The 72,089-nt window shown below is 40.8% G+C and overlaps 2 protein-coding genes across 3 annotated transcripts; both read left to right on the top strand.

The window, feature by feature from the left end:
• Positions 1-15,669: 15,669 nt before the first annotated feature.
• kptn (kaptin (actin binding protein)) lies at positions 15,670-35,407 on the top strand. The gene is made up of 12 exons (XM_049591568.1): positions 15,670-16,171; positions 20,624-20,706; positions 20,810-20,894; positions 20,979-21,033; positions 22,193-22,271; positions 24,372-24,445; positions 25,058-25,164; positions 27,380-27,484; positions 27,655-27,718; positions 27,840-27,975; positions 33,342-33,515; positions 34,950-35,407. The coding sequence occupies exons 1-12, from the start codon at positions 15,970-15,972 to the stop codon at positions 35,103-35,105; spliced, it is 1,320 nt and encodes a 439-aa protein (XP_049447525.1). The 5' UTR covers positions 15,670-15,969; the 3' UTR covers positions 35,106-35,407.
• A 2,485-nt stretch (positions 35,408-37,892) lies between these two features.
• nova1 (NOVA alternative splicing regulator 1) lies at positions 37,893-70,844 on the top strand. 2 transcript variants are annotated; one of them, XM_049591549.1, is made up of 4 exons: positions 37,893-38,632; positions 47,160-47,303; positions 64,804-64,970; positions 65,341-70,844. In XM_049591549.1, exons 1-4 carry the CDS (start codon positions 38,458-38,460, stop codon positions 66,358-66,360), a joined length of 1,506 nt encoding a protein of 501 aa, XP_049447506.1. In that variant the 5' UTR covers positions 37,893-38,457; the 3' UTR covers positions 66,361-70,844. The 2 variants fall into 2 exon arrangements, with proteins under 2 accessions (XP_049447506.1, XP_049447507.1); XM_049591550.1 differs by lacking the exon at positions 37,893-38,632 and adding an exon at positions 44,200-44,535.
• The last annotated feature ends 1,245 nt before the right edge of the window (positions 70,845-72,089 follow it).

Below are 72,089 nucleotides of genomic sequence, written 5' to 3'. Positions count from 1 at the left end.
AATGCATTCGTTTCTTTCGGGACATACAACAGTGAGTTTTCCCTCTTTGAGCCAGAAAACACCATCATATTTTGATCAACTTATCACTGAGCCCACTTGAGCATAAACACAAGACACTTTTTTTATAACAACCACACACAGCAACTCATGGTGATAATAAAACCAAGATGTGTGAAAGTTTGATTACACACCATATTATGAAAAACATCACCATCACCAACCATCACCTGTCTGCACAAACATTGACAGTATAAGCAAAGAACAGCAACAGATCAAAGTAGGAGCCTCTTCTCTGGCCTCTGCGGGCCCTGTGAACCAATCACATGCACCTGCACAGACACACAAATGCACACTCCATTCAGCACCATGGATAGCAACATGGCCTAATGCCAGGTACCAAAAGATTAAACTCACCAACATTTATAGAAGATTTGCAGTATAATCTAGACAAAAATCTAAGCAAATATGCATTTCTCGTAAAACAATGCACAACCACAACAATTTAAAACCTGCACAAGCTAGCAATAAATACAACACTTTCTTACCTTTTTAGAAGTGCTTTCGTCTCGTCACAGCCATTCTCTGGGCACACACTCCCCGTTACTGAGTTTACGTTTGAAATGCATTTTTGAGAAAAATCTTCTCTGGTGCTTATATTGGTGTTCTGATGCCGATATGTCAGCATCTTTATTTTGATAGGACTCCGGTCCCATTTTCGCCCAGTAGGCGCACTTTTACGTCAATGTTGTTTCCCCAGCAGCCCGGGTCGTTGTTATATGGACGACCTGACTCGTCTCCCCCTGCCTGGTTTGCAGCCTGGTCCTCTCTCTGGGGTTCGTGTGCACCCCCCCTCCCTCCGGTGTGCTCCCTCCGGTGGGTGAGTTAGCGAGCTTCCTCCGGTGGGTCCGTCTTCAGCAGCAGCTGGTTTAAAAAATCCTGTGAGCTTTGGGATGCTCCTTAGTAATTCTTTTTCCCGAAACTCTTTCTCAATAAGCTTTTTTCTTTTTTGGGCACCGCTCTCAAACTTCTTCCCCGACATTTTGCAACTGTCACTCAATCATAGAGGGACACACCCCAAAACTAGCTATACACATTCTGATAGGTGGCCATAGGCCATGGGGCCCATGCGGGTCACTCGTAATTTGGATCAATCAGCAGCCACGTAACATGCGTATAGAGTAATGGACAGAAAACCTGACAAGTTACAAAACAATATGACTTTTTCAGCTCATCATGACCCCAAAATGATAGGCCCCTGAACTTGGTAGGCCCCTGGGCTTCAGCCCAGGTAAGCCCATGCATTAAAGAGACCTTGCGTGTGTGTACTAACGCGTGTTAATCAGACGCTCGCTGATTGATGTAAGCTCTTAGCATCCAAAACTGACACTAGAGGGGTACCAAGAGCATCATAGTTTGACCCGTAGGGGCACTGACTGTTTGACCAGTTGGGAGTGAGAATGGAGTGTTCTGAAAGCCCTTTGGGCACATCCAGCAGTTAAGGAAAAGAAATGAGAGAAAAAAAGTGAGAGAAGGAGACGGCAGACTTCTTCAGGAATGCTTCCAGTTTTGCATGTGGGCTCCTTGAGGAGAAGACAGACAGAACACTGGGTTTTCTAAAGAACATCTGGAGAGACAAATCTATGTTCAATATAGCAACCCCACAAGAAAAAGGCTTCTGGTCCCACCAGGTTATGTGCCTAGGCATGCAGAATCATTAGCCTGTTTTGACACGTCATCGCCCAAAGTGTCAAAATTGGGCAATTGTGAGGCAGTTAAGATCAGCATTAGCACTGGGGCCAAAAGGAATACCATACAAACTGTATAACCCTAATGAGAACTGCTTGGACCTGATCATTCAGTCAGAGTATTTCATCTCCAGAGCAGAACAAGTTCATCAGCCTATTCTGGAAGATTGTCCTGCTGGATGTCGAGGGGAAGATTTCCCATTCAGTCATGGTGAGAAAGATGACTGCCCACTTAATAAAGAATGGCTATACTGATACCATACGCCAGAGAGCCAGAGTCCCAGGTTTACTAGGCTATGTGAAGCATGCCACCATGATTTGAGAACAGATCCAGAGTACAAAGAGTAAGAAGAAAGATCTGCATGTTGTCTGGCTAGACCAAACCATCACATATGGGTCAGTGCAACACCAGCTTATTGCCTTTACCCTAGACTTCTCCTACATCCCAGACAACATCAAGGCCATGGTGATGAGCTACTTCAAGGACCTGCACATGTGCTTCGCACTGCAAACGTCCACTGTCAGCTGACTGCAGTTGGAAGTAGGAATTGCGATAATAATGATGATAATAATACATTCTATTTATAGAGCGCAGTACTCAAAGATGCTTTACATTAGTTAAAAACAATCACAAAATGTACTACAATAAAATACACGCAACATCATTCACACATTAAAAGCCATTCTGAAAAGATATGTTTTGAGTAGTGATTTGAACTGGGACAGGTCAGTGCAGTCTCAAGTGTGTTTGGGGAGAGTGTTCCAGAGGGAGGGGGCAGCTATGGAGAAGGCTCTGTTGCCCCATGTTCAGTTCTTGGTCCTAAGTGGTAGAGTCAGGAGGTTGGCATCAGAGAAGCGGAGGCTGTGGGAAGGAGTGTGGCGGTGGAAAAGGTCAGTGAAACAGGAGAGGGCGTGGTTATGGAGGGCTTTATAAGTGGGGACAGGGACTTTGAAATGGATGTATTGTGGGACAGGGAGCCAGTGGAGGTTCTGGAGGACTGGGGTGATGTAATCGCAGGATTGGGAATAAGTGAGCAGGCAGGCAGCAGAATTTTGGAGGTATTGGAGATTATTTATGAGTTTGGATGGTGTACCACAAAGAATGCTGTTACAGTAGTCAATTCTAGATGTGATGAAGGCATGGATGAGAGTTGAGATGAGAGGGGGAGAGCGATGGGCAGAGACGAGTTATGTTTTTTAGGTGGAAGAAGACAGTACTGGTGATGTGACTGATGTGTTTTTCAAAAGAGGATGTGGATGTGTGGAGAGGAATGCAGAGTGGAATTGTCAACGGTGAGGCAGAAGATGTGAGAGGTTTTGGTGAGAGATTTGGGACCAATGATGATCATGATTTTTCACAGTTCAGTTTGAGGAAGTTGGCTTGCATCTAGGACTTGATGTCGTTGAGGCAGGTGGTCAGAGAGGACTGAGTTTCAGTGGAGATGGATGTAGTGGAGATGTAGAGCCGGATGTCATCAGCATAGCAGTGGAGGTTGAGACCATGGCTGCAAATGATGTTGACAAGGGGGAGAATGTAAAGGATGAATAGGAGGGGACCAAGTGCTGAACCCTGGGGGACGCCTTGGGACAGAGGAGCAAGGGAGGAGGTACAGTTGTTAATATTGATGAACAGTTGTCGGTTTGTGTGGTATGACTTTTGCCAAGAGAGGGCAGTACTGGTGATGCTGAGGGGAGAGTGAGAATTGTGTGGTTAATTGTGTCCAAGGCTGCTGTAAGGTCAAGAAGGATAAGAATTGAGAGGTGAGGTGAGGAGGAGATCATTGGTGACGTTGAGAAGGGAGGTTTCCGTGCTGTGCTGTGAGTGGAAGCCAGATTGAAATGGTTCAAACAGGTTGTTAGAGAAGAGGTAGGCTTTAAGTTGAGAGGCTACAGCACGTTCTGGTATTTTTGACAGAAAGGGGAAATTTGAGATGGGTCAGAAATTACTCATGTCGTCAGGATCCAGTCCAGGTTTTTTGAGGATAGGGGTGACAGCAGCCAGTTTGGGCAGTTGAGGGACTGAACTGGAGCTGAAGAATGAGTTGATTATTTCTGTCATTGGTGTTACATCTAGCTTACTTTTAATTCAAGTGTAACTAATTGGCAATTTAAGTATTCCATGCACTTTGCTGGTACATTTATGCCAGCAGTTGCATCACGTTAGGGGTTTGCTTTATAGCCTTGGCCTCCACTCCCTGGTGAAACTGCTGTGTCTTTTCTATGTGAAGGTTGCGTCTACAAGCCTCAATACCTCCACTAGTGTTGTCTCTTAGTGTCTCCACTTTCCTCATCTCTCTGTTTTTGTCTCTAAAGCCCAGTTCAGGCCAAAGATAAATGAGGAGACGAAACCATTTTAGAACAGTGCAGAGAAAAATTTGCAGCGGTGTGAGCTGGCCGGTCTGAGCTCAACTCAAGCCAACTGATGGTTTCACCTGCAGCTCAGCTGGTCAAATTGCCAGCAGCTGGTTTTAGAACATAGAGTACGTCACCTGTTTCTGCAGCAAATTTAGTCAAGTCCACTGGTCTTGGACCCTCACAGCACATAAGGAGAAACTCCCTAAAAACTCATTAACAGAGGAAAAAAAAGGTCGAGACCTTAGAAAGAGCAACTGAGGAGGGATTATAATTACAGTAATCCATCCATATGACAAAATGATACATAGAGAGAGAGAGAGAGAGAGAGAGAGAGAGAGAGAGAGAGAGAGAGTGTAATGGCCGCCGCTCTTTCCACCTTCATTGTGTGTTGGTATGTAAGTCTAATTTTTCCTCTGTCTACCAAGCTGCCTGCACAGCACCTGGACTCAAAAGCTCCGCCCCCTCTGTCCTGATTGGTGGGGCCTCCAGTGCTCCTGACCGCCCAGTCCACAGCTCATCTGGGTCCCTGATTGGTGCGGCACCAGTAAAGTGGGCCAATCCCAGCTGCCCAATTAAGCCCAGCATCTACAAAATCCCTGCCAGCCTGTCAGTCCCGCCAGCTGACTGTTAGTGGCAGCTTACTGCTTTGTTGGGAGAACTTTGTGTTGTGTGTTAGAAGGCTAACTTGTAGCTTTTTGTAGTGTGTTGTAGTTTTTGGTAGATCTTGTGAACTCTGTTTAAAACCTTTAAGTGTGGCCAGGTTTTAGAACTTGTTAACAGACTTTTGACCGATTCCACATATTTTCATCCACACACAGGTAATTCTCTGTATTGGAGACACTAGGTGCAGGAGTGCTGTTTTTGTTGTTGTTTGGTTTTACAGTTAGATTAGGTGGCCAGAATTTGTTTTCCTTTTATTTTTGATTAGTCAGATTGTAATCTTCATAGCTCCTAGAGAGTCCTCTTTTTGTTATATTTTGTTTTTGATTTAAACAGCACCCACCGGCCCTCTTCCTTGGTTTGTCCTGAGTTATTGTTAACCAGTATCCTTAAATTTAAGTTACAATAAACTGCTTTACCTTTTACCATCTGGGTTTTTGTGTTGCTTACCTTTCCCCTGCAAGCCGGGTTGTAACAGAGAGCGAGAGACAGAGAGAGATGCAGGGCAAACAGCAATGACAATAGCTACAATAACATTAATTTTAGTAATAATATAATGGTACATGTAAGTGACAATAATAATCATATGTGTATAATAATAACAGTAATAGGCATCAGGCAGGACCACAGCAGCAGTGTAACCACGACTCAGATTATTTGCAAGGACTAGATATTACAATCCCTAATGGTTCAGCACAGTACTTGAGTGGGTTTTGAGATGTCATCCTAGTAGGAGTGAGTTTGGTGAGGACCACTTAGTGATGTTTCTTCCACTGCAACACATCTTCCACTGTGTACCCCGGCTTCATTGGGTGTTTCGGCCATTTATCACAAGACACCCTCCATCAAGGCAGGCCAACCACAGGCTGATCAGACCTGGGTGTATGCTGCAATGGGACTAAGTGGTCATTTAGCTCCCCACACTGTCTCTTTTCTTCTCAGCCACAGCCAGTGACTGCTCTTTTCAGCGACCGTGGCGAGTTCCTTGATGGTCTTCCTCTGTGCCTGCCCTCTGATGCCCACTTCCTTCAGGAGCCTTGCAGTGGAATTGGCGACAAAACCCCTGCAGCCCACCTCCACTGGGCGAACCCTCACACTCCAGCCCTGCTCCTCTGCTTCAGCTGCCATGTTGGAGTAGTGCATCTGTTTCCTCTCGTATGCCTCATCAATGGCATCTTCCCAAGGGACCGTTACCTCAACGATGAAGACACGGCAGCAGGAGTTGGACCAGAGAACCAGGTCTGGGCGCAGGTTGGTCACAGCGATCTCTGATGGGAAAACGAGTTTCTGGCTTAGGTCAACGCGCATTTCCCAGGCTCTGGCTGCATTTAGAGGGCTCGAGTCTGAAGGTGAGGGGTTGGTCTGCTGGTTTTCCCCTTCCCAGATGAAGGCTGTTGGTTCTGTGAAGGTTGTCTGGGCATTTGGTGGAATCAGTTGTGACTCTCTTGTGCTCTATTGCCGGGTTGCTGGGGCTGCACACAGAGGGCATGATGGGTCCTCTCTAAGCCAGAGATTTAGGTTTGCTAGAGAGGGCAGAACATTGTAAGCGGCTCTGATGATAAAACTTAGCCTGTTAGCTTCCATGTTCCACAGCTCACTCCAGGTGATTTTTCTCTTCTTTATGCCATCCCACTTCATCCACCAGCCCTGCTGGGCTTGGGCGACTGCTCTGGCGCACCTGGCTGCTTCCTCCTGATGTTGCACCTCCTCAACCACCATGTGACGACGTTCAGCTGGAGTAGCCTTTTGCCAAGTGGGTGTTGTTGCCCCTAGCCCAAAGCCCCCTCTGCCATGTTGGATGTGCCCCACTATGTCCCGGTGTCTGAGGGCAGCCTTTGCATCTGCTACTGCTGCATCTGGCTTCCACATCTTCCTGGTTGCCAGGGTGGGCACAGCACCTCGCATCAAGGGATCCCAGGACTCAGTGAGTGTCATCTCTAGCCGTGTTTTGGCACGCTTGTACTCCTTCACCAGGCTTGAGATGGGCAGGGAGAGGGCTCCATTCCCATAGAGCCCTATGCTGCTCAGACATCTTGGCAGCCCAAGCCACTTCCTTATTTGGGCATTTACCAGTCTCTCCAGTCGGTTGGCATGGGATAATGTGACCTCATAGATGGTAATTGGCCACATAAGATGAGGCAGCAGACCAAATTGGAAGCACCACAACTTCAGCTTTCCTGGCAGAGCAGTGCTATTGATTTGTTTGAGGCCGTTGATTGTGTCTTTCCTGAGTTGCTCCACCTGTTCGGCATCTTTGAGGGTTGCGTTATACCAACGACCCAGGCTCTTGATGGGTTTCTCCGGGACCATCGGTATTGGTTCCCCACTGATGGAGAACCTCTCATTGGTGAGTTGGCCTTTGATGATTGAGATGCTCCAAGACTTACTGGGCTTGATCTAGATTCGTGCCCACTTGATGTTTGCCTGGAGTTTATTCAGAGGGCGTTTGGTGCATGCTTTTGTAGTTGTTATGGTCGTCATGTCATCCATATACGCCCTGATTGGGGAAAGCCGCAGCCCACTCTCCAGGCGTTCTTCTTCAACCACCCATCGTGATGCTTGGATAATCATGTCCATTGCCATGGTGAATGCCAGGGGAGAAATAATGCAGCCTGCCATTATTCCAACTTCCAGCTGCTGCCAGGCAGTGGTGCTGTCCTGTGTTGTAACGCAGAACTGGAGGTCCTGGAAATAAGCCTTGACCAGGTTTGTTATGGCCTCTGGGACCTGGAAGAAGTTGAATGCCAACAAAAGTATCTTGTGTGGCACTGACCCCAAGGCATTGGCAAGATCTAGAAATACTACGTACAGATCTTTCTTTTCCTTCTTGGCCATTTGTACCTGTGCCAGATGATACTTGCGTGTTCCAGGCATCCTGAAAAACCACTTATTCCAGCTCTCTGCACTGAGGTGTCGACAAGGTTGTTTTTCTGCAAGAAAGCTGACAACCATTGGGCCACCACACTGAAGAAAATTTTTCCTTTGACATTTAGCAGGCTGACCTGGCAGAAGTGGTTAATTGTTGAGGATTTCTTCTCCTTGGGAATGAAGATCCCTCCTGCCCTTCGCCATGCCTTTGGGATGATGACCTTTTTCAATGCCGTTTTCATTTGGTGCCAGAGGTACTGCAGGACACCAGGAGCGTTCTTATAAACCCTTTATGGAATGCCGTTGGGCCCAAGGGCTGATGCCGATCTTGCCCGCTTCACTGTGTTCTCAACTTCACTCCATGTAAAGGGCTTTGTATTCATCTGGCGTGCTGGTGGTTGGATTGGTGGCATGTCATTGGTGGCAGGCATCTGCCTCTGATTATCAGAGTAGGTGTTTTTCAGGAACTCCTCCAGTTCCCTCACAGGTACTTTTAGGGTTCCGGTTTTCTCCTTGGTAAAGAGGCTTTTGGCAAACTTGTATGGATCTTTGTAGAACATGGCCCTTGCTCACTCCTTCTTCTTATGATGCTTCCTCAAGCACTCTGCTCTTCACAGTGTTGCAAGGCGCTGCTTGATGCCATTCTGTAGTACAAATTTTTGAGCGGCTTAAGGTGCTTCAAAACTCATCAAACTTTGCACACACATCGGAATTGGTAAAGGTTTTATATTTCACAGGGCTCTGGTGTGACAAAATGGCTCAGAAGCATCACCTACAAACTTCAACTAAGTAGCCCCCATTGGAAGTTTACTTGTGAGTACGAAAATTGCGAGGCATTGTAACATGCCATGACCAAAAAAAAAAAAAAGTTTCTTGGTGTCATGTTTTAAACCCATCTTGAATGTTTTAATAATGTAATGTTATTTACAGGGGTTGCACTTTAACAAACTCCTCCTAGAGATTTAACGCCATTGACTTCAAATGTGGCATATGCCATTAAAAGATGTTTGATATAAAAAGTTGTTGAAACCATGATTTTTTTATTGAACCGAATGTACATGGTGAGGTGTCACATTTTAATTTTTTGTGTTACCTCTCTCAGTGACAGCTTACCGGCTCCAAACCGTAGAGAACACGTTGGCTGTTTTTAACTACCAACAGCCATTAATTTGATTTTATATACTTTATTAATCCCCAAGGGGAAATTCAAGTTTTTTTTCACTCTGTTGTCATATACATATACACACACAGGCCTGAAATACACAGACATGCACAAACAGGACCCATACATGCATTAAATGGAGAGATGTCAGAGTGAGGGGGCTGCCCATGAACAGGCGCCCAGAGCGATTGGGGGGTTTGGTGCCTTGCTCAGGGGCACCTCGGCAGTGCCCAGGAGGTGAACTGGCACCTCTCCAGCTACCAGTCCACGCGCCATATTTGGTCTGGACGGGGACTTGAGCTGGTGACCCTCTGGTTCCCAACCCAAGTCCCTATGGACTGAGCTACTGCCACCCAAATTTATTGCAGTCTTCACCACAAAACAATAAACATGGCCTTCTCATGAGGTTGAACAGTAGCCCTGAGCTTATCTAGACCCTTAATTCTACTGGCTATCGTCACTCTTTGCTGCATGCTGTCGTCACCATGACACACCTCGAGAGAGAGCTGCTTCCCTCCATATACAACAAAGCACATATCACACACTCACAGATTACCCATAGGGCCACCACCCTCAAAGGGGAAAAAGGGTGAGCCGGTAACACGTGCCACAAAAAAGGACATTTTTTGTAACTTGACTGTAGAGGTTTGAATCTACCTCAAACGTCACCTGCAAACATGACGTTTGGGGAAGAATCCTGGACTGAACATGTCTACCTGCCTATATGTTGTTACAGTTATAGTGCCACCTACTGGCAACAGGAAGTGACATGTTTTATTCTTTGATGTGCTTTTACTAGCAGGTTGAACAGATCCACCTCAGATGTAATAAGAAAAGCCTGAAAACCTTGACGATGCTTTGTTATGAAGATTACTAGGTTTCATTAAGTGTCGCTGCATGCTTTCAATATAATTAACTCAAGTCATCACAACCTAAACTCAAATACCACACGTTTCTCCAGGCGTAAACGCTGAGCCTCAAAACTGGAAACACACCAATCAGAAATAAATAGGGCCTTAAGCCATGTCAATGCACTCTGTAACAATGGAACCTAACAATATCAAGTCAGTTTTATTTAGATAGCCCAATATCATGCAATATATAGCTTTACAATCTCTACAGTGTACAACACCCTCTGTTCTTAGACCCTCACAGCAGATAAGGAAAAACTCCCCAAACAGAAAAAATGGAAGAAACATCAGGAAGAGTAACTGAGGAAGGATCCATCCCTCAGGACAGACTGACATCTAATAGATGTTGTGTGCACAGAAAGACAATCCACAAAACAAACTGATCCATAGAATGTGAACATGTATGCAATGCTGAATTTGCAGGACAACATAAAGGAATGGTAAATGAACTACACTTGTATAGTATCTCTCTAGTCTTATGACCACTTAAAGCACTTTTACACTAAAAGTCACGTTTACCCAGTCACACACACAGATTTACACACCGGTGGCTGAGGATACTATTCAAGGTGCCACCTGCTCCTCAGTAACCATTTCACTCACTCATACAACCATGGAACAACCACCAGGAGCAATTTGGGGTTCAGTATCTTGCCCAAGGATACTTCGACATATGGACTGGAGGAGCCGGGGATTGAAATGCTGGTCTTCCAATGAAGCAAACAACACGCTCTACCTCCTGAGTCACAGCTGCCCCATAGAGGAAGACAACAACAATGAAGACAAGTAATTGAAACATGGTGCTACCCAAGTTCATCATGTGCTCATACATGAAAGGAATATGAGAGAAGCTGGACTGCCAGTGTAACCCAGCCTAAGCTGTTATATTATTTCATCTATTGTCTGTACTTTCAGAAGGAAAAACAGGTCATTTGCTTTGTTGCTACTGTGATACATGTGATGTAGTGCATATAGACTGAATCTCCTTTCTCTGTGTAGTTTTTACCACAGAAAAGGATGACCAAAGGAAGTAGGCTAACTATTGGAGGTACACAGCTGAGCAGGGGATGGCCCCGGTGAGGATGGTGGTGGTCAGTAATACCATCCATTTGAGGGAAATTCAAACCTGAATAGTTGCGGACCAGGTAGTCTTCCAATGCATTGACAGCATCAATATTTCTACCAATAGTGGATGCCTGTGGTAATGCGTCTGTGGAGTCTATCCAGGGTTGGATAAGACACAGAAGGGCAGTTTTTCCACAGTGCCTGGCAAGAGCATGATGTGTGATGATGAGACATGACCTGACCCAGACCTGAGACGAACTGATGAGAACACTGATGCTGTCACTGAGTAATCTGTACATTTGCTGCATTTGAAAATTGAAGCTTCTGGAAATTGTCTTGTTTTCTTTTTCTTTTCTGTTTTTTGTTTTTTGCATGGACTCTTTCTTCAGTGTACCAGTCAGTGCAGTTCGCCACTGTTATAAGTATACAGTATTTTACAGTACTGTTAAGCATTTCTCTCAACGGGCTCTTACTAAAAAGGTTATCTGGATAGTCAGTGTTGTGAGTTTACAAAGTTCCAAATTATGTCTCCTAAAATCTATTCTAAACATTTTGGTTGCAGTGTTTTGATTCAACCCCTCCAGTGTGTCACAAGCAGTCATGTAGCTGATGCATGTGGTTAGGCTTGTTTTGTTGGCCCCAAACCATGTCCTGCCATCCAACATCCACTTTTCTCCTCCGGATGAGAAATTCAGTTCATATATGTAATCAAAACTACGTATGTAGTGTTCTGGTAAAAGTGTGTGTGTGTGTGTGTGTGTGTGTGTGTGTGTGTGTGTGTGTAATGAGTCAGAAGTTGCAGAGTGAGGTAAGGTGTGTCAGTGTGGAGGATAAGTGATTACAGTGGACAGTAATCCTGCAGATGGATTAGCAGGTGGTATTAGGAAGGGGGCGGGGAAGGGGGGGGTAGCACACTGCCACCTCTGAACTGTCACAATATGGAGCAGCAGCTCGCAGGGCCGAACGTCCGTCTGCTTCTCCACAGCAACACACACCAGCAACAACCACTGAGCTGATGAATGGGTTATTAAGCCTACAGTGTTGATAGTGCAACTGCTGTTATTACTGTGTAGGGAGAAAATCTGTGTATTATTTAAAACCTAAAATCAAAAGTATGTCAGAAATTCTCCATGTTGTGGCAATAATATAGTAAATCCTTTTTTTTTGAAGACAAAACTCAAACATTCTGCCTTCTCAGAACAAATGGAACGCACCATAAATGCAGCTAGAGCCAAGTGAGTGACTGCTGCTGCTGGAGCGCTAATGTAAACTGTCATGTTTTTTCCCAATAAATCTAAAAATAAAAAATATAAAAAATCAATGAAATGACAAAAGGAAAGGGAATGAAAGCAAACTGACTTTGTGAAAAATAAAAAAAAAATCAAAAGGTGCATGAGAGGGACATGGAGAAAAGGTGGGGGGCCCAGAGGCACTGCTTATGCAGCAGGCCCAGAATTTGGGGGCTACACCCCTGTGTGCTGGTACAAAAACAGAAGCAGCATCAAATATTAATTGTCTTTATTAGGTTCTTGGTCTACCTTCTTCCTCCACACACCATGGTATAAGTTGTAATCACCTCAGAGCTCAGAGAATGTTAGCAGATGGCGAGAGCTGCAAAATTGTTTGATGATTAAAAGACTGTAGACAGAGTGTTTGACATCAGGTGTTATTGTAAAAAGGCTCATTTGTCCTCTGACTGATGGCCCAGTGAAATATATAACAAGAAATAACGTATTGGTCCTATTGCCAGATTTTTTTGGTAAAATTTAGAAGTTTTTAATGAAATGAAAATTACAACTGAGCTCTTCAATTTCTAATTAATCTAACTAATCAAACTTTTTTTTTTTGATAAAACAGAATCTGATGACTTTTTTCAGAGATCTGAGGTGTGGCTTCTGAGTTGGAAAGGAAGCCCTTTTGGGTTCATGTGTACCCCTTTAGCACCTCAAATTACTGTAATTGAGATGTTTCGTCATTGCTAATTATTACACAATCTTTCTGTTTTAGTGAATTCTTACTGAATCACTATGTCTCTGGTGAACATGAGGATGTTAGAGTCCTGGGATGAAACAACAGTTTTCACTGTAGCAGTGCAGAAAATGGCACTGGCTGGTGAGGTGTGCATTACATCAAGTTTAGGTTGAGACCAGGCAACACTCATTCCATGGTTGGCCTTGGAGCACAAGCTTTATCAAAACCTCCTGTGACAGTATTTTTTTTCTTATTGAATTATTTTAAACTGGGTAAGTAAAAGCCCAGATAAGAAGAAAGTAGTGATATCAGAAAGTAAAATAAAACTGTGCGGCTGTCAATGACTTGATGAGTGAATTTTCACTGACATCTGGTGGACAACATTATTCTTGAATGTAACTGACTGGGTTGCAGATGTAAGGCCTTCTATAACAACTATGGTTTAGTAAGTTTATATTGATTCTTATACATAGAGTTGCATGTTTGCATTCATTTCAATACATATTATTTTAGTATTTTAGTAGTTTTTTAGTTTCAAAGAATTATGGTGTTTGGTGTATGGTGCATGTGAAAGATTTGCTGTGGTATCTGTAGAGTAAGTCATTCCTTTTCATCACAGTAGATACCAGGGTCTCAATGGTTTGAAGTAGCACAATGGTTATTTGGTTCATAAATGTTAATAATAAAATACACGAAAGATGACTGTTTGTGAGCTGAGAGTGGTGCACCCTCCAAATCAGAGGAGATCATCGGCCAGTGGTGGAAGGAGCACTCAGATCTTTAACTCAAATACAAGTAGCAATACCACAGAGTAGAAATACTGTCACTGTCACAAGTAAAAACCCAGCATTCAAAAAATTACTATGGTAAAAGTACAAAAGTTAGCATCAATACAGTATACCTTAAGTGCTAAAAGTAAAAGTAGGCTACTCATTATGCAGAATGGCACATTCATACTAATGCGTATAATATAATTATTTATCATTATTGATACATTAATATGTACATATATTTAAGTTTGCAGCTGGTGAGGGTATTATATGTTGGTAGGTGTTAGACTTGTGAATTTTACAAAGGTATCACTTAAGTCTTGTGTTTACTACTACTACTACTTTCAATAATAATAATGATAATAATTTTAAGAATGGCTACACTTTATTTCTATTCACAGCTGAGGGCAGCTCTCAAGGCGCATGGGTCCCTTGGCATCATCCCTTACCTACTCAGCCACTTCATGAGTTAATTACAACAAAAAGAATATCAGAAAGTTTGGTGTCTACATTATACCAAAAAGTAATCGTAGCGCCACATGAAACACTTCCATTGAATAGACTCTGGAGAAGGGATGGACCAGAACTAGACCAGGCCATGGTATGGACAAGTATTAATTTGTCCTACCGTAACCCCAAAAATTAATTTTAATTTTGGACATAGAACCTATTTGACTGCTTGCAAACTAAATCACATTAAAGTGATCAATGGCACCTCATGCACCCTGTGCTTCTTGGGAACTGTGGGTACATTTATCCACATGATTTGGAATTGTTCACCTGTTGCCTAATTCTGGAATGATGTAGCTACTGCATCAACAGATCTCATGTTAGTAAGGATTCCCATAGCACTTTCTGTTTTGATTTTGAATTACGTTTCCTCACTGTGTATCCCAAAATATAATAAGCATATAGTGCTGTCAGTGAAGATCCTTGTGTATCCAACTGTGATTTGATTATAATGTGTACTGTTGAATCTCTCATGTTTTTTTATGTACCTGTTGAACCTCTGTGAGTAATATGTGTCTTTAGTCCTGTCGGTCCCTGGGTGGGAGTTATGGGCGGGGTTTCAAAAGAACTGATAATATAATACAACTATAACATAAATTAAAAAAAAATTAAAAGCTATACGACATGTGACAGGATTTACACATATGACAGAGTAAAATAATTAAAAATAAAACAAAATGAAATAAATAAAACAATCAGTAAAGTAGATGTCAAGATAATGCCTTTGTATATTAACAGGTTTTAACAATGGATTTACAGATAAAAGAGTTCAGGCCATGAACGCTGTGAAAGCACATTAATATAAATGTGTTTTTAAGAGGGATGTAAAAGAGGATAAGAAACTTGTCAGTCTGATCTCCTTAGGGAGATTGTTACAGAGAGTGGGGGACCTTTAAAACACAAATAATTTGTTGATTATGTTTCGTATATTTAATCTGAATCTGCAAAGTAACTACAGTTTTCACGTAAATGTAGTGGAGTAAAACATACAATATTTCCCTCTCAGTTGTGGTGGAATAATGGTATGAAGTAGCAGAAAATGGAAGTATACTAAAGTACATACAAAGAACTCATCATAACTACTCAAGTACTTGCGTAAATGCACTCAGACATCAGTAACATGTTACTGGTAACAGCATCAGCTAAGGAGGGGGGAAAAAATCAGTGCTTTGATTTGGGATGTAACAGACAGACATGTACCTACCGGTAGATGGCAGGATTATCAACGTGATGAGTCGAATCTGTCATCAATTTACACAATGAAGTAGAGAAGCCATGCTGCCTTTCCGGGTGCCTCGGATGGCTGCGTGATCCACACAGGTCAGAACTCCATGGTTGTGTAATGTCAGGAATTTAAATTGTTCTACCTTTAAACCAGTTACCAACTACTTTTACTCTGTAACAGGGTGGATGACTGTATATTTAAAAACAGTCAGCACGAAGCTACGTTTCAGCCACAGAATAAGGACACAAGCAAAACCAAAAGAAAATTTAGGGAAAAAAACTTGCAGCTAAAGAAAGATAAAACCAACTTGATGAAATGAGAGAGTTATTGCTTTGAATTTGTCGGGAAAAGCCTTGTGTTTTAGCTTGGCTGGAGCCTTTCTGAGCACGAAAAGCTATATATCCGATAAACCTGAACGCACCTCCTCGTAGCCCGGATGTTTTGCTCCATGACACTAAAGATATTCCGGCAGAAATGTACCGTAGACGCTGAGTTTCTCCCTACAAAATGATTTTTAAAAAGGAGCGTTTAATTTTAGTTAGCTGTGTGTCGGTAGAGTTAGCTTTATTTTGAAATGAATAACCGGAAAATTCATTTTTTTTTTATCATCTGAACTAATTTAAATGTAACTTGAATGGAGTTGGAGAAGAGAGCAGCCAACCAACATCAGCAGTGTTAATACTCGACATTTCTGATCCATTTAGTGAGCTCAGCTGGAGAGTGCAAGATGCTTCGGGAGTCTTATCCCTTCGTGGAGGACAGTTTCAGCCGCTTCCCGTCGCAGAGTAACATTTACGGGCTGTGTCAGGCCGGGGAGCAGGAGCTGCTGGCGGCCACTCTCAAAGGGAAGGTGGTGTGTTTCAGATACCAGGAGCTGCAGCATAAAATCAGACCTGTGGCTAAGGAGGTTCAGTTTACCTACATCCCAGGTACTTGCCGGAAAACTCTGAATACAGAAAGAACACGGAAGTCCTCATAAGGTCCAAACAAATACCGAAATAAGATAAGGAGAAGTTGGCTATAAACTTCATTACGTTAACCTTCTAAGCACGTACGATCCTCAGCGCCGTGCACAGACATCTTGGGGGCAAGAGCTCAAGCGAAATAAAGGCGCCCTTCATAATTATTAAAAAAGAAAGAAAGAAAAGAAAAAGAGTCACATACAATAGCATATCTTTGACTTACTTAAATATTTATTTCAAGACCCATGCACTCTTATGGCGGAGGTTTTGCTTCAGCATTATGTGGGTGGGAGTGGAATTTCTACTCTAAATGCATTCACTAATCATTAACAAAAAAGTTTTTATCAGGATACTTTACTTGGTGTTAATTGTTTCTGTCCATTCCAGTGGACGAAGAATCTTAATGCGGAAACCACCTCATAGTAAAAATGATAACAGACCTTTCCTCTAAAAAAAAAACAAAACAAAAATTTCCATGGACGGTTAACTCATATCAAAGAATACAGTGATGCTTTAAAACACATTGCACAAGATATTTTGTATTTGGCATCACTAGAGTTGCAGTGATTTACTGGTTTCAATATATATAGTGATATAAAAGTTGATGGTTATCATACCATGTGCATTTGCCTATTCACAATATTGGAAAGAAATGCAACCGGGCGGAGAATCTCTTTCAAAGTGGACACTTTGCACATACTTCCATTAAAGAAATGGTTTTAGGTTTGTATTACAGGAATAAAATATAACCCCCCTCCATTTTTATTCCTTTAAGGGTCATTCTGTTGACAATAAGAAGAATTCTGTAATACTTTGATATTGCGAAACCAGAATTTTAGGAGTTGGTTACTGTACCGAGAAAGTCTCATACCATTGCAACCCTAGTTATCACTCCTCAAAAATCCTTAATCTGAAGTAAACAGAATTTAGTAGACCTGCTGAGATGAATATTTTGTGTACATAATCAATAAGATGCTGATATGCTGATATATGGTGATTGTATAGTTTGAAAATCTCATCGGGCCAGTTTTTCCCTGTTTTAACAGTATTTCCTCCGTTCATCTTCTGGTAACAACATCCACTCCAATAGAGTGGCGGAGGAATGAGTCCTAAAACGTAGAAATGAGTTAGCATTTTAGCACACCTGGTTTCCTTTCCTTCACTGGGTATTTCTGATGGGTATTTGGTTGGATGTCTGAAATTAGGTCTATGGTTAACAGTCAAGTTTAAGAGACTTTCACTTTTTGTTCTGTGACATAAAATATGCCAGTAAATACACCAGTCATAAAAAAGAAAGATGCTAACAAGTGGCTAAATGAGACTGGAGAACATTATCATGCTGAACATGGCTTCACACCCTTGTTGTGGTGGTGAAATCTATAAATATTTGATATGATATTTTGGCGTGTATAAGTACTAAAACATTTCATGTTTTATTAAAGAACAGCGTAAACACAAATGATATACTTGAGTAATATGAGTAATAGACTGAGATGTGCCTTGTGCTTCCTCCTTGCCTCACGATTGGCCATGCTTGTTGAAAAAGATGGTGTGGCTCTACTGCAGTCCACTTTAAATGATGTGGAACACTGTGATTGGCTTATAGACATCCCATTAAATAAGTCTGTGAACTTGGGTGGAGTTAGATGACAATAACCATAGATCTAGACACCCTAGATAAGTTGTGTTCATTGGAATAGACAGGGATCTGAACAGGTGAAGCAGGGGGTGTGGGGGTCCTCCCTAGGAAATTTTGATCATACCCTTTTTTTCCCCCTACATTCTGATTAATGTTGATGCTCCAATTTGTGCCTTTTCTGTATCTATGGAAATTTATTTCTTTCAAGGAAAACCCAAACTTAAGTCAGTTAATGAAATATAATGCAGCAAGACTGCCAGCCATGCCAAATACAGAATGTAAAGGTATGTCATGCTGTGTGCTACTTCTATTAGCAAAATGCATGCACTCAGTCCAAAAACGAGATAGTCTACAATATCAGGGTATTTAAGTGGAGGTAGTGCATTGGGGTCTGTACTGTGTCTGATGTTCAGTCAAGCACTGTACTTTAGTATGAATTTGAGGCTTTCACTTCAGTATTTCCATTTGATGCTACTTTATACTTTGCCTCCACATTTCACTAGAGTTCCTCTGATACCAGTATCAGAAATGCCTTTGATACAGCCTAAAATGCTGGTTTAGGTATTGGTGAGTACATGAGTCTATGAAATGATGTAATTTATTAGTAAACCTCAAAGTAATTTTACACCTGGATAAAACAGCATTTTCCTGGAAAACAGTTCTTCTTCACCACTGTGAAACAGGAACCTACACAGCAAGTCAAGTTGTGTAGCCACTGGCAACTTCTGTTTTAGAGCAACAAAAAATTGATTTCCAGTGAATAGTGTAACATTAGCTGTTAGCAAAATGTCAGCAATTTCTATGGCATTCATTCTCTGTATGTATTTGTTCCTGTTTTACAAAGGGTTTAATTTGAGCCATGGCATGCAAAAGTGACAGCAATCATTTCACATCCATGTTAGTGGTATACAGCTGTTAATTTATTTATTTTTTAACCTAATGGTGTCAGATTGGTACTCAGTATCGGCCAATATGAGATTGGTGTCTACATTATACCAAATGTGAGATCAGGTTTTGGACTTGGATACAGGAAGAAAAAATGGTATCAGTGGTACATTTCAGCGGGAATTATTGTAGTTTTTGCTCCAGTACACTTTTGACAGGTTGAATGTGTGAGCTAGTAGCTCTGTCTTGTCAATGTTGTCAGGGAGAAGAAGAATCTGGTCAAATCACCATACAACCTATAAACCAACAAATTACTCCAAACCAGCTCATCCATCACAACCTGTATTCATGTGACTCTGTTCATGCCTCAGTGGGGCGCAGTATTGTTATCCATTTACTTATGTTTGCATGTCTTTTTCCAGATGTGCTGAACAGTGACAGCTCCTGTCCTGAGCTCCTCCTTTCTAACCTTAACTGTGGCACGCTAAGATAAAAATATTCCACATTATGAAAAGTGGATGTACACGAGTAGCCAATTTTTTATCATGAATTAGATATAAGGCAAGACCTGTACTGCATGGTAGCTGTAGCTGTAACAGATTAAGCCTCATCACAACTGCAGTAACCACTTGTCAGTTAAAAGGACAAAGACGTTATATGCACTCAACTCAACTGTAGTCAGGTACTGGGATGGTAAGTTTATTTGAATTCAGTTATGATTAATGAAACTGTGAATTACACACAAAGTTACACACAAAATTACATACAAATTCAACGCAACATTTATTTTACTTTTAAACATTTTTTTCAGCAGTTATCTTTCTTTAAGAGTCTTCTAATGGGGTGGTGATAGGAAAGATAATAATAATAATAATAATAATAATAATCTGACTGAACTGACAAGCCATGGCCCAATCACAGTTTGAAGTATAATTTATAGTAATTACTGTAACTCAGAGTAATGCAGCCTTTAAAAGGGCAGTTCAGATTTTTTTTAAGTGGGGTTATATGAGGTACTTATACATAGACAGTATATCACATACAGATGTCATTCGACACACCCCCACTTTGGAGAAGCAGGCTGGAGTCCAACACGGATGCTCAGAAGTGTACTGCCGTGGAGGGGTCAGCAACAAAACATATTTTAGCCGTGTAAAAAAGTCCCACCTAAAAAAATCAATATCACTTTAAGTGTACACTATAGTGAGAGTATTGTCACTATTTTATCTTAATATCAGACAGTCATTTCCAACGGGAAAATGAAGCAGTTGGATCACTTTGTTCAAAGTCAGACTCCATTGAGAAAAACATTGATTTAACATTACTGATCACAGGAGCTGCTGGTCTACCACTGCCTTGAAGTTAGTTTGTTTGTGGTACTGTGTGACTTTGGTGTTTAAAGGGGTTAGTTTTCAGATTCACCAAAGTCACACAATAACACAAACTAACTGATCAAAGCAGCAGCAGTCCAGCAACTCCTGTGTTCAGCGAGCTAAAACTACAATTTTTTTGTCAGTGGAGTGTCTGGTGGCTATGGCAAGAGCATATGGGGAACTGAAGCTGTTAACGGCCTCCCCATCAGAATGGGCTCCCTGACAGAAAGTTAAAGCAGTGACAATACTATTAATGTAGCATACACTTAAACTGATATAGATCGTTTAGGTGGACCTTTATTCAGGAGGCTAAAATATGTTTTGTTGCTGACCCCCACCCACAGCAGTGCATTACTTAGTTTTTGTGTCAGCCTCCAGCCTGCTTCTCCAAACTGTGAGGGTGCCTGGTGCCTACCGCCAAAAAATCTGAACTATCCCTTTAAAGTTGCAACAGTGATGTCTTCCATACATGTCAGTTGTTGGTTGATGCTGCAAAGATTTGATTCTGTCTTCTTTGCCTAGTTGATGCAGAGATCGTATCAATTGATGCCTTCAACAAGTCTCCACCCAAAAGAGGCCTGGTGGTGGGCATCACATTCGTAAAGGTATTTGCATGTATTGAAGCTGACAACTCATAGCATGTATATACTTTACTATAATGCTTCTGTAATTATAGAAGCCTTGTTGATTATGGCTGAACTCCTGCAGGACTCTGGTGACAAAGCCACACCGTTCCTGAATATCTACTGTGACTATGAGCCTGGTTCTGAGTTCAACCTAGAGTCTATTGCACGTGAGTGAAGCGCTTTCTTTAAGTGTACATTGCACACTCTAACAGATGTTTCACATGCTGATCTTAGTGTATGTCTTTGAACAGAGAGTTGCCTGAATCTGGAGTTGCAGTTCACGCCCTTCCAGCTCTACCACACAGAGTAAGTTTGCTGCTGCACAGCTATGATTCACTTTGAACCAATGAGCAGTACAAGCTAAATGCAGAGAGGCATTTAGCAGCTAACTTTGGAATTCACCCTGGCCTTTTGGTTTCACAAAGATAGTTCAAGTTCATGCTACAGTTAGCATGGTGACGACTGCTGCAGGACAAACCAGCAAGGAGCAGGTTGTGTTCAAGATTACAGATCAAAGCATATGAAAAAAAAACACATCTCCTGACCAATCAGTTGTGAGAACACCACTACATCATGCCAGTATGGACAAAATACCACAGTCACTGTCTTGTGCAACAAGGCACAGTAATGTCGCTAACATGAAGGGCAGGCTTTATGACCTGTACTGCAGCCAGCCACCAGGGGCAATCGAGGTGTTCTGACTTCACTTTTAGATGACTGTGTGTGTGTGTGTGTGTGTGTGTGTGTGTGTGTGTGTGTGTGTGTGTGTGTGTGTGTGTGTGGCGGGGGGAAGGGGGGGGGGCATCTGTTTATATTCTATCAAGGGCGGGGTTGCTTTGAGTGACAGGCTGTCTGCTGATAGTGTCCTACACTTGTCAGTCAGATCAACCCCTCGCTCCTCTACAGCGCCAGCGTAGGCCTGAAGTGACGAAGCCAGAAGCTCCTCTACAGCGCCAGCTTCAAACCACCAAGATGGTGACAACCGAAATGCTAAACTTGAGGCTTTAATAGTCCACAAACCAATGGTTGACGTCACCGTAGCTACGTCCATTATTTTACAGTCTGTGGTCCTAAACACACAAAACAAGAGGAAAATAAGAAAATCCAGGCGGAAAAATACATCATCACACAAAGAGTGGGTCATAAGTGAATACTGAGAGGGTATACTTCTGTATGAGTCTGTTTTTTTTTTTTTTTTTTTTTTGGAAGATCCTGCATAGTATGTCTTTAATTTTTACCCTCCTAAAACATAACTTAATTGAATTATGAGAGTAAAAGAATCATTTAACCTATCTCATTCAGCATGCTGCTCCGAATCTGTTATCTCCTGGAGTTCATTAATGTGTTTCAGTGTCCTTATGATCATCATGTTGTCAGTCAGCAGCTTCTGTGCAGACAGTAAACATGACAGTGTGAGTGTATGTGGATGTAATTGTCTAAAAGCAGCCTGTTCTCTCTCTGTCAGAGTGCAGTGTGACGATGGAGGCAGAGAGACAGTGTTCTTGCTCAGTGGTCATGACCAGAAGATCCACCTATACAAGGAGGTCAGACCAGGGATTGGGTGAAACTGTGTGTGTGTGTGTGTGTGTGTGTGTGTGTGTGTGTGTGTGTGTGTGAGAGAGAGAGAGAGAGAGAAAAGACTTTAATCAAAACTTGAAAATATAGATTTAATCCTTTCATCCTCATTATGTATTTATGTATGAATGTATAAATTTGAATACATATGTGTTAATGTGAGTGTTATTATGGAGCCCGCTTGGTAACATTTGCAAAAAGAAACATTGTGCGGCCAATTGATTAATAATTTATGGAAACAAGATCCTATTCCATGGCCATGACTTTCTTCATGCATTAGAATCAGACTGCTTCTCAAATTATCACTGAAATCATTTAAGAAAATTGTACATTTCATGTATTTAACTGTTTTTGTATTGCATTTTAAGTGGATGCTGTACTTGCTCATTTATGGTGTGTGACAGTTGTGCTTCTCTGCTTGTGTTTATTGTTGTAACAATGTTTATGCTGCCATCCCATCTAGGCCAGGTCACTCAGATATGTGTATATATATATATGTATATACTCTATATGTATGAAAAGAAAATCACCCTCTCACCCTCTTAGGGTGTTGTCTGTGTCATCCTCAAGCTCAGGTCCTCTACCAGAGGCCTGGGAGTTTGAGGGTTCTGCACAGTAGCTTAGCTGTTCCTAGGACTGCACACTTCTGGATTGAGGCTTCAGATGTTGTTCCTGGAATCTGCTGGAGCCACTTTGCCAGTTTGGGGGTGACTACCCCGAGTGCTCCTACTGTCACGGGGACCACTTCAACCTTCCACATCTTTTCCAGCTGTTCTTTCAACCCTTGATACTTCTCCACCTTTTTGTGTTCCTTGTTTCTGATGTTGCTGTCGGCTGGTATCGCCAAATCTACTACCACTGTCCTCTTCTGGTTTTGTCAACCATCACTATGCCCGGTTGGTTAGCCAGCAGATGTTTGTCAGTCTGGAATCTGAAGTCAAACAGGATCTTAGCCCTGTTGTTCTCAACCACCTTTGGTGGTGTGTCCCATCGGGATTTGGGTACTTTGAGTCCATACTGGATACAGATGTTCCTGTACACTATCCCAGCCTGCCACTATGTGCTGGACCGCCTCAGGGGCATCTATGCACAGCCTGCACCTTGGGTCTGATCTGCTGTGGTAGACCCTGGCCTCTATGGCCCTTGTGCTTAGGACCTGTTCTTGTGCTGCGATGGTTAGTGCCTCTGTGCTGTCTGTCTGTCCAGCATTCTCCAGGCACTGGTAGGTTTTCTTGATATCAGCCACTTCCTCTATCTGACGGTGGTATGCACCATGTAGAGGTTATATATATGTATGTGTGTACCTTTTTTTCTTTTTCAAACTTTTGATGTCACTCTTATGTCTCTAATGACGTGAGCAGAGCTCTGTTTAAAGTATTTCAGCAAGTATAATTACCTTTCACACTATATAATAAACAGCATCACTCTATACTGACAGCCATCTGGAACTTAAATGATCTCGTTCCCATGCATAAAAAAAGTCATGGCCTATCTATCTATCTATCTATCTATCTATCTATCTATCTATCTATCTATCTATCTATCTATCTATCGTATAGCACTTTTCCTACATTAAAAATGCAGCACAAAGTGCTTCACAGAATAAAAACAAACAAAAATACTACATACATATTGAAAACCCGCCCCTCCCACCCCCACATATAAACACACACACAGACACACACAGACACACACACACACACACACACCCAAGATTCATTTGTCAAAACAATCTTAGCTTAGAATCACATCACGTGATCTTCCTCAGTAGAGTTCCCCAGCTGTTGTAGAAATAGATGTTCACTTTAAGCTCTCCTCATCTACTTAAAAATTTAGTTTGAAGGTTCATCCTTGACCCTGGAATCAACAACAAGATTCATTGTTCTGTCAAAGAGAGGACTTGTGGATTAAACAGGATGAAAGATACAGGAGGGATTTTTTTTTCGTAGCAGAAGAGATGAAACAAGATGGTAATGAGTTTTGCATATCTGTAGGAGACGTTCACTTCAATCCATCATGCAACATTAACATCAGAGCATCATTCATCGTGACTCTCCTGTTTCCGACAGAACGCCTCCCTCCACCAGTTTGAAGAGCAGCCAGTGGAGAGACTCTTCCCTGAACTACAACAACTGCCCAGCAAGTTAGTCTGAGGTCCCTTTGGACTGTTAGCTATGAATCAGTTATGTTTGAATGTGTGGGGTCAGGTAAGGGATTGGATGATTGAGACCATCAGCAACTTGTAAGTCACTTTATGTTTTTGTGGGTTCATCAGCTTCATGATTTTCCTGTATAATTTAATTTACTTTATTCACAAAGCTTGTGTCAAAAGAATATCCTAGTTATGCTCAGCCAGTGGATCTATCTGGTAGATACAAGAATGTCAAAGTTAAAACCACTCAGATCTGATTTACAAAGGACTACTAAAATACAGAAAGCCCAAAAAAGTAGCAAAAATATCTGAAGACAGTCTGAAGTGTCATTGCAAATTTAAAACTAAAGGTTAAAAAAGAGAACAGACAACAGACAATATAAAATCCAACTGATCAGAAATCAGTCAACAGTGCTCACAGTAAGGCAATGAGACAATATATAGAGAATGAAGTCAAACATCACCAGCATACCTGTAAGCTGAAGGCAAAACAATTGATGTTCCACAACTGTCCTATCGCAAAAAGCAAATACTGTTTGTCATTAGCTGAGCTATATGTATGTATGATGCATAACCCTCTGTGTCTTCCCTCCCTCCATGCAGTGTGCTATGGTTGGATATGTTGAGTGTAGCTGGTGACCGGCGACTCTCAGCGTTTGGCTGTCAGAATGGCTGTGTTGGACTGGCTCTGGTCAGCCAGACAGGACCAGGTGAGGGAGATCAAATGCAGAATCATGGTTCAGATCAAACACGTGACTCCTTTTCACACTGTTTCCCAAAGTGTGATTGAGGAATACAGTGAAGTCCTGCCTTCCTTCCTCCATGTATGCTGAACATATCTGCCCTTTTGACCACACTCCCATGTTGCCTTATATATGTGGCCATTGTGCTTATACCTAAAGCCTCCTACAGGCTATGAGATTTTATCAATCCTATAATTTTAGTGCAAGCTACACTGTACAACATGTATCTAATAAACTTGTTTATGACATCAAGTTTGATGTATCCAGACTGTACAATGACAGTCATTAGCATCAAGCAAGCAAAGAACGTTATTGCTTCATCATGGAGAAGGATATAAAGGAATAAAATTCACAAATAGTGTCTTGGCTTTCACTGACCGCAACTGCAAAGGGCACCAGTTTCATTTGAAACAGACTACATTAGAAATGGGCCTTTATTTCCAGACACAGGCCTTTATTTCTCATTTCCTCAGTATTTTTTCATTTTAATTTTTAATCCGCTCCTGTTTGGCCTGTAACATTTAATGCATCGCACCGTCATTTCCAACTACGCACTTTCTTTTAAAATTAAAAACTCCTTTTCATTTCTTTTGAGAGAATCCTTTAATTTTCTAAAAAGGCTTTTATTGTGAAACATTTGCAGGAACTTGTTGTGGAGGATTCAGTGACTTGCATAGTTTTCATGCAGTACTTAGAATGTAGCTCCTGCCATCTGGTGGCATGCTTTTCATTACTACAATGAAAGTTTGGCTGGGACATGAACAGCCATAGTGACCAAAGTAATAATAATAGTAACAATGATAAAAACAGGACAAGAATAATCTGATGACATCACGCATGTCATAAAAGACGACCAGGAAAGATTGGTCGTGGACCAACATGTAGTCTGTCATGTCTGTCAGCCAAGTCATGACAAGATTTTGACTCCACCATTGCCTAATCTGACATAGTGACTGTCGGAATGGACAAAAATGTTGTGTAGTCTGAACCCTGCATAAGTCTACTCTTAAATGTAGAGACAATGTCAGCCTACTGGACCAAAACTGGAACATGGGTCCACAGAAGAAGAACCTGATAGTGAAAGGCTCTGGCTCCCATTTTGGAGACTCTAAGAATTCTGGGAATTTTGGGCCATTTTATAGACTCTGGGAACCACGAGTAGCCCTGTATTTTCAGGATGCAGTGTTCTGATGGGCTCACACTGTCACTAGGAGCAGCTGAGTTAGAAAAGAATGCTCTGTCTCCTACTTCTTCCTCTAATTTTATGAAGTTTGAGATGTCAGGAATTTTTGACAGCTATCATAGCTCCCTCTTTGTCAAAACACTACCGAAGTGTGTCTGCAAACCTCTGGCAAAATGGCTGCAAAGTCTCCATCACTGACAGTTACATGTAAATGAAACCCAATATTAACACTACTGTAATAGATTAATTTATTGTAAAAGGAGCTAAATAGACATATCTGGTTTCTTGCTTGATAATGAACTGCCACAAATACACTGCTCAAAAAAAATGAAGGAAACACTTAATCGTCACAATGTAACACCAAGTTAGTTAAACTTCAGGGATATCAATCTGTCCATGTAGGAAGCACAAGTGATTGTGAATCAACTTCACTTGCTTTGGTGCAAATGAAAGTGACAACAGGTGCAATGGAGAGGCAAAAGCAAGACAACCCACACTGAGTACGTGACAGGCGTGAAAGAGTCTGGAGACGGCGTGGGGAATGTTACGTTGCCTGTAACATCATCAAGTATGTCCGGTTTGGTGGTGGGTCAGTGATGGTCTGGAGAGGTATATCCTTCGAGGGTTGCCCAGACCTCCTGGTGTCATTCAGTGTGGGAATTGTAAAGATAACTACATTGTGACTACATTTCACGCTCAGAATTCAGACAGGTAGACAGTCAGAATAGTGTAAAATAAATAGGGAGTGATTTCAGTCAAAGTCAAGTCATATATGTCACCTGTGTGGGTGTACCTGTTTGCAGGGGCTTTACAAATTTTATACCAATAAGTAAATTCTGAACTGCACAAGTAGTTTTCAAAATATAAATCGTGTATAAATTCTGTCTTGGGTCTGAATTAATTGACTACAAGACACAGATCATTAATACTGTAGGTCCATGCCAAGGTGTGCTTTAAGGATAAATCATTTATCTGTTTTTGTTTTGTTTTTTTAATCAGAGGTTTTGCAGAGCTGGCGGTTCCAGTTTGACAGTCCAATCTCGTCAGTGCTGCTGTTCCCTCTGAGAGTCCAAACTGAGTTCAGTCAGCCCAGTGGAGACAAAAGTATGTTACTGCTCTGTTTCACTTTCACATCTCCAGACTTGTGTCCCTGTCTGTCTCTGTTTCAGTTTGCTCTTTTGGATAAACAGTTTAACTTGTCTGGCTGTCACTGTGGATAAGTCTGTTTAAAAAAAAAAAAAAAAGATTTTGATTCTCTGTCTTTTCTTCTTCAGGTGTGCAGACAGAAGGCTACAACCTCCTGGTAACCAGTACTATAGAGATGGCAGTTGTCTACAGGTCAGTATCTGACAACTTTATCAGTGGAGTGATCACTCAGTTTTGTGCATTTCACATTTTGTGTTATGTGTGTGTGTGTGTGTGTGTGTGTGTGTGTGTGTGTGTGTGTGTGTTTTCTCAGAGATGTCCAGGAGCAAGGCTTGTCTCACCCTGTGTGCCTCTCAGAGAGTGACCAGTGGGATGCAGTGCTTTGTGCTCTGGTAATTGACCTGGATTTTGACGGGCAGAAGGAGGTGCTGTTGGGAACGTATGGGCAGGTCAGAGCTTCTCTTTACTAGTGGACTTTATTAGTAGCACTTTAAAGGACAAAGCTGGACATATTCTAGATTTGTTACCAATAAATCCCATGAAAAGATCAAAGGCAATGATCCCTTCGTCCTTCTTTTTAACTTATCTGTAACTTAGGCTCAGTATTTCCCTAAAAGAGCTGGACACTGTAAATTTTACTCAAATGTTACTCAAATGGGGAAATAGTGAATTTGTCGGGGTCTGTTTACAGAGGTGGATTAATCCACATTTGGTGCATTTGTGAGTGTTTGGGGTAGCAGGACGGTGTTCATGGGACTGAGTCAAAATAAACTAGTGTTACCTGTTTTCTTCCAACATGGAACCAGTTATTTTCCAGTTCCTGCACCTTATTTTAAACTGTTCAGAACATCAGACTATAAATAAATTGGTTTGGAAAAAGTTGGTTCTCAGCTGGAACCAAAAATTTGCAGTTTTTCCTTGACCTGAACTGTGAACTGCGACAACATCAGTGGGCGTGTCATATTCAACAGGTTGGAAAGAGAGGATGGAAAAGTCAAATGACAAATTCTCAAAGAGTGTACAAATCTGTCCCAACAGAACAAAAGTTTGCTGGTTTGTGCAACACCCTGAGTTGATGACACATTCATGATTACAATGGTTCCACTCAAAACTATGGAAGCGAATCGTGACTAATATTTAAATTAAAATGTATTTGCAGAAATGCTTTTTCATTTTAAGAATGTGGCTGCATTATTTGACTCATAAATAAAATTAATCATCAATCATCCTATTTGCATTTTAATTTTCTTCTTCAAGACTGCTCATTCTTTTACTTAATTAAAATGAAAAAGAAAAAGTCATTTGAGATTTAATTTTCAAAATATGCCCCAGCAAATAGATTCCAAAATTCAATTTGAAATGTAAAATTTGAAAATTAAAATGCATTTACAGAAATGCTTTTTCATTTTAAGAATGTGGCTGCATTATTTCACTCATAAATAAAATGAATAATCAATCAACCTATTGCATTTGCATTTTCTTCTTCAAGACTGCACATTTTATGCCATAATCAAAAAGAAAACAAAGAAGACATTGCTATTTCATTTTCGTGGCCTGCCCTGCAAAATAGTGACCATAATTCGAAAATGATTTGGCAATCTGAGCGGCGCAGGAGAGTGACGTCAGGAGCCGCTCTTCTTCAGCTGACCATGGTGCTACCCATCTAATACAGTAGGGGGCGGTGTGCACATTTAATATATGGATGCATCACAGATCATGGCGCTCTCTGAGATTGTGCTTTCTAAACATCGGAATTTCCCAAAACTGAATAAATACCACACATAGCAACACAAAACTGCTTTGCTAGCTCAGTCATGTTGTAACTAAGATATCTGCTGGAAAAAATAATTTTTTCATGGACTGTTCATTGAGGATACGGAGTTAACACGTCCGCTGACTTGACAGTCATTTAAACTGGTGGCAGGTGCCGTGTCAGTGTTGGTAGGCACTAGGGTTGCTACGGGTACCTGCACAGCTGTGGGCGTAGGTGGTGATCAGTCACATGTAGGTTAGATAGGGGAGTCACAGTTGATCAGTGTTATGGAATGAGAATCAGGGGAGGCTACACAGTTTTTCAACCATGTCTGTGTGTGTGTCGAGTGAATGGGTTTTCGTTATAATCGTTGTATTTTTGTCCTTTTGCACGAGCTCGTTTTAAGTCTTTTTTACACTCGGCTTTTTGTAGGTGTTTTTAACGTTTTTGTAAGTCAATAAAGTGTTCAAAGCGTACCATGGAGGGCCTCGTGTTTGCACACCAACATGAGTTAAAAATGGCTTCGGCATTTTTGTAGTTGGACTGCCGATACACTCAGCTTGAGTTTATACTTTGTAGACATTGTGATTTCCCAAAACTAAATAATAGTCCAGCAACTTTTCCGGAGGAAACCCTGTGACATTGACACGTTAAATAATTTTCATACATACTGCCTTGGTTTGATTCTAACCCATACAATATGGTTGTCAAATATTGAATCTACTCGTGAAATTAATAAATTATGCACAGCTAAGATTAACTATGATATGGAGTACCTATTGCCATCAGTGTGTAATAAGCCTGGCGGCCATAGCTAACAATCTGCAGTCGACAAAGACCCTTTTAAACTTGTATATGTTTCATAGATATATTTACACTACTATTAATTCAGCTTTCAGCATGATCTTGATCATGATAGAAATTAAACTGCATCATGCCATCTTGCTGTTCTGCATTAAATTGTTAAGCAAAAAAATATCCATTGATCAAAGGAATTGTTGGACTGTATGTTTATCTATATTATCTATATATATTTAATATCAATAAATCATTGCATACATAAGTAATCATCTTAAATATTTAGGCTAATATAATTTAGATCTGCCCTGTAAAAGTGTGTGTATAGTGCACTGAATGAGTGTTTGGTGCGAAGATGATATTACCGCTTGTCATAAGAAAACACAATGCGCTCACCTGTAAGGTCCTCTTCACACCTAACACTCATTCAGTGCGCTATACACACACTTTTACAGGGCAGATCTAAATTATATTAGGCAGCTTTGTATGTATGAAAATTATTTAACGTGTCAATATCACAGGGTTTCCCCCGGAAAGGTTGCTGGACTGTGTGGTATTTATTCAGTTTTGGGAAATCACGATGTCTACAAAGTATAAGCTATAAGTACAAGTATAAGCTGCTACCAGTTTAAATGACTGTCAAGTCAGCGGACGTAATAACTCCGTATCCTCAATGAACAGTCCATGAAAAAATTATTTTTTCCAGCAGATATCTTAGTTACAACATGACTGAGCTAGCAAAGCAGTTTTGTGTTGCTATGTGTGGTATTTATTCAGTTTTGGGAAATTCCGATGTTTAGAAAGCACAATCTCAGAGAGCGCCATGATCTGTGATGCATCCATATATTAAATGTGCACACCGCCCCCTACTGTATTAGATGGGTAGCACCATGGTCAGCTGAAGAAGAGCGGCTCCTGACGTCACTCTCCTGCGCCGCTCAGATTGCCAAATCATTTTTGAATTATGGTCACTATTTTGCAGGGCAGGCCACGAAAATGAAATAGCAATGTCCTCTTTGTTTTCTTTTTGATTATGGCATAAAATGTGCAGTCTTGAAGAAGAAAATGCAAATGCAATAGGTTGATTGATTATTCATTTTATTTATGAGTGAAATAATGCAGCCACATTCTTAAAATGAAAAAGCATTTCTGTAAATGCATTTTAATTTTCAAATTTTACATTTCATATTGAATTTTGGAATCTATTTGCTGGGGCATATTTTGAAAATTAAATCTCAAATGACTTTTTCTTTTTCATTTTAATTAAGTAAAAGAATGAGCAGTCTTGAAGAAGAAAATTAAAATGCAAATAGGATGATTGATGATTAATTTTATTTATGAGTCAAATAATGCAGCCACATTCTTAAAATGAAAAAGCATTTCTGCAAATACATTTTAATTTAAATATTAGTCACGATTCGCTTCCATACAAAACTGGTGGAAACATGGGCTGGTTTAATTTGAATTGAATTTGACTTTCATTATCTCCAAAGGGAAATTCTTTCTTACAGCAATGTACTTGTTTGACACAACAACAACCATAACAACAACAGTGATGAGTACAATGTCCCAACAACCCAACAATAAAACTGAACAATAGTAATAATACTAGAATCTAACACTAGAAGCACCAAGGTTCCAGGAATCATGAATGGAACCAGTTTAAGAAGCAGAGCTAATCTAGTGGAAAAAGGGTATGTGTGTAATGAAGGAACATGTTACCCAGTGCAACAGTCTGGCTCACTGATGTATTTTTAGCAGTTTTTGGACAGGAGCTCTTTTGGAGCTCTATGGCACAGAGGAGGAAGATACATCAGGCTTTGATACACACACAGTAGTTGTTAGTGGTATACATTCATAGTTGGTTTTGGTCTTTTGATGGGACTTGTAAAAATGACATACAGAAGGTTCACAGCAATTGAATATAATAAAACATGACACGTTTCAGCAGTGCTGGCCGGTGGCATAGGCAGTATAGGCGAATGCTAAGGGCACCTTTGGCTATTTTTTTTTTTTTTTACTAATACTATTATTACTATTAATTGAAGTATTACATAAGGCCACAACAACAAACATACATAGCATGTTTTTCTGGGTTCCTGCCGCCCCCCGGCCCTCCACCCCAGCTCTCTGACAGAGATGGGCGAGTTATCTGACGTCACGTTAACCCCCGAAATAGGTTGTTTAGTTACCATGTCAAAACGATACAAGCTCTTTGGTGCTCACTCAACTACCAATACACTACTGAGAGGAGAGTATATGGAGAGACAGAATATGAAATCAGCAGGAGGACAGCTAGATATCATTTCCTCTAAGCAGCCGATGGCTGGAACGATCAGCTCACGGAGGTTGCTTTGATTTACATTGTGAAGCGTTCAAGCTCTATTCAGTAAAAATAAATATTAGGTGAAGGTAAATTATGTTCGCATGATGTATTCAAAGTAATCTTGTAAAATGTAGCTTTTTGGGATAAATACAACTGTTTGAAGGAGAAATGTGTTGATGTTTTCACACCAATATAAAATCGATATCAGAGAGGAAATTATTATGATTATATATAATAAAAAGGCTTTTTGCTTATTTTTGGGAGATATTTTTCATGTGAAAGAAGGTTATGTTAAAAGTTGCTTCATAGATGTGTGTAATTGAATTTATGCTCATTCAAAGGTAGTGTAATGAGGGACTGAATGACTTTAAAACTGTTCAATTATTTTTTATAGTGTAGATTTCTGTGTTTCTCTGGCACAAAAGAAGAATAAATAACAACAAAAACAAAAGAAACACCTATATAAAAACATGGCTATCAGCCAAATTGTTTCTTTAAACATTGGTATCAGTATCAGCCCAGAATTTCAAAATCGGTGCATCCCTAGTTCAATCAGAAAGTTAATTTGTACAAGTTATTATTATTTTACTATGTCATATATTATTTTATTGTTTATTTTTCTGAACAAGTTAACTTGTAATTGATTATTAATTAATATGATAATCATAACACATGTACAATATTTTACTCAAAGCAAATTAGCACATATTTTTTATCTTATTTTTTATTTTTAGCCAAGTTGTTTGTTTGCATTTTGGTAATAAATGTGCAGTAGTTCAACTGTTGAGCTGTAGCAAACAACATGTTTTTTGAGGGGGGCTTGTCTAGGCACCAAATGTGCTAGAATGCCATTGCGTTTTCAGGCATCTGATTAAAATGAGTGACTGCCGCGTTAAGATCTTGATGATGACGGTGTTATCTGCCTTTCTGTTGTACAGGAACTTCTGTGTTACAAATTTCAGCCAGCAGGGAGAGGACGAGATGGACAGTTTCAGCTGCAGTGGAGGCGGAGCTTCAAGAGTCCTTTGCTGTCTGTCATCTACTTAGACTTGACTGGGGATGGTTTGAGAGAGCTGGCTGTCCTCACACTAAAGGGCCTGCATATCTTACAGGTATGGAGCAGAAAGCTGTCTAACAGTGATCTATGTTACTAATGGTGACACTGTAGCTTTCTGTCAGGGCCAGTGCCTGTCTGCTGTTGATCTTACTGTTCTGCATCATGCAGTAACAGATAGGTCATCTGCTTACTAAGTTAACACAAAAGCGCGCTCTTGAACTAAAAAAAGATATTTCCAATAGAGAAGTGAATTCATGCATCAAGTAATTACTGACGTCTACTGGCCACCAGAAGAAACTGCAGCAGAATTGATCTGAAATGATTTTACAGACGCATTGCCTATTTTGTCTCTGTTCCTTTTGTCTGTGGTGGCCTGTAGTTGTCAAAAACAATCCATTATCCATGTTCACATAAAATCCATATAAGCTTGAGAGTAAGAAGAGAAGCAACACAAATATCTAATAATCTATGGTGCTGATTTTGACATCAGATATAATGACAATAAGAGCAACATTATGATTGTTAGAAGTAAGAATACAGAAAATTAGTATTTTCTGAATTCTTCTTGTCTGATATTGCTCTTAAAGTGTGTGATGAGATTAAATATCTCGGCCATTACATTGTCAATGATTTATTTGATGATAAAGATATCCACAGACAGTGTCGAAGTTTGCAGAGACTTAATGTGGCTCATAATGATTGAATGAGACTGCTTTTTAAACTTCAGCGATGGTGTAGTGCCATCCAAATGTTTGTAAATGTTGGTGTGTTTCCTGCCCTGCCTTAATACGAAATCTTATATCAATATACGTGCAGGCTCTCTGTCTCAGAAAATGGTATCATCCAGGCCTTGGCCAAGCCTGAGCTGAGCTCAGTCAGGTTTTCATCAAGACTGAGGGGCCACTGGCACTCCAGTATGTTTGTGGGTGCAGTTTATTGAATTTTGGCTTTTTATATGAACTTGTATAATGTATTGTAGGGTATTTCTTGTCTTGTCTGTCTTTGTACATAGATGATTGTCTGTTTTTATGTGGTACACTATGGACCTTTCTCTGTGTCCTTAATAAAGTCATTCTTCTTCTTCTTCTTATAATTATTATTATTGTTATTATTAATACTACTACTACTACTACTACTACAAATAACAAGGATAGTAACAAAAACATAATGACCAAATCATTGAACAAGATGCTTTTTCTTTTGCTTTTCTCCAGTTAAATGATTTTATGTGTCATTATGTGATGCCTTGTGAAGCATCATTCGCCATTACTGAGCAGTTAAAGTTGGCTAACAATAAATATGGCACTTGATGCACCCTTTCAGCTTTGTCACGTTTATGCATTCAACACCAGCTCATCACAGACCCCAATAAGACAACTACTGTGCCATTTGTAAAGCAAAGCTCAGTGCTGATCTTCAGCTTGTACAAGTTCTGTCTCACAAGCTGTATATATCATGTGACGTGTTATTTTGTTCCTTCTCTTTTCAGCATACTCTTACCAGTACTGCTGATTTGGTCCTTGAGCGGCTTGCCCTGAGGGTGTCAGCGCTGGCAGCTGGCTCTGAGCTGGAGTCAACTGAAGCTCAAGACACTGAGGAGAAAGATGCTCCAGCTAAGAAAGAGGAGTGTACACCATCAACTTAACTGTGTATTTTGTTTCCATGTGTGAGTCCTGATGGTTCAGACTGAGGCATTTGGTTCATTTACAGGTGGAACTTGACAGATTTTCTCAGGGGCATGTATTCCTGAACAGTTACACACAAGTTAAAAGATCAAATGTCACATTAGCCACCCAAAACAATAACACTCTGCTTTTTGGTCAAATACTGAATGTAGGTGACTGTAAAAGAAACTGACTGAAGAGCTCACATTGTGATATGAGGTACTGTAGATAGTGTACAGTCATTTGTAAATAATAAATCACATTCAGTGAAACCCTCCCACTACTTTTGTTGTTGGGTATTTACTGCCCATTTTGTTACTGTGTTCTTTCTTTGTCTTTTTTATTTAACTTAAAAGTGAAGTGTATAAGATTTAGGGGGCTTGGCATTGTCTAGTAGGGAACTGCAGATTGCAACCAGCTAAAACTTATCCGAGCTAGAATTCCTTCAGTTTTCATTGGGGGTGGGATTCTCCAGAAGACCCACGATACAATATTATCACGATACTTAGGTCACGATACAATATTATTGCAATATTGCGATATGCTGAGTATTGTGATTAAAATATATTGCAATATTTTTGCGATTTATGACCTTTTTTCCAACTGCAGATTATTTCCCCATAGGAAAACTTTGTCAATATCAGTTTTATCTCATAAGATAAAGTTTTCATTCTGGTCATGTGACTTTAGTCATTTTTATTGCAGCAAAATGTGATGCAATGCAGACAGACAAACCAACAACATCATAAAACCTATCAAAAATGCTGCATACACCTGACAAACTGAACTGTTGGCAGATTTAATGCCCTCTGCGAGACCAGATTAAGTGCATGAGGGCTAACACTTCACAAGTAGGTATCCTGCTCACTGAATGGCAACTCTCATGTTAGAAGTGTTGTCTGTTACAACAATCCCCCGTTCTTGTGCTGTAGGAGGTCTGCAATGTTTGTTCCGGTGTGACTTTAATGTACTGCTCTAGTTTGGAGAATGTGAGACAGCAGCCGCCAGTTCTCTGTGAGATAATGTGCCGTTACAGTCGCTTATGAATCCACTGACCTTGATGTCCAGGCGTCATGAGTTAATGCCACCTGTCCTGCTGTACTCAGATTCTTCAACTTTATGCTCCACTTCTCTGTAGAAAGAACATCTTGGTGAAAGAACGTCGGGACAGAGTCACATACCTGGGTTCTAGTATGTTTAGCATGTAACAACAGCCTTCGTTTTCAGCAACACTGTATACACACAGATCTTTGCGCATGAAGTGGTTGATGGACTGTTTTATTTTCTGAGCTCTCTCAGGGTTGGATGTTAATTTTATCAAGCCAAGTGTGTTAAGTGTTGGTTGACTTCGTCAGCATAGTGGGTTTGGCGTTAGCTTGGCTGTCAGGGGCTAACGCTATCTCTGGATGGTGGAGTGTGAGGTGAGCCCTTATGTTCGTAGTATTCCCAGAGTATTTTATTCTCGTAGGACACTGCCTGCAAATCGCATGTGCCATATCCAAGTCCTCCTTTCCTTCCATGTTAAAAAATCCAAAATAAGTCCAAACGTTTGATTTAAATGCCAATGGCATATTTGTGATTTCTTTCTGTAGTGCCTCCATCTTTGTTTTGATGAACTTCCTGCCAAATGCTGCTGACTGAAACCTCTACTAACCTCACCAGAAAAAAAACAGCAGCACCATCTGGTGGACTGAAAAAGCAGTTTTATTATTCTAGTACCAAAAGTTGCATTAAAATGCGTGTTTGCAGAAATGAATAATGTATGTAATAAAAGATCGATACTTGTCGTCCGTGTATCAATACAATATCGCCAGACAAAATATCGAGATGCTGTATCGACTTTTTTCCCCACACCTTGTGTTTATTGTTCAGGAGGTTTTTTACCGTGAGTTGAGTTATCCACAGAGGTCTCTTTCTCTTCAAAATAAATAGACAGAGTGATTAAAAGTGTTAAAAACACTGAAGAATGTAGTTTCATGTTACAAATCAGTCATTTCTGACACTGCTCAGTGTAGATGGGCTGCTAACTATGATGGCCAGTGTGAAAACGTGAATGTCCCTATCTATAATAAGTGTTTGGTTTGTCTGTTCTGGGCTACTGTAGAAAGAATGGTGGTGTATCATGCAATCTCCATGAAGAAGGACCTGCACCCTATGTACATATAAACAGCTCATTCTGTGGTACTGAAAACAATGATTCTAATTTTCAGCTTGTTATACACTAAAGAAAACACATTTTATATTCCATTTCTGAAAAAATATCCCCCCAAATCCTACACACTGGACCTTTAATATTGTATTTCAGGATGTTGCCTTTCTCCAAGTCAACACAGATGCTAATAGAGTGGGATTATTTCAGTTCTTTCTAAGGTAAGCTTTCTTTTTAGTTGATCTTTCTGAGGACTCTTGAAATAAGTGGAGCTGTACTGGAAACAAGTGTACCATTGGCCTATTCTTCTTAAAGTATTATTAATGTAGTTTAAAAAGAATTTATTTAATGAAATTTTTAACATGAGATCAGATGTTTTTGCTTAGTATCACATAATCATAAAGGCCCCACTGCTGTTCTCATTTGGTGTTTTATTTTTGCGGTTAAGTAAGAATAAGAATACGAAGTTAAGTAAAAGAAAAAACAAAGTAGCAAAGTAATGTAGGAAACATGTAGGTCAGCTTAAAAAAACAGTTCAAATAGTTTAATAGAGAAAGTGAGGTGAAATGGAAGAGCAGTGCTTCAGTCTGTAGTTGCTTCACATAAGATGGACCTTTTCTTCATTGGCCTCGTCTTTCGGCCGGTCAGTGGCACTGTGGTCTTCTCTGGAGCTCTCAAACTATATTTCTCCTGTCTCGCACTACAAAGGCAACAATAACAACAGCTGCACTTATCACACTGAGGACTTAACAGAGACACATGACGTGAAGATGACTTCAGAAAGCTGTGTTCCAGCACCTTGTTTCTGCGAAGCTGTTGCACTTGTTTTAATGGCTGATCGGTTCTCACACTGTTGTGCAGCTTTATTTTAAGGCGCGGGGTTGTTTTGCGCGTCAACAATAAAGAGCATGCTGCTGGAGCGACGGTGAGCGCGTTAAATGAGCGCATTTCACTCATTGGGATTTTTATATTTAGCTCTGTGAGGGACGCGCGGCGGAAAGAGGAGACCTCGATCCCGGTGTTGTCTGACATTCTGATCCCTTTGAGACCGTTTGGAGCCCCCCAAAACTTGTCGTTCATATCGCGGTGCGCGTTATCAGGCTATGTGGTGGTGAGGGCGCCGTGTGTGTGTGTGTGTGTGAGCCGGAATAGCGCAAAATTATCTACAGCTCCGGGTGGAAAAGATGATGATGGCTGGTGGTGGCGGAGCAGCCGTGGACCATAACGGGATATATTCAAATCCTAACCTCCACAGCCTGCAACAGCCCCATTTGGAGGCTGATAACCCGGACTCCCGCAAACGACCGCTGGAAACTCCGGCGGAGGAGGCCGGCTGTACCAAGCGCACCAACATTGGAGGTAAGAGATACACAACAAAAACCAGCTCATCCGCCGTGTCTCCTCCACATGAAGTCAAATCGGTTTGTTGCAGAAGGTTTTGCATGCACTGGTGGAAGTACACCAGATAAAATACTGCCGTCAGTATCCCCTCACTGCATGCAAAGAAACTAGATGCAGCATAGGAGCAGATTGGGGCTGCATGTTAGGCTCTAACATGTAGCACCTGTGCATTTGGCACTTTGAAACACTGACTGGCTCATATGCTGCTTATCCCAGCAGGGAGAGCAGGCATCCTGACTGAGTGAGTGGCCTCCTCAGGTCAGCTTTGAATCTGAACCCCATCACCTCTCTGCTCCACATCTGGAGATACGCTATAGAGGCTTTGATTCCGACAAGTGATGATGATGTGTGTAGAGGCTTTAACATTAAAATAGAAGTGTTTACGAGAACCCTCTCGCTGTTTATCATTGTTCAGTGTGGTGTTGTGGTTGTAGTGTAAGACAGGGATTCCCAAAGGCCAGAGATAAATCTGCAATATTCCTGAGCAGCACTGTGTGAGGAGGCCTTTGGTGACAGATAACGGGAGTAGAAACACAGAGAATATATGACAGAAATGTCACCGCAGTTTGTTGTAGTACTAACAACCTGTGAGTCAATAGTTAGGTCAGACATATTTCCTATGAGTCCTGGATCTTGCAGTTTGGGAAACCCTCAACTATGAGTCTTGGTACAGCACAGACATGTCTCTCATTGAAACAGTATAACAAAGCTCTATAATGTCTTAATGGCTTAATATGCCCAAATATTAGGTGAACTACTTGATTTGTGAATGGTGACAAGATAAGAACAAGAAATAACAGTGCTCTTTTGTTCATGAAAGACTGTAGATTCAGTGTCAGGGCTCTGGGAAATTTTAGTGAATATCCGTTTTGCTGCAGGGCTGAATTTTTTTCAGAGCTGTCAAATTAACACTTTCTGGAATCAAGTGTGCATTTTTAAGTACAAATATTGAGGTGAGCCAAGCAGCAAAACCACCCAGTGAAAATCATATAACACGGTATAGATAGGGTACACTCATCCCCACTTGTAGCCTAGATTCCTATCAAAGTCAGGTTATTTATAGGTTGTTGGGTGAGCCAAATCTCAGCATCTGTTTGGTATTTTTGTTTGCCTGTCATGATGTTTGCCATACCAGCGTTTAGGCTGTCTGAACTGTCAGCACACTCTATGGTGGTGAAATTCATAAATACTAAAATGCTAATTAAAAACAAGGAAGTGCTCAACAGGCAGAGCTGGGTGGTGCAGATGTATTTTTTTGGGTGGGGTGTTGGTGGCTGGTTCCATCTGTTTGTGCATGAGAATTTAAATTCAATGAACATAATAGATTGGAAATGTAACACAGAAACTCTGTGAGTGGTGAGAATAGTGAGAGCTATTTGGTGGTGGTGGTGGAGGGGAGCTACACTGCAGCGCCATCTTAGCTAATTGAACCTGATTTCTTTTTGTGGAGGAGAAATAGTGGCAGCCAATAAAGAATCAACAAGGAGGTGTGTGCACACTTACTTTATTACTCATCGTCAGTAAGATGTCGGAGTGCAGTGGTGAGGATGACGGCTGATTCAGTGTGCCAGCTACTGTGCAGCTTGTACGTCTTATTTTAGCTTGTGATTGTTATGGTCTGCAGCTCATAGGGACCACTTATTCAAGAACTTAATGCTAATTAGACGTCTGTGGAGAACAGGCAGTTTCTTCACCATATGTTAGTGAATTGTGCTTTGTCTGTCTTTGTGTCAATGATAGCAGCACTATATCCTATTTCTAACAGCATGAGTGTGTTTTTTTTGACTGCACCTCAGAAATATCATTTCAGCATGGCACATGAGGACCCCTGTGCCACCAGACAGCATTTTAGAGCAGATTCATCCCCCCATGTGTCCTCCATTAGCACCCCCAAAGCCACTGTAGAACAGAGAAGTCACATGGTGTTCCTGCTTCGAGTTTTCACCATTCAGTTGCAGCACAGAGACTTCGCTGTGATCTTCCCATCCAATATGCAGGTGATATGAATGGCTAGATGGTGTGAAATTACATTTGGAAGATCTTAATGCTAAAAATACAGAATTCACACAGACAGCTCTGACTTTTTTTCTGTCATTTCTATAATGGAATTATACATCGTTTTATCAGCATCACTCCATGTTCTTTTAAGCATCTCTGCACCACAGCCCCACTGTACCTGTAAAATCTGCTGCACAATTAGTCGTGTCCTGATGGTGGTCTAACTGAGGCTGCCTTGTTTTCTCAGAGGCAAAGGTGTTTCAGATGGCTTCCTGAACAGGACAATATTTGTGTTGAATACCCGTCCCCTTCATCAAGGAAAACAATGAGAAATTCCATTTGTAAGCATTAATGTCCAACTGCCCATATCCTGTGCATTTTGGGACAAAAGTGGACACATGCAATTCATAATGTGAATTATAAGGAAGTATGCGGCATGCAGTCTTCTTTTTGACCCCACAACAAACTATGATGAGCATTTTAAAATAAATGTTAATATTGAAGAACTGTATGAACGGAATATGTACAAGAATAAAAGCTTTGTAGGATCTGTTAAGCAGTTTTATAGTTGTTTATAGTTTAGTAGTTTAACACACATGTTCAGAAATTACATCCATCTATCCATCCATCCATTTTGATCCCCTTATCTGGGCCCACGTCATGAGAGCAGCAGATTGAGCAAAGTACTCCAGACATCCCTCTCTTTAGCAGCACTCTCAGCTCCTCCTGGGGATCTTGAGGCGTTCCCAGGCCATATGAGATGTATAATCCCTCCAGTGTGTTCTGGGTCTATCCCAGGGTCTCCTACCAGTTGGATGTGCCAGGAGCACCTTTAACGCAAGGCACCCAGGAAGCATCCTGATCAGATGCCTGAACCACCTCAACTGGCCCCTTTCGTCACAAATATGCAGCAGCTCTCCTCGGAGCTCCGTCTGGATGTCCAAGCTCCTCACCCTATCTCTAAGACTGAACCCAGCCACCCTGCAGAGGAAACTCATATCAGCTGCTTGTATCCGCGATCTCATTCTTGGTCACTACGTAAAGCTCATGTACATAGGTGAGGGTTGGGATGTAGATGTTCGGTTAATTGAAAGCTTTGCTCTTTGGCCCAGCCCCCTCTTCACCACAATGGTCCAGCACAGCACCTGCATCACTGGAGACAACCATGGCCCCAGATTTTTAACTGGAAATTCAATTTGTGTCTTTTAATGCTGACATTAAAGTGTCAGAAAGGAATAAAACTGCCGCATACTTCCCCTTAAAATTTTAGTTTTATTTATTAATGTACCCTTTATTTAACTGTATAAAAACCATTTGAGACAAAAATCTATTTTTCAATGGTGACCTGGTCAAGAAGGCAACAAGGTTAGGTTGAGTACACGTCGATTACATATGTACAATAAAATACAGAACAATACATCATAAATACAGAATAAAAACTACTGTCTGTAATGAGTGTTTCCTACATATACATTTTCTTTAACGTATAGTTTGATCTGAACAGTTGAGGCAAGCAGCATCTACATTCACATAACAGTCTACAGTGGGGTTTCGGGGGGGTACAGCACAATATCACAATATTTTTGTGTGGCAGTATCCTATCAGTGCATGCCAAGTGATGATTTCTTTATTGTAGAAATTATTAAAATTACAAACACAAATCAAACCTTTGGTAGCCTGCTAGAATAAGAAAAATCAATTGCTTTTTCAATCCAATAGAGACATTTTGCTGCAATAAAAATGCCTGAAGTGAGATGAACAGACTGAAAACATTATCTTATTAGATAATACAGATGTTGACAAAGTTTTCCTTTGGGGACATTATTAGCAGTTGAAAAAAGGGAATAAGTAGCAATATATCGCAATATATATTAATGCAATACTCAGCAATCTTCTGGTCGTTGTGATAAGTATCTGAGGCTAATTTGAACCATGGTACTACAGTCTGAGCTGGACCCGAAGCTCTCTGTATATGTTCACCTGAAAGGCACATGTAGACCATTTGTAATGACTCCCACACAAAACAGATGTTTCATAAATATCTTGTCACCCTGTGCTTTATGTAATGTGTTTTAGCATCACCTCCAATTTCATGTGATCTACATGCATTTGATGTAGCATTGCAAACCCACAGCCTGTCTGGCAATAGTGGTAGACAGCCTGATAATCCTCAGCTGTCCCTGTAATCACCAACCCCTCGACTACGTCTGATATTGATCACGTTATTCCTACCGAACTGATCATTAACATGACTGGCAGTTACAACAAAGAGAAGAAAGCCTGTGCTCTCTCAAAGCTGAGCCCCTCGTTGTGCATTAAGAGCTGTGGACACTGAATGAGGGAAATTACTCCTCTTTTATCAGCATTGCCCTTCTCTCCTCAAAATGAACATCTTTCATTCATTTCTCTCTCTAATTACCCATACTCTGAGCCCATGTTGCTGGCAAGCATGTGCCTTCCAAAAGGTTGTGTGGCTGAGGGATTAGGTATGATCTCGTAATGTTACTAATGGAAAGGTTGGCACAGGAATGTGAGCTGTATTTTTTTTAATTTTTGGTGGGAAGGACACAGGTGCCCTTGCAGAGTGATGTGACGTGAGCGGACTGTGAATTTGCCAGGTGGCAGTGAAAGAGAGAATGAGAGAGAGCGATAGAAATGAAGACAGAGCAAAGCGGAGAGAAAAGGAGAGATAGATAGACCGTGAGAGGGAGTGGAGTCTACAGGGAGGCTGTGTCTATATACTAGAGCATCTCTCAGTGAATGAGACTGGTAGAATTTTCTGGAAGGCATTCGCTCCAAAACCAAATGGGCCACGATGTTAGGGTTTGATTTGTGGATGAAACTAATCAGCAGCCAGGAAAAAGGAGTTCCCTTTTTACAGGTTCCCTGGAAAGCACTATTAAATGAGGCTGGACCCCCCGTGTCCAAACACAGACACTTACACACATGCACATTGCAGTTTTTATGCACATTCAGTCACTTAAGATACCTCTCGGCGTAAGATTTATAGGCGTAGTGATTGGCTTCATCACCCCCCTCCACCATTCTGCGGCACTGCCATTTGCAATGGTTGATGAGCCCCTCCGCCCTCTCAAACATGGCCGTCTAAGGGATTGGGGGTGGGGGAAAGGAGGAAAGAAGGGTGGGTGGCGTAAGGCACGCTGTCTCAGATCACTCCTCCTCCACCTCCTTCATCATCTGCTTATGTGATCCGTACACCTCTTCAGCCACTGTTGAAGGTCACTCTACATGCTTCCCCATTCACCGCTGAAGCCTGCTTTCCCAGCCACTTCACCTTTGTCACTTTCCACTAAAAAAAAGTGAGTGAATGGACTGCCATACTTTATAGTGCTGCGTCAAAAGAGGCGGAGTAGGGGAGAAAATTCAATTTTTTGGGACCAGCATCAGGGGGTGGGGACATGACGTGTTGGAGGAAGGAGGCTACCCATTGGCCGAGCGAGGTGTCAGTCCTGCGTGCTGCTGCAGACGGACAGGCCACTCGATGAATATGGATGAGAGCAGTGAAAAGGGTGATGCGGCAGGGAAGACCCCCCCCCTTCAAACCGATGCAGGCTTGAACAATGCGTGCCGTCTTTCACTGAAAACACTGAGAGCCTGCATTAGCATTTTCTCAGACAATTGAGGCTCTGGCCAGCTGCAGGCATGGCTCGGATGCTGCGGTGAAATCTCTTTTCTGCACTCACTGATGAATTAGACCTCGGTGAAAAAGTCGACTGGCCGCATTCCTCAACACTACCATTGCACCTATGCCTAGGCTAATGTTCAGATCCCCTTTAGAGATTTTGCCCTGGCATTGATGGCGATCTGACAGAGGACTTGAGAAGCAGCAGATCTCAGAATGGGTAAGCCTCAAACTCTTTTTGTCTGACTTGTTGAATTTATCCATCATGCTAGACCATACGTGCAATTTCATAAACCTTAAGCTCTTTTCTCCATTCTTGCTCATTTTTGTTCCATCGTCCTTGCCGCCTGTCAGCACCAGGTTAGTCCATTGAAATGCAGAATGGGTACTTGGAGGGGTAGTGAGAAGGAGGGAGGACGGTCACAAGGCATTTCCTCCTGACCCACCCCCCTTGAGTGACTTAACTAAACACATTTGGCTCAGCGTCCGTGTCTCTCCTCCAAGCCATCCTTCCAGTATTGGAAGCAGGGGTTTGAACTAACACCCCACTGGCTCAGCTTCCCAATGTGCCCCACTGCTCCTGTTCCCTGGCGGATTGCAGCAACAGATTGCCATGTTTACTCTACCACATGACGCCATTAAAACCTGTTACTGTGATCTCAGACACTAGGACAGAATTAATTATTGACTAATGACAGCAAACGTGGCTGTGAGGGTGACGGAGGGAGTCTTAGTGGCTTCCTCCCCTGCTGGGTTTACTCTGGTTGAAGATGAGTAGAAAGTTACGCAGTGGGTTTTGGCTTGTCTGTCAACAACAGGTCTTTGGATGTTTGGATTCTGCAATCAGCATCATTCGTATAAATTCTTTGTATGGCTTTGATATCAGATATCTTGTGATAGGAGTGAGGGCTCAGAAGCTTCACGGCAACCTTGTCAGACATGCATGATCTTTATTTTCTCACCAAGGTCATTTTATTGTTGTTCATTGTGAGAAAAGCAGAGAGATGACTGCAATATAGCATGAAATGTAAAGATCAGACAATAGCCACATAGCTGGTTATATTACGTCTATGTAGAGATTTATCTCCTATTTCTTTTTTAGGATGTTCTCAGAAAAATGGCATATTGACCGGCACCTGACATATTTACTAGCTCTTGATGGTGGTGTAAATATTATCTCTGTGCTTTCCCGTAAATTATGTACAATATGTTCTGAGATTTGGGATTGTCGCCACAACTGTGGCTAATTGATCTAAATCAAAAGTGAAATTCCATTAACAATCATACCATTGTCCGCATTATTTGTCAGAGCCATTGATTATGGGTGATGTGCACAAAAACAAGCCTGTGTCTGAATGGAACATGAGGGGCATATTAATGCAATAAGGAGAAGAGCTCCTTGTAGGCTGTGAAATTCCTTAATGTCACAGTGCCATGTTCATTCACATCTGAATCTAATGAGTGCATTACTGAGGCAACAGGTTGGTCTTAGTGCAGGGCGGTCCACTTCCATCCATCCGTCTTTCCTCCCCATCATGTCAGACAAGCCCCCACATTTGATACCCTCCACAAAACATAGGATGCAGTGACATGGTGACAGACTGTGGGGCTTTGGCATCTGCGATCGAAAATCTGTATCTTACTACACTTGAAAACGTATGAGATATCTCGTGCTACAGAGACGGACAGTGCCTTTTTACATCTCTGCTCGCTTGAGTGACGTCACCCTTGAGGCAGCTGAAAAAGATCGAACATGACGTCATTGCATCGAAATCAGCATGCAGAGGAGATTATTTGGACCAGTGCTAAGAACATACCTGTACTAAGTGTTTACCATGATGTCATCCATATAATATTTGGAATTCAGTGTGTAATCACAGCCACTCCACATCTATAAATATAATATTTTTGATGTATTGTTGGCAGGTTCTTTAATTATGCTCAGGTCCAAGCTCAATATGTGGCTGATTGCTTTTTACTAGATTAGAACACTCAATGTGGTCAGGGTTTTCTTCAACAGACACTTTGCCCACTTCACTGCTAATTAATTCTTAATTAGCATTGTAGGAAAAAGGAACTTTCCCAACTGACAGGGAGAAACGTTTGTCTGTAAATTCTTCAAACTGACGGGCTGTCAGTCACTGACTGCTACAAGCCACTGTAAGCCACAGAAGCCCCTTCCAAAATGGAGGAGATTTAGACCATCTTGGCAGTATACCCTTTGAACAAATCTGTGGGATTGGTTCCCATATGTTCTTCTCACGTCTGTTAATTACAAAGGATCACTCTGTATTGGCATTCATGAACTGCATGGATAATGACTTCATGTGTTTGCATTTAGTCCTCCGTGTGTAACTTTCTTTCTCAGAGCATACAGGCTGTTTTGCAGTCAGACCGAGCTCTTAACTTGACATTCCTTTTATTCATGTGTGAAGAATGATTAGTAACACTGGACCTGGCTTTGTATTTAGTCAGAGGTTTTCTAAAACTCCTTGAAAACTGTTAAAATTAGACCTCTGCAAACTGGAAAGGAGGTCATCATTTACTCTACAAGAAATCTGGGACAGGACACAGAACATGTCACAGTCTGATAAAATGTGAATGCACTGAAAGCTACAAAGAACCCACAAGGCTTCTTCCAGATTACTTACCTTCAACAGAGGAATACAGACACAAGATCATGTGATTGCCTTTCCCCATATATATGTCAAAGCTGTGTACCCCCATTGTGGATTTTTGCTTGTTCAGGGTATTGGGGGTTGGGCACCAGTATGAGTATATGATGATGTGCAGAGCTACTTTACAAGATGTGACCCTTTCCCACTTTGTGTGTCTCTCCCCCAGAGGAGGGTGAGTACTTCCTGAAGGTGCTGATCCCCAGCTATGCAGCCGGCTCTATAATTGGCAAGGGCGGCCAGACCATCGTACAACTGCAGAAAGAGACGGGTGCCACCATTAAGCTGTCCAAATCCAAAGACTTCTACCCAGGTAAGATTAGAATGAATGCTCAATATATATATATATGTATGAGAGGAGAAGTCTGACTCATTACCTAGCTGAAGGAATGATGCTTTAGTGCAAGAGAGCATTTGATGTGTCCTCCTCATTTGGCTTCCCATGAGTAATTGCAGCCCCTTTTAATCACAAACCAATCGTAAACACTTTAAACTTGATTATCCTTGTGTCCTTGAGGGACTAAACATGCATGTAGATGTTACAGCTGTCAGACGCAGCATTTAAGTCTGCAGGCAATTTCAGTTTCAATTAAACTGTTTGGCTAGCGGGTTGCACCCGTCATTGCAGGCTTTGCTTGCTTTTATAGTAGTACTGTTTCATCTGGGTACATTCACTCATTTTTCTGGGAAAATTGCATGGGGTTGCCATTTATTCCCCCCAAAAACCAGCACAGATTCTATGACATGGAGGACATGTAGCGTACATCAAAAGCAATTATTGTGTTGGAGAGCCTCACTCAGAAATGGCAACAGGAAAAGGCTGCTGTGCAGCTTGGTGACCCCTATCACATGGAGGTCATAGCCAAACCATCTTATCCTCCAAACACAAACTCCTAAGTCGTAGAGGAGTCTGGGTGTTTGTCCTTCATGCCTCAGAGGAGGCTTCAACCTGCTGAAAAGTAACAGGTACTGAGCATCTCGTTGCTTATTAGGCCCAGATGTTTTCTGTGATAACTGAAGCAAGCAAATAATCCTTTTGTAGTAGTATACTTTTTACTGTTTACATATTTAGAACATGTAATTATCTCTAGATAGGAAATAGGTAGTGATGCACATGCCTTAGGAAATATGAGTACAAAATGTGTACATGAGAAATACTACAGATGGTTTTAAATTATAGAGCTCGTGGTCAGTTCTCTTGCCTTAAAGCAGCAATCACTATACAACTGCAAAGGCAGAGTAACATTGTTCCCCAGAACTTAATTTTCCATCATTTGAAAAAATTGAATCTATTAAATTATTTAAAGCACAAAATATCACACCATCTACAGTAAAAATGCACAACACGGTTTGAATTTGAGCTTTTCTGTGGGGAGTTACATGTGATATATTGGACTGACAGAATTGTGGCAAAGAATTACTAAGCACTGGGGAGAGGGAAAGAAGGATGTGCTAGCAAATATTTTTCCTGCACTTTTTCTTCCAACATGTCTCTGTTCGCCATGATGAAAGGACACGTGTTCAGAGGGCACAGCTTGAAATTCTCCACATTTAAGACCAACTATGTATATGGGAATGACGAATGGCTACTTCATTGGCATGGAAACAAATGAAAGTAGTGATATGTATCCTTATTTCTCTCTTTGGATTGTGGATATGTTCATAGGCCACCACCTGCTCTGCCCATCCCCCTACTCATTATCGTGATGAGTGAGAAGAGGAGTTCAGGGAGAGGGTGCTGGCAAGGATTTGATTGGGTGGTTGTTCTGGCCCACACAAGTAAAATGAAACGACTGCTACTGTACACTGCACAATAGCTGAGAGTGCCTCTTTCTGGGAAGTCAGTAGAGCTTAAAAAACTCTATAGTTTAAGTATGAGTATAGACAACTTGGTGAAGTTTGTAACAGCAGCATATAGATGTTAATACAAAATCTTGTCCTGAATTTTAGAGGCAAGCAAGTCGGCATGTCAAACTTATCAGCTACATCTGTTTTACCTTGCTTCATTGTTGAACAAGCTGTGATTTGGGCTAATATAGCATGCTAATATCATTACACACAGTTCATGCCCTCACCTCTCATCCTGCGGCAGCCTGAGCACACTCCAACTATGGCTCAATCGCACACTAGAGAAAACAAGGGACAACAACTGATGCAGCCATTTTCTTCTGCAACCCCTTCTGTGGTGGCTCATTCTGTAACTCCCACCCACCTCACATCTACCATTCGTCAGTGTAAGACATGAGACCATGAATTGAAAGGTCTTGATAAGAACTGTACAACTGGGCTCTGCTGTGGCAGACTAAGATGGATGAGCAAAGATAGTGAAGGGTGTGGATGATGCATGATTGTACGTGAGTGAGGGGACAGGGGGGCAGGCCCAGAAATAGCCTGTTTCAATCTCTCTCTGTGGACATGACCCCTCTCCCAGCTGTACTCAAGCTGCTCCAACACACGCCAAGTTTCCTCTTTCCTCCTCCCCACTCACTGTTTCTCTCAGATTTGGTTCCTGGTAGTTGGGAGAGTTCAGGCCAGATAAGATGACATCATACTTCTCTTAAAAAAATGTTTGCATGCTTGCCTCTTAACGCATGGGCAATGACTGTTTTTGTTTTCATCTTTGGGTTTGAACCCATCTGAACTGTGGCATGGCTGGATTACTCGAGCCCCCATAAGTGCTGTGCATTCACCCACTCGTACTGTGTATTCAGCACATACACACACCTACTCACACCTACTTACACACATCCGCATATTTAAGCAGCTGCCGAGAGAGCTGTGGGAGTTCACGATTTGAACATAAACTTAGAAACAAAACTTCAGACACTTTGCTTGGTGCAGCTGGTCTCCAGCCAAGTACATGTATTGAGTTACTTTGTACAGCACGACAGATGGGGCTGTTGTGATGTCATAGAAACACTGGGTGTAGCATTGTACCATGGGTTCCCATTATGTGATATTAAAATATCAATCACAATATGTGACCTCATACTGGAAAACACCACTATTCCAAAGAGTATAAAGTGAGATATTCCTTCAAAAAGTAGCAGACAAAAAACTACAGCAAAGACACTATTTGTTGTTTTTCAACTGTATCTCCATACACAGTATATACTGTATTTATTACGCTCTCTATGGGATAGTATCACTTCTACCTGGGATGACATCATGAGTGGGGAATTCAAACTAGTGGAAACTGCAGCCTTTTTCTTTGTTCAGATTCATGTATGTGGCTCCTGCGAACAACAGCTCTTCCTGGGGCTGGTTGCACTAATGGGAATTAGCCTTGATCAATCAATCAATCAATCAATTTTTCTGATACATAAAATTCTAAAATATAATTTCAGTGAAATGTTATAGTTGATAGCTCCGTCAATTTGTAGTAGTAGTAGTGTTAACCTCACTGACTTAGCCTGGTCGAATCGATGCTGAACTTACTGCACAGTCTCTGTGTCAGTACAGAGCCTATGCCATAGCCTACACCATAGCCTGATGTGCACCTCCCCAGCAATGTAACTACATGTTGTGGTGATGCAGACCTCCTGACTTTTTTTGTAAGCTGAAAACCATTTGTTGTAATGGAGTGGAATTTTGTTACATTACCTTTGTTAAATGTTGCTGTTGTCCCTGGCTTTATTTCAATAAAGGAAATCTCTGCTAGCTGCAAGGCTAATTTATACAATGTAATAGGCTTGTGCTAATAATGTTAGCATGTTGTATTTGTTTGGAAAACGTGTTTAGTATCATACAGTTGTTTTGCCAGTGAACATTGGGAGTTGTAATGAAGTAGAATTTTGTAACTTTACTTCTGTGAAATGTTCCTTTTGTGAAATGCTACTATTGTCCCTGGCTTGATATGAGTAGAGGAAGTCTCCTCTAGCTGCTAGGCTAATTTATGCAATCTAAAATACCAAAGGCTTGTGCTAATAACTTTAGCATGTTGTATTTGTTGGGAAAATGTGTCCAGCAAAAGACAAGTGCTTTGTCTGTGTATCCTGTGAGTTATAGTGAAGCCAATTTGTGTACTTGTACTTTGTCACAGTCACAGTTTAACAATGTTTAATGTGTGTTTTGAATCAACTAAACTTTACAGCACTTCACAGAAACCTCACCACTGACTAGAGTTCTGGAGGTGTAACTGCAGATACACCACCACACAAGTAGAAATGTTCACAACGGTGTAGGCCATACGTGTAGGCTACGGCGTGGGCTCTGCATAGAGCTGACACACAAATTTAAATCCATCTTCTCGCTAAGGCCTGGTGTAAATCTTATGCCTAGTCAGGAGCAGACATAAAGTCAAAATCTCAACCGTTTCTATAAATTAGCAGCCTGATACACAACACAAGGGCCTCAGACAACCCAATTTGAACAACAGCCCATTGTAGCTTTCCTGCCAAGGTCACCTTTTTATCTAGCTAACTTACAAACATGAACACAAACTCCTTCACCTCGGCTTGTTGAACAAGTGACCTTACAAACGTTTACCAGTGAAGAGTGCACTGCTAATGTCAGTTACCAAGCTGGATAGTTAGCTAGTTAGCTGGTCAGGAGCAGCACATTTATGGTTAACACCATCTAAATTAAGAATTCCAACATGCTATTACCATCGTCATTTGTGAACATGAGCTACCCTTCTCTCAAAGCCAGAAACCAGAGTAATTAGTCTAAAACTTGTGATGTCATAGGGTATCAAGTCTGGAGCTGCTCCACAGACAATGAATGGGAGGCTGATTTTGTGGACCCACAGAATGTTTTCTTTTTTATACCCCAATGTGTGTTATCCTATGTAGTGTTCTCCCAGTGTGCCCCCAGTGTCATCTACAACATCTTTCCCCATTCATTGTCTGTGGAGCAGCTTCAGACATTGTACCCTATGACATCACAAGTTTGACTTTTAGCATTCTATTTTTTTGGATTTGGGAGAGAGTTTTTTATTTTTACTAATATTTTTGGATGGTCTTAGACCAAATAGATAACACGAATTTTGAAAATGGGTGACGTTTCCTTTGACGTTGCAGCATATAAACTTATCTGCAAATGTCACTTCAGTCTGTTTGGACGCTGGTGTGGTCCCTACTCTTTAATACCATTGCTAACAACACACTGTCCGTCCCTTAGTTGCAAACTACAGCCAAGACTGACTTTTTTTTTCTCTGTCCTCCATGTTAACCTGTGGAGCTCCATCTTGATCAAACACAGACACGCCTCTCCTGTACATTTCTATTAATGTTTATATCTTGATGTCAATTTTCTCTCTCTCTGAGCCTCCAGGCCTGGAATTTCATCATTTTAGGGGCAAGGCCACTTGGCCTTTCGTGTTGTCAATTTTTTTGAGGGCACAAAGGCCAAAAGCCAGGGCAGCAAGGCCATAAAATAAAACAATGATTTTAAGTCCACGTTCATAATGAATTTAAGGACTAACGATGTATAACTATCTGTGAAATGAATAAATAAAACAAGCTCAAGTAATAATGAGTATAATAAGTAATAATGTGATTTATTTAATAGCACTAATAAACCCAATGTTTTTTTTAAATATAGAACAACCAGGTTTATGTATTTATAAGCAAACAATCTTAAATATTAGGCCTAAATATTTTTTGAGTGTACATGATAAACTGATTCACTGAACAAGACTGGCTTACAATTATTTTTGATGTGTTGTTAGATAGCTAACAAACAAACAAATTACAGCAGGGTTATTCAAATAGGCTACTATTTCAACTGGGCCACATTTCAAAACCAGATCATGTCAACGGGCCACATTTTTAGCAACGAGCAACCAATCCACTTTTTTTTTTTTTTTTTTTTTTTGTTTGCATACATATATATTTATATGTACACATGCATGGCCCTCCTCAACATGATGCAGACAGAAACAGACTAAAAAAGAGCTATCAATGCACAGAAGCATAATAAGTGACATTAACAGTATGTAACAACACACACTATCTCTCTACCAGCATCTCCCTCTCCCCTCTCCTCCACACACACACACATGCACACACCTCACCTCCTGATGCTTTCCTTACAGGTCAGTTACACAGGATATAGTTTTATACAGTCCATGGCAGCAACAGTCATGTTTACAACAACAGAGTCACTATTTAAAACCCAATAATATCTCACTGGAATATAAATATTCCTCCTGACATCACAATACTGAGTGAAGAAAGTCACGTTATCTCAGCATGAAGACAAACATCAGTATCAGTCATTCATCCTGCTCTCTGTCCCTCCTCTACTGAGGACACTCACTTCCTGCAGGTCAGCTGCCTCAGGTACATGTTCAGATAAAGTGTTAGCCTACATACAGACAGCTTTCATTTTAGTTTTAAGTCTATAACACTTCGCTATTAGCACCGCGAGCGCGATGTGCTTGTGTCAACCACGATCATAAATCATAATAGCGGTGAATGAGAGAATGTGGACAGAGTGGATTGAAATATGGCTTTCTACATGCTGATCACATGTCCTGATAAAGTATTGGCTTGGCTGGCAGAGGTTTTATTGCACTTACTCACAGTAACAAGTGTAGTTGTCGTTAACTAGAGTCATCTTGAAGCTATATTCCTTTCATCTGCACCGCGGCCCCACCGCTGCACAATGATGATAGGCTTCATGAAACCGAAACTTTAAAAAGTGTCACAGTATTATTACTGTGTTGATTAAACTTGCCTTGGGTTGTTTAATACCGGGTCTTGGTACCGATCCCTGCCCGGGCGTTCGATGAAGTCTCCTGGTTGGCCGGTGATAGATTGGTGTCAAACTGTCGTTACAGCCCGTCTGAGCGCTTCATGCCAGGCTCAAACAAACCCTCCACTGGTGATGTACGCATCGTCTCATCTGATGTTGCTCAATAAAAGTCCAGAATGTCATCGCATTCTTTTTCTCAGTAGACGCAGGTGTCAAAGCCGTGTTGACAGGAAAGAGGCAAAATCACCTGGGGCAGTGCGGGCGGGGCATCAAGGCCACTGTGGCCTTAGGGCAGATATTTTTTTCAAGGGCACAGGGCCAAATGAGGAGGGCACAAGAGCCGTGGCCCTCGTGAAATTCCTGCCCTGTGAGCCTCCATAATAACATTTCTGCAAATGGTAGAACCATTAGCTACACATTAGCAAGACAGCAGGAGAATGTCAACAGTGTATCTTAGCAACTCATGTGCTGCTTCGCAATAGACCAAATCACAATGTTAATTTATAACAACTTCCGAGACAATCCTTTTATCTCGTTCATGAAATCAAACAGCGCTGAGCTGACACGACTTCAGTTAATTTGTTTTAAGTCATCTAAAAAGGCCAACAAAGAAAATTTTGTGTACACTGTATTTTGAATATTTTCTCAGCTTTACCTTGTCATCAGACAGCCTACTCTGCCAGGGAACTGAAGCCATTAAATCCAAGCCACCAGACTCCATAGACAAAAACATTTCATGTCATTTTACTTAGCACAACACTGGCTGCCTCAATCAGTTAATGTGTAAGGTAAAGCAAAGCAAATATTCAAATATAGCGTACGCTTACATAAACTCTGAGTTGGCTAAAATATGTTTTGTGCAGGCCTGTCCACAGCAGTACATTGCTCAGCCTCCGTGCCAGTAGATTTGGTTTATCAAAGACACTAGCAAAACAAAATAGCACATAAAATAAGCTCAGCAGAAATGCCAAATAGGTCAGGCCACAGTGTTTATTGCAGCATAGTATCAAGATATTTTTGTGTGGCAATATCGTATCGTCGCGCAGTGCTGAGTATTGGATTTTTTATTATATAAATTATTGATAGTACAAATACTAATTAAACTTTAAGTAGCCTACTATAATAAATTACTTTTTGAGTCCACTGAGTACATTTTGCTGTGAAAAAAAAAATGGCAAAGGGTGAGATGAACAGACTGAAAACTTTATCTCGTTACACAAAACAGATGTTAACAAAGTTTTCCTTTGGGGGCATAATTTACAGGTGAAAAAAGTAATAAAATGCAATATATCTTAATATATTTTATTGCAATACTCAGCATATCGCAACATATTTAAAATCACAATAATTTTGTATCATGACTTAAGTATCATGATAATATTGTATTGTGGATCCTCTGGTGATCCCTGCCCCTAGTCTATAGCCATATTTGCTGAGCATTCACATGAGCATGCATCACTAATACAAGGCATACTCAAGACTAGGTTTAAGTTTGGTTGGTGCAACCAACTTAAAGTCCGATGTAAAGACTGGTCTTAATAAAATCCGACTTATCTGTTAGGACCAGGCTTAGTAAAGACCTTGGTTGGTGCAACCCACACGTGGTGACCATCTTCCACCACAAACAGTTGCTGCACTGTAATATTCTAAAGTACTTTTCTGCTTCATTGTGCTAATGTTGTACTGAAGAGCAGTCTCTGTTTGCACCATCTGTAAGCACAATATCAAATATGTTAATACACAGCAGCTGCTACAGTTTTCTTTTCATTGGCAAAGGTTAGTTGATCAAAAGGAAACACTACTAATTTTACAGCTGGAAGCCTGGACGTTTACTTGTCACAAGGAGTCGTGCTTAGCCTGTGATAAAAGTTCATTGACAAACTAGTGTAAACTAGCATAGCTACTACCTAGTCATCATTTGCAGCCATTGTAGCCTTTTTTTTTTAGCAGTCACAAGTTTTAGGATGATAGCCTACATTAATAAATTGCTAGCCATTTGCAAACATAATAGTTTAATAAGGTAATGAAGCAAGTGAGGCAGTTGGCAGTTATGAGAAGTCAGTGGGTAGAAAAGAATTATTTTCTACCTCTATTTTCTTCGTTTGTAATGAAACAGACTTACAGTGTTGACAGACATCTTCTTTTTAGGCTTCTTTTGCTAATGTCACTTGAGTATTGAGTAATGCTTGCTGTACACTGCAAATGAATCATATTACTTAAAAAAACTGCCTGATTTGCTTTTAATTACTGCAAACTGTTGCAATTCTATACAATACTAATGTTATCAGATATACTATCATTAATATGACAGTGTACTAGTTTGATAGGGCATACCTTGATGTGCTTCATCATTTTTTTGCTGACAGGTTATTATACAAGACACGCACTACATGGCATCAATAACCGTGACTTTTTAACATTACATTCAATGTGACATTTGAGAAGTTAACCATTAGCTAGTAAAACTGATTATTCAATGGTTTCATATTGTGATAGTTTCACAAAATGTCCCTGGGGCTGTCACACCACCCTCCACAGGTGGAGGTACTCTTTTTATTAGATTTGTGTACCTCCTTCTTTTAGCATGTACATGGTACATGGCGTCCATCAGCACCACTATCAAAAACCTAGCAATTTTAGCCCACAAATGTTGACATTTGTTATAGTTAGAATTAGGATGGAGCTGAAGTTGCTGAAATGATTGCACAGCCTCCTTCACTACGCAGCAAGAGGTCTGCACATGAAATTGGTTTACAGAGTCACATGACCACTTGTTGTTTTTCAGCACAAGCTTCTCTACCATTTGATTTGTATTTCTGATCTGTACTTTCCCAACTCTATAGTCTGTTTTGCTGTTTTATTGGATGCATATTTGTTAAAGGAAGAGTCTGATCTGGTCCTATTCTCTATTTTCTTGATGTTGATAAATCTCATGAGAAGACCAAAGCCAACAGTGATTGTATCTACTATCAAGTATTGTGTGTATCAGCATGTATACCTTCTTCCTCTGTGCCACAGAGCTGCATTGTTGTCCAAATACTATTAAAAACACATCAGTGAGCCACACTGTTGCACTGGGTGGCATGTGCCATACCACGAACACACGCAGTGTAGTTTATTTTTACTCAATCCTACATACACTGACCTGCTGCCCCAGATACTCATGAAAGCACCAAATGTGTATAAATCTACTACAGTAAATAGTCCCCAACAAAAGCAAATCTCTCCTGTTTGAGCAACCTGGTCTCATTCTGAAGTCGAAAGCCAGCATTTGGTCAGTGACTTCCAGCTTTAGACATTGAAGAAAAAAGCTGTCTTTTCACATTGGCATGATATGTGGCCAGTTGCTGCCTGGCAGCATCAGGGGTGAACATGGCGGGACAACAACTTAAGTTAGGGCGCCGAAGGTCCGAGTATGGCTGGAGGGAGGGGTGGTGGATGGGTTCAACAACTAGTGACTTTCACTCGGGAAGCCCGTGTTTGCTTCCAAGTGCTTTTGTTGCCTAAACCCAACTATGTGCATGTGTAGGCAAAGGGTAACCATGTGTGTTTGTTGCTGAGAGAAAAAAATGTCAGTTTGCGGTGTTGTACCAACATAGTGTATTTATGAAAGAGACTGTATACAAACTGTACATTTCACGTGAAAACGGAAGTGTATTTTGTGAGGAGGAGACAATGCACGTAAAAGGCTGAGGTTGACACGGCATCCCAAAACGTTAATAACCAAAACACCCACGGTATCTTGCACATCGTATCTTGACGTGGAAAGTCCATGACCAAACATCAATATGTGACAAGGTCGGAGTGAGAAAGTGTTGGTTTGAGTAATGTGTGCTAAAAACTACAATGACCAGCTGTTTTAAGAAATGACAGATTATTTCTTTACTATTACAGACAGATTACTATTTTTTAAATAGGTATACTATCATAACTAAACTATATATGTCACCTGTTTTTAAAGATTAAGTAGGAACTAGTGGGCTTCTGAGAGCCACTGACAGGCAGAGGTAAGCAGTGAGCAGTGGACCAATGCATTGTAGGTTCTGGTCTTATCATGACATTTGTTGACACATAATAACAGAAGTTTAGGATACCTCCAGCCTTATTTTTGTATTGGATTGGAGAGTGACAGAATACAGTGAACTAAATTATGTATGTACAATCCAAAGTATGAGTAACTGTTAACTGTCTGTTACAATTCAAATTGGTTGTATTCTGAATACAGTTACTGTCTTCAAACATAGATTACTTGAAAATAATACTTTATTAAATTTTGTTGTATTTGTTCTAACACTGTATCCTAAATGAAAATGACGTGAGCGAGCATGAGTTTGATTGTATTGTTTTCTATTGGACTGTCCTAACTTGCTTCGAGTGATGCAGCACTACGGTTTTAAACTTTTGTCGGACAAGCTGTTTCTATTAATTCCTGTCACTAGCTTTGAAAGCTCTGCAGTGGAAGAAAAACAGCTGATACATGAAGTTGAAATGATGAATTCTCTATATGACACCTCTCATTTCACTGCAAAAACCTAAATAAGATGGCAGCTGGCTGGAGGGGGCTCACTAGGAAGCAAAAAGTTTCTTGTAATGACCATCAGTAATAACAGCCTACTTGCATTTGGGTGTATTTTTTTTTGTCATTGCTAGAGAATATCACAATATAAAACATGTATTTTCTGATTAAAAAGCACCCTTTCCCCGTTAAAGGTTTTTTTGGGGGGAGTTGCTGTGAGGGTCCAAAGGACAGAGGGATGCTGTTAAGCCTTCTGAGGCAAATTGTTATTTGTGATATTGGGCTTTATAGATAAAATTGATTGAAACTGATTGAATTGAAACGTAGAGAGAAAGTAATGGCCCATCTTTTAAGAGGTTACACCTCCAGTTATGTTTACAGCTGATAGCTACATTGTTTGTTTACATGATGCAACAGAATTGCACATTTTCACACAGATTTTGTGTGGACAGAGATTGCCGCTCGCTTGCTGTTAGGACACAGTGCAAAATTCATATAAGGCATGAATTTCCCATGAATAGATTTTTTTAAGTGTGTGCAGTGCATCTGCCACATGACAGTGTCAGAGGACATGCACAGCCAGGACGCTGTCATATGTTTTTGACATGAGAATGAAAGACCCAGAAAAATGAGCTCAGCGTGACGATTTTGAAATATTTCAAAAGTAATCCACAGTATTTAGAATACATCACTTAATTTGAGTAATCTAATGGAATATGCTACCAATTACATTTTAGATTACATATTTAGTAATCTGTAGTGGAATATCTTTTAAATGTAACCCTCCTAACACTGTCAGTTAACACCCCTAAAATGACAGTGTTTGACTAAAGATCATATGTAACTTCTGGATTTTGTATCAGGAAAAGTAAAATATAAGGTAAAAATATTTGAATATGACACAGACATCAGATCCTACTGCATATTACCGCAGTCCTAAATGATACTGATTGTAAAAAGAATTCCAAAATTCCAAAGTATCCTGTTTCTGTCTACATTTACAGGTTAGTGGTAAAAAAGTATCATTTGACTGTCTTGCAGAGTATCAGGCCCAGGTGCATGACAATCAGCATTTTAATGGATTACTTCTCTGTTCTAACTGCTGGAAAGACTCTATGATGAGCATGCTGTGTTTACTGTTTTTTTTTTTTTTTTCAAAGACAGCAACAGTGTCTGTTCAGCTGTTGTGAACTTGTGGTCATGGAGTCATGTAATGTAAAAGTTGTCCAGGAGACTGTTTCTGATTGACTGGATATAAATAGCATGTCCCAAGAGTTCCGCACATTTAAAATCAGTGTTTGCATTTTAGAAAAGCGTGCCATATGGCAACAACGTGACATGATCAATATATTTAGCACTGATTTCCAACAAAAACATTCCAGCTCATTTTGTAGTGTGAATAATTACTTTAAAAATCTGCTGATGTGATGACAGTAATTATGGGTGATACTTTATGTGTGGCATGCTAACAGTCTGAATGAATCAGACAAAGGATTTGGACAAGCTGAGGCAGAGGTGCTCATCACAGAATAGCTCAGGCAGCAAGATGCAAGTACTGAAACTTTCTTACTTCAGAATCAAGATGGAGTCATTGGTCTCTTAGGGAGAGCTGAAGGCTGGGATGTGTGCTTTCAGGGCCACTGACACATTTCTCTCCCCTCCTGCCAACAAGAGGATGAGCCAACTCTTAGTGCAACTCAAAGCCCAGGGCTTTTATTATGAAATTTGTCACCCTCAAGGAAAGACACAAGACAAAAGCCGATGCAAGTAATTTAGGAAGTAAAAAGTGTTGAGAATAAAAATGTAACATTTGGATACTTTCATGTTCCCTTTATGGTGTCTCATCTGAGATAAACGTCGTAATCATGTCATGGTTTCTGCCTTAGGATAAAGTGATCTGGAAGCAGCACCATCAAGACCTTTCTAGATGCAGAGATCTTTAACAAGAGGTTGCTGTACCAAGTGAAGAAGGACCTAATCAACCAGTGATGAATTCAGAAAAAGTGAAAAAGCAATGATCGCTCAAGGCAATATGTCTTCTAAGGATGTGTTGCGTCACTAAAGACAACAGATAATTTGTTGCATTGGGTTAAGGCCAAGTAAGTTCCAGTAAGTCAGACGAGGGTAAAATCACTGTCTGCAAGCCCCAGTTTTTTTATGTCCACCTCCAGTGTAATTAGATTTTGCACACATATTAGTTCCAACCTCTTCATATATTATATTTTGTGCCTGTTCATTCATCCTGGCTTTATATGCACACACAAGATATGATATCCTTTTACCATTTCGCCAGCATAGACACCATTAGTAGAAACAATGGGAAATAACGCCGTCTGATTCATGTTTAAACTGACACACAGGGATGGCATGCCAGTTTACACTGGTTACATGCATTGTGTCTTTTCAAAATGAACTTCCATTTTCACAGGAATTGTATAGTTTCTGCTTGTTAAATGCATACAGTCTCTTACCAAAATAAACTTAGAACGTAGGCAAAACACTTTGTTTTTAGGTTTATTTCCTTAGGGGCAGACAACAAAAACATATGGTTAGGTTGAGAAGAAAACATCATGGTTTGACTTAAAATAAGTATGTTTCTCACCAACGTATTATAACATATGACATATGTCACATGAAATATGTTAGTAGCATAGTATGCTCATAGTGCCATAATATCCCACCAGAACACTGCGCTTGGAGAATGCAGGGTTACCCGTGGTCCCTAAAGTTACCAAAAGTAGATCAGGAGCCAGAGCCTTCAGCTGTCAGGCTCCTCTCCTGTGGAATCATCTTCCTGTTACGGTCCGGGAGGCAGACACCGTCTCCACATTTAAGACTAGACTTAAGACTTTCCTCTTTGATAAAGCTTATAGTTAGGGCTGGCTCAGGCTTGCCTTGTACCAGCCCTTAGTTAGGCTGACTTAGGCCTAGTCTGCTGGGGGACCTCCTATGATTCACTGAGGCCCTTCTCTCCTTCTCTCTCTCTCTCTCTCTCTCTCTCTCTCTCTTTCTCTCTCTGTTATTATACACATATGATTATTGTCACATATGTATACTATCATATATTAATATATATGCTTTCAACATATTGTACCACAATAGCTGTAATTATAATTATCATAGCATTACCTTCATTAATGTTGTTGTAAGGTACTGTCATTACCGTCTGTCCTGCATCTCTGTCTCTGTCTCTGTCTCATTGTGTCATACAGATTACTGTTAATTTATTATGTTGATCTGTTCTGTACGTAATCTATTGCACGTCTGACCGTCCTGGAAGAAGGATCCCTCCTCAGTTGCTCTTCCTGAGGTTTCTACCATTTTTTCCACCGTTAAAGGGTTTTTTTGGGGGAGTTTTTCCTTATCCGCTGTGAGGGTCATAAGGACAGAGGGATGTCGTGTGCTGTAAAGCCCTGTGAGGCAAATTGTGATTTGTGATATTGGGCTTTATAAATAAAATTGATTGATTGATTGACATACTAGCATACTAACTGTTATTAAAATATCTCAATTGACTTTTGTTTTCATATGGGTGAAAGTCTAGAGTTTGTTTTATCCATCCAACAACTGCATAACATGGCAGTAACAATCATTTGTCATCTCTGTTATATGGCAGCTGATCTCATCCTCCTGAAGCTCCTGAATCTCATTGTTTTCACAATTTGAGGACATTTTCAGCTGCTGTTCTTCTTTGAGTTAGCCACCAACTCCTACTTACTGCTTTTTAAATCTCCCTGGTCAGTCACACTCATAACACGTTATCAAAATGTCCTCTGTCCCACCCATGATCCCGTCCTGTCAACTGTACTGTTTATACAGACACTGTTTAAGTGCTGTACCTTTCTGTTGGAGTAGGCTTTATCACATTTTCCCATTCCTTATGTGTTGTAAGAAAATGTCTCAGTTGTGAATATCTTAGGAATGTGAACTCTTGTCTTACTTGTTCAAATGACCTTAGCTCCCCATTGTAAAGAATTTCATGCAAATATCTCTTTCCATATTCAGACCACATTTTAAAGCCTGCATCTATTTGTGCTGGTGTAAAATCCCCAAGATAACCTACAATGGCCACTGATAAGATTTGTATAGTTAGCTCTCCAGATTTTTAGGGTTACTCAATTCCCCCATTTCAGTATATTTTAGGGAAACATCCAAGAAGGGTTGTGCCTTAAGTGGCATTAGACAGAGGCCCCTTACATTATCAAACCAGTCAAACAATTATCAAATATTATCATATGGGTATGTGGGTGTACACATATATATACACTGAAGAATTATGTATGTTTAGATTGTATATATTCATGTATTTAAATATATAAAGCTAGCAGGTGAAGTTGATTAAGATATACACGGATATTAATATTTATTTTTGTAAGGCAAATATAATTGGTCATATATATATCGTACATTTAGACTGGTTTATATTTGTAAGTCATGGCTAATTGTTAATTTTTATTATATACTAAGACAGGTTTATGTTTCGTAAGATAGATATGTGGTAATTAATGTTATATATTTACATTGGTCATTTTTGTGTGACAAAGTTAAATGGTAGTAAACACTGCATATTTAGAAAAGTCTAAGGTATACATTTATCAGCATAAGGAAGCTGTCTGTTTCATTTCACTCAGTGACTTTATGGAGAAGGGGTGGGATTTAATAAGTTAATACTGACTCCCATTTCCTTTTGGATGTATAAATCAAAGTAACTATACATTGACAGTTTCATTATTTGTAAATATTACTTCCTTTCTGTCTGCTTGATTGTATGTTTATGTTTTCTTACATGTTCAAAATTAATATCAAATATCATATCATATTATATCATATCGTATTGTATTCTATCGTATGATATCGTACTGTATCAGACCATCATTTATATAAAAAATCCTTAATCCATGATACTTGAGGCCCAGAAGTAATACCTGAAGTCTGGAAATCCCAGCCCCCATTCAGTTTATTGTAGTGTTTTTAGTTCTTTGGAGATTTCAAAAGGCAGCATCTGGAATAGATAAAGTCACCATAAAAATCTAAAGGCTTTAGGCTTTAGGCTGTCACTTTGTCACTTCAGGAATGACAGGCAGGTGCAGCACAGCAAGAAGCGCAAACTGTACATCTGCTCAAAACTGTAAAACATTTCATTTATAGCCTGCTGTTGTTTGTTTTTCAGCAGGATTTCCATTTTGGTTTATTTTGGTCAATTTATATTAGAATAGGGTTTAATGCTCTTCTTGCTTATGTCTATTATCAATGAAACTATGGCAGTAAGAGGGTGATCACACAGAAATGAGACGCTAGAGACGTGGACGCTTCAAAGACGCTTGAAATGCTGGAAGCGCTTATTCAATATGCGCTAGCTACTGGCGTCTGACGCTCAAAAAGTTGAAAATATTTTAACCTTCCAGCAACTACCCGCATCTAAAAACGTGCATCTACAAAAACGCGCGTCTAAAAAAACGCCGCAAAAACCGCCGTCTATAAAGACACTTGAATGCCGGTCAGACGTGCCGTATCATAGGAAAACAATGGTTTTACTGGCGTCGCATTTCTAGCGTTTCATCTCGGTGTGATGGCTCCCTAAGGTCAGTTACAGGTCAAGTGCCCGTTCCCCCATTTTGCCCAATTGGAGATTACTACTGCTTTTCCTGCTATGCCTGAACTGACCTATTGGTTTTTCAGATCTATTATTAGTCATGTTTATGACATGAAGCCAATCAGGTCTGACTTTGACTAATTTCCCTGGATTAATTGTAGCATTTCCTGAGTTCTAATAAATGGCTAGGAGAACAGATTTGTGTGTTGGCCAGTCATATAATTTGTTAGTCAGTTGAATTAGAAATGGAAATGTCAGTGATGAGGTAGAGTGGTGCCTCTTAGACACAGGATCACCATATCAGTTAGTCCTCCCAGTTACATTTTTTTTTCCAATTAATGGAGAAAATGTGATACTTTCCTCTGACTGAAATCTTTGCCTTATTGAGATTTATGCCATCTGTTAAGTCATCTAAGAAAATTGAGAGACATTTCCTCTTCATTTCAACCAACAAGCAGTAAAATGTTTAAGAGAGCAAGGCAGGAAGGCTGATACAAAAGGGAGAGTGTTTTAAAAATCATGCAAGCAAGTATAAAGGACTCGCTGTTGCATCACCTGTTTCCACGGCTCGGCCCCTTTACCATGGCAACGGAATGCCAGTTGGGTCGTCAATGTGGGTGTAGAAAGGAGCCTAGAGGAGGAACAAGCGTGTGTTTAGTCTATTAGAGCTGCAAAGCAAGGACGGGCTCCGTATTACAACCCTGAAAGAGTTACATCATTGAAGAGGAATCCTTCTCCCCCCATGTGGCTCGCTAACCAAGCACGGCTCTTTCTTTCAGCTGTTTCTCTGTTGATTGTGTAAATGGAGGAAGCGAGGAATAGCTTGGTAATTGGGTCCCTTTGTGAAATGTCAAGGAACATTTTTCATTGCCAAGACATCTTAATATAAATGTAGATTGTCCAACCCTCAGCAAATCCCTCAAATCTGCTCGCCAAGAACCCTCTCAGAGCATATTACAGTAACCGATCACTGGTTTTTGTCCTCTTCCTCCTTTCTCATCACAGGAACAACAGAACGTGTCTGTCTGATACAGGGTACAGTCGAAGCCCTCAATGGTGTCCACAACTTCATAGCGGAGAAAGTCCGCGAGATGCCCCAGAGCGCCCAGAAACCCGAACCAGTCAGCATATTGCAGCCACAGACCACTGTCAACCCCGACCGTGTCAAACAGGTGAGACACTTTACAGTCAATAAGGTCATGAGGATGTGTGATCACTATGTGGGGGGAACAGTTCACTTCCAGGACACCTTGTTTATTAGTCACCAGTCTGACTTGTTCTCTGGGCCATGACCCAGTCTGGTAGGGTCAGGAAAATGTGAGGGTATGTGGTTATTTTTACCTACAGTCTTTCATAGCTAGACAGAGCCGGGTGGCAGCTGCAGCCTAAACCCCTGGGATTAACAAATTGCTGAGTAAAGTGGGGGCTGGTATAGTACTCTGACTCAGTGAGAGATATCCCTCCTTCTGTAAATCATGTCTGCTGTTGAATCTTTTCCTTGTTATCTTGTATTGCTTCTTCAATTTTTGTATATCTCTACAGGCCAAATTGATCGTGCCCAATAGCACAGCTGGGCTGATTATTGGCAAGGGCGGAGCCACAGTGAAAGCCGTAATGGAGCAGTCAGGGGCTTGGGTGCAGCTCTCCCAGAAGCCAGAGGGCATCAACCTGCAGGAGCGGGTAGTTACCATCAGTGGGGAGCCTGAACAGAACCGTAAGGCTGTGGAGATCATAGTACAGAAGATCCAGGAGGACCCTCAGAGCAGCAGCTGCCTCAACATCAGCTATTCCAACGTCTCGGGGCCAGTGGCCAACTCCAACCCCACTGGCTCCCCCTACGCTAATACAGCCGAGGTGCTGCCCAATGCAGCCGCAGCAGCTGCCACTGCCTCCAGCCTTCTAGGCCAGGCTGGCTTGACAGGAATGGGCGCCTTCCCTGCCGCCATGTCCAGTTTCTCTGGCAATGATCTGCTGGCCATCACCTCAGCCCTCAACACGCTTGCCAGCTATGGCTACAACACTAACACCCTAGGTCTGGGCCTCAACCCTGCAGCTGCTTCTGGGGTCCTTGCTGCTGTAGCAGCTAGTGCTAACCCAGCTGCTGCTGCTGCAGCTAACCTACTGGCCTCCTATGCTAGTGATGCCTCCGGCAGTGCTGGCCACCCTGCTACAGGCCTTGGGGGGTTCTCGCTGGGTTCTCTAGCTGCTGCTACAGGGGCTTCCAATGGTTACCTAAATGCTTCATCCCCTCTGATGGCCTCTTCCCTATTGGCGACAGAGAAGCTTGCAGATGGGGCCAAGGACGTTGTTGAGATTGCTGTGCCCGAGAATCTGGTTGGTGCCATATTGGGGAAAGGAGGGAAAACGCTGGTAGAGTACCAGGAGCTAACAGGAGCCCGCATCCAGATCTCTAAAAAGGGAGAGTTCATTCCTGGTACTCGGAACCGTAAAGTTACCATAACAGGGTCGCCAGCCGCTACGCAAGCAGCACAGTATCTGATCAGCCAGCGGATCACTTACGAGCAGGGCGTGCGTGCTACCAACCCACAAAAGGTGGGCTAAAAGGAAAAAGAAGAGGAAAGAAGGAAAGGATGAAGACAGAGATAGAAGGGAATTGTGAGGGTCACAATGAATAGAAAAAAAGAAACGTCCAAATATCTGTTCAATATTTCAGTATCAAATGAAAGAATCACAAAGGAGGAGGTGGGGGAGACAACCAAGATAAGTGTGTGTGATATGTGAATGTGTTTTTAGGGCTGACGTCCTGATGTTTTTTAAAAGTTTGTGTCGAGTCCTTTTGACGATGGTGATCAGAGTAAGCTGAACTGGTCCACTGCCAAGCTGCAGATTCAAGGGTGAGGCCACAGGGTTTCACCCTCCTCCAAAACCTCATAGCTGTTTTCCTTTTTTTTTCTGTTGGGTTTTGTTGGTTTTAATTTCAGTTGCAAACCTCAGCTCCCGGTGAGTTGAGTGTGTCAGATGAAGTTCCAGCCAGCTGATAGAGCTGTTTTACAAACCTTGCTCTTTGTATATAATGCAGAAGGCATTGTTAACAGGGGAGAGGTTTTATGACAAGCACCTGGTCATCTCAGTCTATGGGGAAGCAATCTGAGTATAATTTCTTTAAGGAAATCATATCTATGTTGATATATGTTGAATTCTGGCTCATATCATAATTGAAGTTTCTAAATTTGGGTATTTTATCTTTTCATCCTTTATTTATTGACATGGTCTCATTTAAACACAAATAGATTATTTAAACCTGTGAATGCAGGTTGATCTGAATGTAAAAACAATATTAGCCTATTGCTATTTTTTATTTACAGGGATCAAATATTGTGTTGCAGTGAAAGAAATGTATAACTCAAACCCAGTCTGAACTTCACTGTTGCTGTCTGCAAGTATAGTTCAGGGGTTAAATAATCAATGTGAGAGGATAGAGGAGACACACAGGAATGTATGAATATATTTTACATGAACACACATATAATGCTCCCACAAACACTGAAATATATTTGCATATTCAGTCACAGCTACAAACACAGAAATATGTCGTTTAACCCTTTCTTGGTGCTATAGGACTAGGTTTATACTGTATCTTTACCATGAAATCAGAATCTCTCTGGCGACTGTTGTCTTGATCTAAAAAAAAAGCTGATATGTCGTCCAGCCATTAGTAGCCCATTGGATCTGCCCCAGCCTCTCACCTAATGAAAAAGGATTGATTTCAGCCTTTCATGATGGAAAACAATCCAGTCTTAATATTCCAAGTCCATCCTCTCTCCCAAAGCTGGTCTTTTGTTTTTTTGTTTGTTTGTTTGTTTTTTACTAAAAATTGGCCATACTCGAGATATTACCTGACATTATGTTTGCCTTAGTCACACCTTTGTAACTCCCAAGAATTAACTTAAAGCTCAGACTACCTTAAAGCAATGTCTAACCAGTTCAGTTGGCAAAGGGAACAAAGCACTTCAAAAGCATTTTGATAAGAAAAGCTGTATGAACCAATATCTGTGAACAAAAAAACTATTGCCTTTACATTAAGGGTACCAAATAGTCAAGAGACACACACCAATGAAAGGGAAATAGAATAAAAACACTTGAAAAGAAGGTTTGGACTCTCTTTTTTCTGTGAGCCATCCTTCCCAATTTGCATCAAGACAAAAAACAAACAATACTTCAGTTCATCCAGGCAGCCTGTTATCGTTCCCAAAACACGTTAACGCTCACTAACTGCGGGTGGAGCACGTAATAAACATCATGAAACGTTTTGGCATCATTGTCTTTTATGGGCAATTGTTTGTCTAATGCAGGGAGGCTAATTGTCTAGAGCATTTCCAAGCACTTGAAGATTACCTTGGCTTCCTTCTGTGCTGCTATCCATGGTGTTCATCCTGCGTACACTGGGTCTCTGAAGACTGCACTGTGAGACATAAAGAACACAATGTAAAGCATGTCTGTCCCTGCTGGGATGTGAGTATATTTTAATGTGAACATCTATGTCACATAAACAAGACATACAAATACTGAGAGAAGGGATATATCCACAAGAACATTTATACTCCAGCGTCTTGTGATGTTTCTGTTTACCAGTACCATTGCACTGCACTTAAATTAGCAGGCGTTTTCTGATTAGCCAACCACAAATTATTCCCACTGCACTTTCCTGCACTGTATTCTCCAGTCCTATTTTGTCCACGTCCCCACTCTAAAGACATCTTTCAATTGTCCCCATCAACCCAAGCTCTATGATCAGCTTCCTGAATACACGGCTGTGAGGGTTGGTGCTGAGTAGTGTCCAAGAAAATCAGAACCACTCCTGTTTTTGAGGGGAAATACAATGAACAGCCTTTTCATTTTCATAATTCATGTTTGAAAGTAAATGGATATGAAAGTGTTTTAAACAACTCTTTGTGTCTGAACATTATGTGTGGAAATTGCAACAGTGAGCCTTTCTTCCTAACTGAAATCTCTCCTTTCACTATGTGTCTGGAAGGCTTCACAGTCATCCATAACTACAATCTGGCCACTAATAAAATCATAACATAAAGATAACTTTTTACTGCCCAAGATTTTAGCATATAATAAATAATAAGATACAAGCACAAAACAAGGGGATGTTTTATCAATGCAACTGGACTGCTTGACTGCAGAGAGCTCTCTGATCATTACATTGTGCCAAATAGGCTACTATTTCTCTCTGCCCCTCATTAACTTTCCTCTTTCTCTCAACATTTGATTCCCCTGCATGTTGCTGTTTCTCACCATTCTGAGATTCCTCCTGTGTCCTAATCCCTGTATGTGCTTCTTCCTACACTGTGCTCTCCCCCTCTTTCTCCTTCCTCCTGTCTTGTCTTCTCATGGGTGGTGTGTTGGGTGTGCTGGTGGTGGGAGTTATGCACTATAGGTCATAAGGGTATGAAAATATTTTCCCAGGCCGTAGAGCTCACAAGGCTAAAATGCACAGAAAACACCTGCCTCCAAAACTGTGACACCCACAAGACCAACCAGCAACGTTAGCTCAAAGTATCAAATTCCCTCTATAAGAAGAAACAGCAGGATTTAGAAAAGTTTCGACCGTGAACTATGGCCTTTTAAGGGAAGAGAAAGTGTTGTTTTTTTCTTCCAAAAGAAGGCAGATCTTGGTTGAATAGATATTCATACGTCAGCTGAACAAACTGAGCTCAATTTCAGCTTGTAAACAAAGCATAGGTAGGACAGAATGCATAAGATAGTGAGTAAGGTGGGAACTTGTTTGTGACCTCAAGCCGAAACAATGACATCCTTTATGCATATCCTCTTATCTGAAAATGACTAGAATTCATTTCTGTGGAATACAATATGTCATGTCATATGATCTATATGTACTTTATTGTAGCTATTCTAGTTTGTAGTCCAAATGCAGTCCAGCGTTGTCGATACAATGTGAACTATGTTATATTTGTGTGGATGATGAGAGTGCCAACTAAGCCTGATTAAGATTAGCTTCGCGATTTGTTTGTGCATTATGATGACTCATCATCAGCCGGTGGTGTCCATATTTCTGTCATTGATGATTTAGTTTGACAGTAAGAAAATGTAAAGAATATTGGAAGCAATATAGTAGCATGTTGTCCTGTTTTGTGTTTTATGTCTGTTGTATGAACCTTTGAAATTACTAAGATTTTGAATGAATAGGTTTACATGTACTTTTTGTAAGTTATGAAAATGCTGCTATTTGATAAGTAAACTATACAAAATATTTTAGTTGAAAAGATGTCTGGTCTGTTGATTAGAAACATGCTCTAAAAGGCTGGAGCATAAACGAGGTGTATAGAATACTATACAGTATTGGTAAGATAGTAAAAGTAATAATAGACTCCATAGTACAACCTGTGCCAAACTAGACCTCCGCAGCTTCTGAAATTGTAGATGTGCGATCAAATGTTAGATATCAATAACTTGTTTAGAAGTGCTGATCAAGTGCCAATCAAACACTGTCTTTTAAGTTAAGAAAAGATAATCAAATACATTACTTAAGAAAACAAAGGACAAAGAACTTTTTGTGCATTGTTTTATCCCATAGGTACATAGAGTAAGAGTTAAAGATTGTGATTTTTATGGATCCATGTTGTTTTACACTCCATGCATCCCTTGTGTGTTTGTTTGACCTGTGGCTTAAGTACTGCTGTCTCACAAATGTCTCTATAGGCCAGCATGGACTAAGCATAACATGTTATAAGCATTCATAACATACCATTAACAATCAAAAATGTGTTTGTGGAGTTAGGTGTTATCTTTTTGCACGTCTTCTATTGCATGGTATCAAAGTAAATTATGGAGGAAAAAAAATTACAAAAATTTGCGAGGTGTCTCGCAACATTCAAAGACATAACGCTGCATGCAGTCAAATGTAAAGCACTTAAGTTTACTCGCCTCATGTTGAAAAAGTTGTTTTTTTATGTTGTGAGTTAGGAGGGAGCTCATTATTGTCATGTTGGCCCGAAAAAAAGACACACACACACACACACACACACACACACACACACACACACACACACACAAACCTCAGATCAAATTCTCATTAATCAAGTTCATGTCTCTACGCATCATCATAGAAGATATTTTGAGTTTTAGGTACAGTGAGGAGTATTAAAAATGTGAAACAAGCAAACGTGAAAATGTTATTCAGTGCATTGGCTCCTTGTGTTTTGCTTTGTTAGGATATCTGACATGCATTTCTTTTACAAACAGGTTGAACCTCATATAACCTGTCCCATGATGTTTTTAGATTTATTTTTTTTACGTCACAGCTTGAAAGCCCAGATCTAATCTATGAATGTACCCATTTACTCTTTTTTTAAATTTCTGTCGAATGTTATCAGTCTTTAATGTAAATTCAGGGCAGGAATGTCAAATACATGTAGAGTTAATATCTATGTCAATAACAGATTTCAGCTATAGTCAGGTAGGCCTCACACGGCCATAGTCATGAACCACATTATGTTTTAACACAACTTCCGATTCGCTGTCAACATTATCTTGTTTGTTTGGTGTTGCATAAATGCACTTTACTGATCAGTGGGTCATATTGGGTGTGAAATGAAGTTTCAACAGTTCATTTCAAATTTTTTATTTGCTATTCTTTGTTGCTCTGATGTTACTTTTATTTATTTATTCCCTGATCCTGTTGGGTCTCATGAATGATGGAAAGGGCTGGAGTCTCAGACAAAATAGAAAAGTAGCACCTCTTTCCTCACTGGAAGGCCTCTCCTTCACATTCCCTTCAGCAGAGGTTTATGTCAATCACTGGACCAGGAGGGATCTGTACACTTTTGTCCTTTTGCATCCTCTTTTGCTTTAAATTACAATTTAAAATCGGTTTTCATTTATCCAGCAAATTAGAATTGAAACACTGGGCTGAAGGTACTGAGGGATGCAAGCTCAAAGTCTGGCTGATATAACAGTCAGATCTGAGAGACATAATCGGCACCAGCAAAATGAAGATTGCCTCTGCCACCTCAACATGATAATAATCACAGAGGAAACCTATTAGACTTTGAGTAGTAAAGGCCTAGTTAAAAGAGTGATATTTCTCTCCTTATTTTGTCACAGACCCCTGTCGTTGCATTTACTGCTTCACATCTGAATGCCAAACGAATTATGGTATCATTCCAAAAGTTATGTTTGTTTTTAATTTCACTCCAAATGTGTCCTGGACGTTCATCCGCCCCCACGGAGCCCTTTTACAAGAAGGCTAGGACTGATTTTAAACACTACAAACTGGCTAAGACTGCTTGCTCCTCTCTTTA

Source organism: Epinephelus fuscoguttatus, linkage group LG12 (assembly GCF_011397635.1).
Source record: "Epinephelus fuscoguttatus linkage group LG12, E.fuscoguttatus.final_Chr_v1".
Classification (NCBI taxonomy): Eukaryota; Metazoa; Chordata; class Actinopteri; order Perciformes; family Serranidae; genus Epinephelus; species Epinephelus fuscoguttatus.
This window is presented reverse-complemented; position numbering and strand designations above follow the sequence as displayed.

Excerpts from the sequence above, each read along its gene's own strand:
- kptn (XM_049591568.1), top strand. The coding sequence starts at position 15,970 with ATGCTTCGGGAGTCTTATCCCTTCGTGGAGGACAGTTTCAGCCGCTTC. Across the intron at positions 16,172-20,623 it reads TCAGTTTACCTACATCCCAG|TTGATGCAGAGATCGTATCA; the intron begins GTACTTGCCGGA and ends TTCTTTGCCTAG. Across the intron at positions 24,446-25,057 it reads CTACAACAACTGCCCAGCAA|TGTGCTATGGTTGGATATGT; the intron begins GTTAGTCTGAGG and ends CCCTCCATGCAG.
- nova1 (XM_049591549.1), top strand. The coding sequence starts at position 38,458 with ATGATGATGGCTGGTGGTGGCGGAGCAGCCGTGGACCATAACGGGATA. Across the intron at positions 38,633-47,159 it reads CAAGCGCACCAACATTGGAG|AGGAGGGTGAGTACTTCCTG; the intron begins GTAAGAGATACA and ends TCTCTCCCCCAG. Across the intron at positions 47,304-64,803 it reads ATCCAAAGACTTCTACCCAG|GAACAACAGAACGTGTCTGT; the intron begins GTAAGATTAGAA and ends TTCTCATCACAG.